Source organism: Neolamprologus brichardi, chromosome 3 (genome assembly GCF_056152115.1).
Source record: "Neolamprologus brichardi isolate AB-2024 chromosome 3, ASM5615211v1, whole genome shotgun sequence".
Taxonomy (NCBI): Eukaryota; Metazoa; Chordata; class Actinopteri; order Cichliformes; family Cichlidae; genus Neolamprologus; species Neolamprologus brichardi.
The window spans coordinates 35,617,972-35,689,575 of NC_142106.1; the positions used below are offsets into that span (position 1 = coordinate 35,617,972).

Sequence of the window (71,604 nt, forward strand, 5' to 3'; positions counted from 1 at the left end):
CCAGGCCTAGCGTTGTCCCTCTGCTGACTAGGTTACAGATGGATATGCATCCATCAAACTCCTCCTCATCTCCTGCAGGCTGGGGCTCCCCTGCTAATGGCTGTCTAGAGAGGGTATCGGCTGCTGTGTTACACCGACCAGGACGATATTGCACCTCAAAGTCAAATGGCGCTAACTGGGCAACCCAGCGCTGTTCGATGGCTCCCAGCTTTGCTGAGTTCAGGTGGCAGAGGGGGTTGTTATCTGTCACAACTGTGAATTTGGAGCCTAAGAGATACCCCCTAAACTTCTCAGACACAGCCCATTTAAGGGCGAGGAGCTCTAATTTCATGCTGCTATAATTTCTGTCATTTCTCTCTGCATTTCTCAACCTTCGGCTGGCATATGCTATAACACGTTTCCTGCCACCCTGCACCTGATAAAGAATTGCTCCCAGTCCTAAACTGCTGGCATCTGTCTCAACAACAAATGGCAGTGAGAAATCAGCATAAGCAAGTAGGGGGGCACTTGTGAGCTTCTCTTTCAGCTGTTCAAATGACTCTTGACAAGATGGCGTCCACACACTTTCGAGCAAGTTTTTATATTTAGCTGGACTGTCCTCTTTGCCCCATGCATTAATCAGATCATGCAAAGGACCTGCCAGCTGCGAAAATCCATGGAGAAATCTCCTGTAATAACTGCAAAAACCCAGGAAGGATCTCAGCTCTTTAACTGTGGTGGGTACTGGCCAGTGCCTCACTGCAGCTATCTTGTCTGGGTCCGTACCTATCCCTTCAGCTGAGATCTGGTGACCCAAAAAGCGTACACTAGATTGGAGAAAATGACATTTCTCCACCTTAACCTTCAGCCCAGTTTCCCTGAGTCTCTGCAACACTGTCTGAAGACGTGCCAAATGGTCTTCAAAAGTTGATGAGTAGACTAATATGTCATCTAGGTACACGAGCATAATCTGAAGGATTAAGTCACTCATAGTGGCCTGCATGAGTCTTTGGAAAGTGGCTGGACCATTACACACACCAAAGGGCAATCTGGTATATTCAAACAACCCAAATGGGGTTGTAAAAGCAGTCTTGTGCCTGTCCCTTTCGTGAACTGCCACTTGATGATAGCCACTTGCCAGGTCGATAGTCGAGAAAAACCTTGCACCATGTAATGCATCAAAGGATTCATCTATACGGGGCAAAGGAAAGGCATCACGTCTGGTCTTGGCATTTAGCCGCCTGTAATCGACACATAACCTCAAGCTGTTGTCTGTCTTCCTCACCAGCACAATGGGCGATGCATAGGCACTAGTGCTTTCTTTGATCACACCCTTTTTCAGAAGCTGGGTTATGTGTTCTTGCACCTCTTTGTACTGTGTTGGAGGTATCCGTCGGTAGGCCTGGGTGACAGGGACATCATCAACTAGGTGTATCTCATGACTGATCTTCTCTGTATAACCTAGATCTTCATCTTTGAAAGCAAAAACATCTGCATACTGAGCCAAAAGTGCAGCTAATTTGGTCTGTTCCTCTTGGGAGCCACTAATACTCAGCTGCTCTATGAGCAATTTCAGTTCACCATCAGATTCTTTAGCCCCTTTCTTATTCAGTGACACTTCCTCGTGGTCAGCAGAAATGCGATTAAACTGCACCTCAGCTGCATTTTCAACACACTCCACTACAGTAAGCACACCAAGTCTGGTCCGGGGAGTCAACCACACATCTTCCTGAGAGAAGTTCACAACTTGAACTGGAAACACGTGCCTGTCAGTTTCAACAAGAGTAGGAACAACAACCAAACCGCTGGGAACGAGCGTGTTGGTTGGCTCAAGTAACATTAAGGTCTGGTCATCTGAAACTTTCCCAAGCCCTCTAGCAAATACTGTGGCCACGGATGATGCTGGCACGTGTACAGTATTTTTACCAGCTAACCGGGCGGTGGATGACCTCTCTAATACTTCGCAGGCTTGAACCCTCTGAAAAGCTTCTCCCCAAGCAGCATTTAACTCTCCTCCGAGAGTTGAATCAAAACTAGCAATGGCTAGCTCCTTACATCTCTTTATTATGTTCATTCCAACAAGAACAGGGGGGGATCCCTCTAGTCTGCTGGCACCTTTTTCCACCTGCTGTTCCACATCATTTTCCTGCACCTTAACTTTAGCTGACATTAACTCTTGGTCCTGTGGCCCTCCGGGTTCTGGGGCAGGGTCCCTGACTACCAAAAACCCACACTCCTGCACTGTTAACCCCATGACCTGCACATCCAGCTCAATGTAACCTATATAAGGAATTGGCAATGAGTTAGCTGCAGTCAATTTAAGCCATTTAGCTGTAGGGGTTACATCATCATCTTCACCCATTAGGTGTTGTCGGAAAAATGCCTCTGAGATGGTGCTAACCTGGCTCCCTGTATCCAAAAGGGTTCTAGCCTTAGTCCCTCCCACCTCAATTTCAACTTCAGGACATTTACCAACTGCTCTGTCAAAAAATCTCTCACGAGTTAGGGTCTTTGAGCCAGTAGTCTCCCCTCGAATTGCCCGGCTCTTGGCAACCGAGGTAGCTAGTTTCCCTGAACAGGTGCAGGAACAGAAACTGGAGAAGCTCCTTGCTTAAGGGTTTTGCACTCCCTAGCAATGTGTCCAACTCCCTTACACTTGAAACAGATGGGCTTTCCATCATCAGTGAACTGGAACTTTGATCTGGAAATCCCACGTTTAGGGGCCCTTTCTCCGGATGTAACACTCTCCCGAACCACACTGAGTAACTCCACAATAGCCTTGCCCTGCTCAGAAACCACCTTAAGGATTTCATCTAGAGTTGCAGATGACCTATCTGGAGCTTCACAGGTACTCTGATCCCGTGCAACCGCCCTGTCACTTAATATGGGCCTGCTCTTGGCAACTCTGGTGCCACTAGGTTTTTCTTCCATAGACCAAGCAATTGCTTCCTGACGTACATCAAAAAGCGTAGACTCTGGCTTTTCCCTCACCATCTTGCGAAGCTCCCTTCGCAGAGTGGAGTCTCTTACTCCCTCCACAAACTGGTCTCTAACTGCCATCTTTGTGTCTCGTACTGCATCAGGCCTTTGTTTAAGGGCTAAGCGGAGAATCTGGGACAGAGCGTGTGAGTACTCAAAGAAATCTTCACCTTCTAGCTGGAAACGGCTAAAAAAGGTTTGCAGTAACTGTGCTACACTGCGTCTCTCACCATAAGCTTCTCTGAGAAAACAAAAAATTTCTTCGGGTTCAATCTGCTCTCCCCCAGTACATAACTTGATCTCTTCAAGTGCAGAACCCCTGAGGAGGGAAAAAATGAAGTCAACCTGATCATCATTACCCAAGCCTCTAGTTCTGATACCCCTCTGTACTTCATCAATGAACTCCTCTACAGAACGTCCATCTACGGTTGCATCCCCACTAAAGGGTTGAATAGGTCGCTCTCGCGGCAGATATACATATGACCTACTTGCCCCGTCACTCAAAGCAGTTATCCTGGCCATAGCCTGGTCATGTTTGTTACTCAGTTCTGACAATTTTGCCTGAAGCTCAGTGACAGGGTCCCTTGCGGTGGCCCCCGCCAAACCCTGGTCATCGTCACTGTTTGTGTCTGACATAATGAAATGTCTGTGTCCAGATTAGTCTTTGGTCAGGAAATTGCCTTAGCAGTCTATTCAGCTAGGTGCCACTGATGTCCTCTTCTCCTCTGGAAAGAATCCTTTCCTCGATCGAAATCGCCTTCTTCTGGACAGACTGGCCACTGCTCCTCTGCACACCTCTGGTATGGCCCCAATCGCCAGGTCCTTTCCAATCCCTCGCGCCGCGGGTGACCACCACTACAGTTATTTTTTGCACCGTAAAATAACCTACTTAAACGGAAACCCATAAAAAACAAAATCGCTGAGCTGCCACTTTTGCAGATACCCCACTCCTGGTACCAAATTGTGTAGCCTGGCTAAATTAACCAGCCCAGAACACAGATTATCTTTGGGGTTCTTTTAATCTGAATGATAAAGTAAGCGCTCAGAAGAAAATAAAAAAAGGTTGTAAAAATAAAGAAATAAAATTGTTACAGACAGTTCTTAACCAGTAACAGCTTTGTGCACTGGTAACCCACTGCTACTGCAGGTTATTTCCCCAACTTTATCAGCATCTGGAACTCAAGGACGTCTAGCGTCATTTTGTGTCTGATATAAACCCATAAATAAATAAAACAAACTTAGCAGTGCAAAAATAACTGTAGTGGCTTCTCCTGCTAAGATACAGAGCCAAGATTAAACAGTTAACAAGGCACATTTCCCTCTTACCCACAGAGATAGTATAATACAAGTGTGAACTCAAATACATACAGTGCATTAATTCAGCAGAAAACGGAATATAGATCCCTCTGAGATGAACGGCGAAGTTGGTTGCAGCAACTCCTGGTGCCTTAACTGTTGCACACTTTGCATTCAAAACAGATCACGCAGCGAAAAAAGGCATTGCACACCCACATAAAACCAATGCAAGCTAGCACTCCCGTGAATGTCTCTGTAGATCCCCATAATCCCTTGCGCTCTCAGGGGTACCCCAAAAGAAACAGCGCCATCCAGTGGCATGTCCCATAATATCGAACTTCCACCTGGCTACATATATTTGTACAGTCACTGGAGGTCCATCAATCTTCTCACCCTTTCAGCCTGGTAGAGACATGTTTACTTCTGTGAGCAGATGATACCACCGTGGTGGGGCTTATCTCTGGAGGAGACAAGACGTTGCTTTTTTGAAAGTGTGCTGAATGCATCTGTGTATAGTTCTAATAATAATGTGCAATAGAAACATACACTAATTCTTTTTATTTATTAAGATAAGTTACTGTGTTGTGTTGTGCATAGTGCTAACGCAGGACAGTTTCCAATTTCGTTGTACTATTGTACTAGGCGTGACTGTGCAATGACAATAAAGAGTTATCTTTTATTTCTCATTATCTCTTGCAAAAGAAAGTTATCTTGGCCCATGAGAAGGAGAACAGATAATGTGAATTAATCTGTTATGGACTTCTTGGAAAGGGAAAAAGGAGACTTGAAGAGTGGATTGAGGAGAAACGAGAGTGGAGGTAGTTCAGAGAGTTCAGTTCCTAACAAAACAGCTTAAAACAAGACAAAAAAAGAAGAAAAAAGTTACAATGTTCCGTTCTAAATCTGTTGTGTTCTACAACAGATTTAGAACGGAACATTGTAACAATTCTCAGATTAATTTGTAGAACACAAATTAATCTGAGAATTGTTGGAAAAGATGAAAGGTCTTCAAGGAAACTTGAAGACCTTTCATCTGTCATCTGTGAAGCTTCTTCAGTTCTAAAAACAATAGAGTTTGAAAATGTGACGTCATTTCCGGGGTAAAACCGCAAAGGATTGTATGTACAAGTGGCAAGTGGTACTAGCCCACATGGGCTATTAAAAGACACAGTCACACAGAGATAAACAGAGACACACAGAATGGCAATGGCAAGGCTGTTGTATTATTAACTGCCATAGCCAGTAGCATGACAGCCACGGGAAGCCGACGGGTAAAGAAATAGTTTTTTTTATCGGATTCCTTCGTGGAAGAAAAATTGTTCAAGTCATGTTTCTGAAGTCGCAAAGAGGTGACGGTGGCCTGGATTGCAGCTATTCAAAGACCAAATATAATGTTCCAGAACACTCCAGCTCACATGTTAGTGTTCTCCAAGCATTTCCACAAAGGTAGATTTTTTGTTGTAGTTAACAAGTAATTTATCATATCACAATTGTTGATGTAGGTTACAAATAAGTCTTATATTGATTTGAATTGAAATCGTTGCGCTATGCTGCTTTGTTTAGTGTGGCTTTGCGGGCTAATGTTTGTTGTATTTTGTAGGCAAACCATCCAGAAAAAATGTTGCAATGCGATAGAGACTGGGTTCCATCTATATACCAGGGTTTTGTACATAACTGTTTTTGGGGCAAATAAAATGCAAATAGGGATTAAAATTGCAGAATTGATGGTTACAGGTGGTGGAAATGCTAGCGCTTCATGCAGTGTTTTGATTTTGCTGCCATTCGTACCCACAATACAACGCGCACAAGTCACGTGGTCTGTCAATCTCCATTGAAGAGTTCCAGATATTAAGCCCAGATATTAAGTGTCTCCAAGACCCCCTATTGACCCTAATCACATGAGCCAAGGTTTGAAAACAGGTGTGGGTCACAATCAGCCAGGGTTTTGGGTGAACCCATTGTGAAGCCTAGCCCTAAATTATCATGTGATTCACTGAGGTGAAATGGCCCAGGGCAGTGGTTCCCAAACTTTTTTTGCTGGGCCCCCCTTTGTTTTACAAGAAAACTGTTCAACCTCACTGGCACATGCAAGTGAGATTAAATATCTACCGTATTTGCATCATTACATTGGCTGCCAGTCAGTTTTTGAATGGATTTTAATACTTGTTTTTAAGACGCAGCATGGACCAGTTCCTACACATCTTTCTGATCTCCTAACCTGGTATACTCCTGCAAGATATTTGAGGTCTGCGGACAAAATGCTCCTAGTTGTCCCAAGGTCCAGATTAAAACACAGAGAAGACCGGGCATTTGCGGTGACTGCTCCTAAATTGTGGAACACTTTGCCTCTCCATATCAGGGCCTCCTCAACACTGGATACTTTTAAAACCCGTCTAAAGACCCATTTTTATTCTTTGGCTTTTATATCACTATGAGTCTGTTACTATTGTTTTTACTATCTTATCATTCTATGATTCTATTCCCTTCTAACTTTATCCTATTTTTTTATGTCTTCTGCCTTGACTATTTTTATTGTACAGTACTTTGGTCAACAGTTGTTGTTTTAAAAGTATTATATATAAATAAACTTGAACTTGAATTTGAACTAGAAGACCACAAACTATTTGGCGTACAAGTCAAATAATTTAAGACAATAAGATTTTCATAAAGTAATAATAAGCATACACTATGAACTGCATTAAACTTGGCATGGCTCATATCTCTCAGTTCTAACTCTCGTTTCGTTGGAAGTGAACGTCTTTGGCCATGAGTGTTTTATTAGTGTACATTTACACTGGACTGGAAGCATGTGGGCAGTAAACACGTGTCACCCTCTGCAGGAATGGTTTTCATTCCTTGAAAACCGGAACTGTGCAGAACTGTGAAGAGCATTCACCCCACACTTGACCACTCCCATTGCAATGTACATTAATAGGTTGGACTTGTTCCTACTTTATTCAGAGCTCACAGAAACAGAGAAAAGGTAAGGAAAACTTTCGATACTAATCAACATCTTAAAGCAGTTAAGCAGTCTTTGTGACATGTAAGCTAGTCAAAGGAATATTTGCAGCACATGGGGTCTACGCGTACTTCATACTGCCTTAAGAAAAATAGCACAAAAAACTGGATATCTAATTATTATAATGACTGTCAGCACAGGGAGGTTATAACCAGAGTTTTGCAGGTTATTCTTTGAAATTAATGAATTTTAATGACTGTTAGACTCGATTGGCATTAGACTACAAATAGATTAATAATAATAATAATAATGGATTGGATTTATATAGCGCTTTACAATGCCACTATTCATTCACTCTCGCATTCACACACTGGTGGTGGTAATGTTAGCTAGGGAAGTTTAGGTTTAATATGTTGTGGAATTATTATTGCTAATATGTTTAAAACAGAAGTCTTTTATAATTTTATAATATGGCCCACAATTAAGAGTGTAATATCTTTAGAAATAGATGAAATTTCCATATATTTTATCTGAAATAAAAGTATATGTACTGCTAAGTACATGTAGCTAAATATTATAGTGTAATTTCAGGTAAAATATAGGTAAAATTGATTGTGTGTTTGTTTGAGTGTATGTAAGGTGTTTTTTGTTTGCTTTTTTTTTTTTACATTTTATTTTATTGCGAGTCGCTGTACTGCATTATATAGGTGCAATTAAGCCATCTTATCTCATCTTACCAAGACTGTTTACTGTGGACAAAGGTCGACCGGAATATCCTTTATTTACAGCTTCACTTCTCGCAACATGTGCAATTAGGCTAAGATAGACAGACGAAGTAGGTTATCAACTCAATAAATTAATTTACGGTTCATCAATCCAGGAACAAGCACGTTCACATGAAAGAATTGGCATTGGAAGCATATGGCTGACCCGAAACATGGATGGATCTACTTGCGATCTATTTACAGACAAAAAAGGAAACTATGACTTTAGAAAATATGAAAATACAGGCTGAAAGCAAAACACAGATTATAGATAAAGCAGTGGTCTGAGTATCGGTACAAACACAACTCTGCACAATAGTCCCAGAAAGATATAGTGTTTTCAGGACTGTAGCATTAAAAGCACTGTATATGTGGTTGAAGCACTTTGGTCAGTCACACATAGAAAATTCAGGAAGGAAAAGAAAAGGTGGGGAAAATAGCTTTGACCCAGATGAGCCTGTGTTATGAGAAATGCTTTATCTGTTTATAAAACTGCTTTAAGAGTGCTGACAGTGATGTTCCTGATGTGAGAACTGGATCAAAAGTGAAATATAAAACCTGTAACACACACGTGCACACCCAGATACTCCAGACCAACAAACTAAGAACCTTTGCTTTTATAGAGGTGCTTATAAATGTTTTCGATTACAGGCTGTCTGGTTTGGCTGTGTGACAGGCAGGAGTCTGACTCAAATGTTGTACTCAAGCCTCCAGCCAGTGGACAGTGTTTATGCTGTGTTTCTGTTCTGCATTTTTCAAAAAGAAAAATGGAAAATGTGACATGAGTTTTCATGAGTAAAGATAAAATACTTAATCTATGATACATATATTTGTCATTTATGTATAATTGCAAGATGGGCAAGGACTAAACATAATTTCTTTGACCTTCATGCTGTAAATGTTGTTTTTCATTTTTTATGTATACACATTAATATAATTAATACATATTGAATCATCAATACTCAGTAATTTTATATTTACAGGCTGTGTGTGTGATCTGAAAACATACTATGATAAAACTGTTTTATGTATTGAAACAGTTTCATTACATAAAACATTTTTAAGAAATGTCTTCTTAAAAAATGGGTGTTATAAAATATATAACTTTCGAAAGGTGTACACACAAGTGTTGTGTCAAAGATCCTAACACTTAAACCCATTATCATTTAATCTAACCCAGTGCTGTCAATTTTTTTCATGTTGTATCTTTGGCTTATGTGTCCTTTTTTCACTTGTTTCTTCAGGCATGAATTTCTACAACCAGTCCAACGCCCAGGTGGTGGTCACCACCACTGCAATGAGTCAGCAGTCTGGGGAGTGGAGCACGGGCATGTGTGACTGCTGCTCTGATATGAGCACCTGTAAGTGAACCCAGCAAACAGCTACAAACAGCAGGGATTTCTGCATCAACCACCTCCTCAGACTTTGGTTGCAGTTAGGTATCAGAGTGTCTGAAGCCAGGATATAAAACAGAGGTTACGCAAGAGATTGTTAAAGTAAAATTTATTAAAAACTGGGGTAAATTCACACAGATATGGCACATTTCCTTCAAGGTTGCTTCGGATATTGGTGTTTCCCCTGCATGCAGTGTCAGACAGCCAGTAAACATGGATGGTGCTGCGGTATGCCACTCCTGGACTGTTGCTGTGTGGTGTCCTGCTTACTTCGCAAGTCTGTCAGAGAGCGCTACAACATCCCTGTAAGTGTGCGAGTGGAGGATAAAGTTATTGTATTTAGCTTAAATTAAGCTGACTACCTGTATGTACAAAGCCAACAAAAACAAAAGGTGCAAACATGACAGAGAGGGACAGGTCAGTTGGTTGTATTGTCATACAATCTACCAAAGATGGAGTGCAATTCATTATTACTTCACCCCAACATGTTTTTAAACTTCTGTTTTATGCATTTTTTAGCCACATAACATGAATTAAATCCTATATTCTGATATTGTCCTGCTGAGTGCAACTCCTTTCCTCCTCCTCATTTAGGATCTCTATGGTCGATGTAAAATTTCCATTACGGCTCTGATCTTGATTTAGAGACAGGGTGACAACTGAATAGGAAGCAGACTTTATCAAGCTGCTTGATCTTCACCATTCAGCTGTGCGTCTAGAAGACTGCTGTTAAAAATTCTAAATACATGAGAACCTCTCTTCCTCCCCTTCAATTTTCCTGTCCTGCAGGGCTCGTGCTGTGATGACTGCTGCAAAATATTTTGGTGTTATAACTGTGTCTGGTGCCAGATGAATCGTGAGCTGAAGATCAGGGAAGACCAGCACCCTGCTGCCTCGACGGTGGTCACCACGCAGTTCGTCCGTGGATAAGATGCAACCATTTTTGCTGTGTGTTGAGTGAATATGACAGTTACTTTTTCAAACAGTATTAATTGTTCAGCACCACACAGTTCTGTCCTCTGCAATTTGTATTTTATTTTAAATTAAGCTTGGATTTTATAGTTCTAGATTATATTTCAAAATGAGAAAATCTGAGTTTCGTTAGCATACTGGTTATTTATCATCTGGAAAACCTTTTAACTCTGTCCAATAAAATCTGTGTCATTTAACATGCTTGTTGTTATTGTAAACTTTTCAAGTTCAATTTAACCTGTATGAAAATAAATTATATAAAGACTTGGTGCATATGCAAAAACCAACTGATTCACATTCACGGATCCTTAAAACACAGAGTCATCTCAGATCATGCACAGAAGCAGCACTTGGGCAATGCTTGGCCCCAACAGGCTCCACTCCCTACAAATGATACATAAGTGACGTGCTACAAATTAATAATTAACCTGCTCGTCAGTGAGTACTGTTTTACTTTCCGGCTACATGTCAAGGCTACATGACAAATGATGGTTATCACACCATCAGTTTTATTATTAACAGCATCTTTACTTGCAATGAACTGGATTATTTGTTTTCTGCTCGAACCTGACTTGTAACACAGAGCAGAGCTGATTGAATCATACTTACATGTTTGATTACTATTTAAACCTGCACCAGTTTGCTTGTTACTTGATTTTTTTTTTTTATTAATAACTTAAAAAAAAACAAAAAAACACTCTAAACAATAATGTACAACACAATCTTATAATGTGCTGGGAGCTTGTGCTGAGAGGTCCCTGCCTCCTAGTAATTGTGTATTTAACCAATGGACAGGTACGTTTATGTATAATACACTGCAACTTACACAATTACAACTGTAACTATATGAACACTGTATTTCTTATGCACATTTTAGACCCGGAGGCAGAATTGCTGATGACCTGGTGTTTATTTAGGAACATTAGCACGTCCTCTCTTCCTCTTTGGCTCCATGCCTCTCATTATGTCGCAAATACTGAGACTCATCTCTCGCACAAAATCCCCACCAAAATTCAATCCCTTAGAAACCCTTGAACCAGGCATAGAGCAGTAACGTGCCGAATGAAGCGTCATTGATCACGTGTTTCAAGCCGGCCCTCACCACCCAACAGTTTAACGTCTGCGGAATTACGAACACGGATCAGCGCACACACCTGGATTGTTCCTCTGCGTCGTACCGTCACCAGGTAAACTCCAGGTCATTTTTTTGTCTAAAACAAAGTGTCAGCAGACAGATAAAAAGCAAAAGAAATACATCTCTAAAGACCAAATATTCACTCGTTTATTTCCAGTTTGTCTGTGGCGGCTCCTGAATAGCAAGTCGTCGGTGAGGTAATCTGTAACACGAGTTAATCTGTGACTCTGTTCTTTGAAGTGCTTTTGTGTGCTTTTTAACCGTGCTTCGTATTTCTGTCTTGGCCCAGTTAAGTGTTGTGTTGTGGACTGTTTTAATCGTGATACTGGTGTCTGAGGTACCAGTGAGGGATCAAAACAGGAACTGCCTTATGAGGTTATGAGGATTCTGTGGATTATGATGTCCTCCTGCCACTTTTCCTTCTGCATTAACCAGCGCATACTTTCTGTCCTTTGATCAATCTACCCCCATCTTCATTCTCTGTTTAAAAAACCCCCAAAATCTTGTACTTGGGGTTCTTTATCAGCTGAGCTTTCAGATGACTGCTCTCATATGTTGGACACTCTTTTCAGTCATTTGCTCAAACACAAGAAAACCTGCAGTTTTTTTTTGTATAAGCATGAAAATGGTGAGGGGGGGGGGGGGGGGGGGGAATCCCAACTTCACTGCAACAAATGTTTTGGGAAAACCAAATTAATAAAAAAAACTGGAACTTGTTTTTTTTTTAGACCAGTGTTAATGATGAAACAAACAATTACAGCTCCTTTATACATACTGCATTATTACAATCTTTGCTTGGCAGTTTTCTTCCGCTGGTTTTCTTTCCACAGCTACGTAGGCACCAGGCTGACAGTAGGGACTCAAAAGTGGCTGTTTTCCCATCTATGCCCACTGAGTCTTTCTATAGGAAAGAAACAACTACATACCAATAGTACACAGAGGTTAAATGAGTGGAAACACAAATTTTCCACTACAAAAGCAAACTGTGTGTTTTTTCAAGAAAGGAAAAAATGTTTAAGATGTTTTGGAAATGCAGTTTGAAAAAACAGTTCTGTGGTTTTTAAACGGTCACGTGCAATTTCTGTGCCAAAAAGATCGCTGTAGGGCCTTAAACGCAGGAGTAATACTCCGCTGAACATGTTACAGAAGCCATAGTTATGTTCAAACCAGTCTTTCTCTGAAGCAGGTCGAACAGGTGAGATGCAGGATGGGGGGAGTCTCTTGTGAGCGGGATGTATAGATGTCTGCAAGAGAAGGGTGTTTGCAGCTGATTATCTTCAAATTAGTTCATAGTCTGGATTGGGTTTCTCCTTACAGATGAGCTATGACCCCTTTAACCTTTCTCTACGTGGCTCTTGTTTTTTCTGTCTATTTTCTTCAGGAATGGCCTACCAGCAACCCATACAGGTGGTGACAGTCACAGGCGGTAATCAAAACCCGGGGAACTGGAGCACCGGCCTCTGTGATTGCTGTACTGATGTGGGCACCTGTAAGTTAACCCAGCAAACTCTATGAAGAGCAGTGATGTATAGGAACACAGATATTTTACTTGTATATATTTTTCTTCGAGGTTGCTGTGCATATTGGTGTTTCTCCTGCATGCAGTGTCAGACAGCCAGTAAACATGGATGGTGCTGTGGCATGCCACTTCTGGACGTTTTCTGCGTGGTGTCCTGCTTACTTCGCAAGTCCGTCAGAGAGCGCTACAACATTCCTGTAAGTGTGAGAGTGGAGGATGGATAAAGTTATTGTAGCTAGCTAAAATTAAACTAAAAACTAAAATGAAGAGTGAAAACTATTTTATTTGACTTCAGTAAATTATTTAGTATCATATTTTTTTGTATTCCTGTAAAAACCCAACTTGTTACCCTCTTCTTTCTCTAGTGCACCTATACTTTAAGTATTTGTATGTAAATATAATTACAGTGTCATTTAAATAAAAATGATCTAAATTTCATTTAATTTAGATCATGTTGTAACACGAGTTACAACATTAACTCTGCTGATCGATCCCGTTACTCTCTCCTCTTCTTCCTCTTCCTGTTCTCTGTTCTGCAGGGCTCGTGCTGTGATGACTGCTGCAAGATACTTTGGTGTTACCCGTGTGTTTGGTGCCAGATGAATCGTGAGCTGAAGATCAGGGAAAACCAGCACCCTGCCACCTCGACGGTGGTCACCACGCAGGTGTTCCGTGAATAAGATGCAGCCATTTGAGCTGTGAATATGACAAAGTTATTAATTACAATTTTACAATGATGAAACGCATAGGAAAATATTACTTCTGTTTCTGCAGCACGAGGTGAAAATAGAAAATTTTGTCTTGTGCGGTTCATGCTCTGCAATGTGTAATTGATTTATAGAATAAAGTCTGTTTGTTTTTTTTAAACTTTAGATTACATTTTCAACATCAGATGTTTTGAGTTTTGTTAGCATACTGATATATATCATCAGGAAATATATATAGTATTTTTTTTAACCTTTTCCAATACAATCGATATCATTTAACATGCTTACTCTTATACCAATTGTGTCTAAGTTGAGTTTAACTTGTGCTAAAATAAAGACTATTCATATCCACCCACTATATGAAAGATTGTTGTACTTTTTTACGCAACTACACATTCCTTGAAATCTTCCACCAATTTCTCAACACTTCAAAGACAAAACTCATTTAACAAATTTCAAATAAAATAGCCCACACTCCTGGAAACTGTCGTCAAAATTCTTGAAATTTGTTATATTGGTAATCATACGCGACACTGCTCCCAAGTCCACCATCATCAGGCATTTCTTTTTTACACCTGATTGGATCTCTGTGTCCTTGTGGCTCGTCCGGAATGTGTACTCCTTGACACTTGACTAGTAAATGTTTCACGCATTGGCCCGTTGTTGTTTCAGTCTGCAGTTAACGTTTCGATGTTTGGGGATTTAACACTCACTCCACCACTGCTTGAACGGACACGTTCTGGCTTTGTGTCCCTTTTGTCCACATCTGCAGTGCACACATGTGGACTAAGGGGAATACACATGTGTTCCCTGCTCCTGAATCAATTGTATTTTCTCACTTGGGTTTTATCCCGTAGATTGTTCTTGAACACATACGTTTAAAATACATTCATATTTCTGTACTGTCTTCTTTGACAATACATTGTTCATCTCTCGTTTTACCGTGTCTGCTTTCGGGCTGACCGGACACTGGAAACGCTCTTCACGTCATCTTTCCTCCTCATAAGTTCGACTCACAGTAAAACTCCAAACTTAGGGTATTTTTTACCAATACCCATTGACTCCCGACTCACAGTGTTATTTTTCAAGCAATCGCATTGGCTCCCGACCAGGGCTGGACTGGGACAAAAAAAACGCCCGGGCATTTTGACTAGTGACCGGCCCACCATGGTATTATAGGAAAAGTCATAAAGCCTTTATAAGAAATTTAAACCTACACCATCTTCGATATTCTAGTATTATAAACAGTACTTAGCAAAAATATAAAACAACATAATTTATAATTACATACACCTAACTAATAGGGTTACCAACTACCAGCAAAAAAAGACAAGAAAAAAAAATACAGCTGATGTGACACCCTACCACGGCGGACTCATCAAAGATCTTGTGTGAAATATTGTCGTGCGACTCAAGGCTAAGGTGTTATGGGGTTCGGCGGTTGTGGTTACCACTCTAGACTACACTCTGGGTCTGACTAGGATCACACTAAAAGCTAGTGCGCTTTCAGGAATTCCAAGTGTGGATGAGCTAAAGTGACATGTGTTCGAGCCCCTCGACCAACTACGCCTGTACACAACAGACTACTGAACAGTTTTAGCCACATACACAGTATCACAGGATAACAGCATGAGAGGACTGATCAACGTTGTTGGGACTCACTGTGGTGTAAACAGTGTATTGAAGTGTCTGTACGTCACAGACGAATTTAAGATTACGCTGACAGGCGGTGGCTGTGGATCTCATTGTGATGGCGATGACGGCCATAGGGCCGGCAATGGCACTGTGTCGAGTGAACTGAAGAGTGTCTTACGGGAGATGGACCGCAACACATGGGGGATGCCGTGTGTTCCGAAGCCACTTGTGGATGTGCTAACTAGATACAGTGACATGCCATATGAGGTTCAACAAGACGCTGATACTGTGTTTAAGTGTGTGCTTAACGCATTTGCGGAACATGGCGATCCTAGATGCAAACAAGCATCTGACCTGTGAACTATACAGAAACGACAATCTGCAAAGTGTTCGAAGTATCACTTGGAATGTGTCTCACACAATATAGCGACCAACGTGATCATATATGTTGAGGAAAACAAGTTGAACAAGCTACCTGACTACCTGGATGAATACTCTGAATCCTTTAGAGCACAGGTGTCAAACTCCAAGCCTCAAGGGCCGGTGTCCTGGAGGTTTTAGATGTGTTCTTGATCCAACACAGCTGATTTAAATGGCTAAATTACCTCCTCAACATGTCTTGAAGTTCTCCAGAGGCCTGGTAATGAACTAATCATGTGATTCAGGTGTGCTGACCCAGGGTGAGATCTAAAACCTGCAGGACACTGGCCCTCAAGGCCTGGAGTTTGACACCCCTGCTTTAGAGTGTTCGACTACCACTGTGGCACCTGTCAAGAGGAAACCGAACTGAACGTCACTACGGATATCACAGACCTACCCGGAGTCCTGTGTTTTACCATTGCCAGAGTGCAGAGTTGTGAAGCAACCGGAGAGCTTCTGATGAACAACAGTGCGATCGATGTGCCAGAAGAACTAAACTGTAGCAGGATGTCCACAACTTCACAGTCTACAAAGTATGAACTGTACAGTATAATAACCCACACAGGTTCCTTTTATTGTGAACCCATACATATGTGACAATAACAACGTGTGTGTGTGTGTGTATTAGTGTGCACAACCAACCTTTCTGCAATTCGTCCACAGTCGGAGCACCACAATGTAGATGCATGATATTCTGCACAACTTTATCACATTCAGCCTTAAAAACAGCCGTTTTGTCTAGCTCTAGATCCCACCTCACATGTGCCAAGCTAGCTAGCTGGTTGACAGTGACATTGACAGTAGCATGCTTGGACTGCACTTTGTGTAAAGCGCAACCTTTGTCTTTTCTGTAGCACACAGACCATATGACACAACCGCAAGCGCACTGTAAAGGTCTGTTTAGCTTAATTACACAGTCGAGGCAGAGCAACATTTTACAGCTTTGGAAACTATCTCAAGTATAGACTGGAGAACATCGCAGTGCTCTCCGTCATCTGGGTTTGTGTGGAGTGTCGGTGGTGGTACAGACATGCTAGCAGGTGACATGCGTTTGTAAGATATGACATTCAGTGTATCTACTACTGCATGTTGCCCTCGCATTATGTCCTTGTGTTCTTTGGTATGGTCGCGATTGGTTTGGGTACTGCATCGTGTATTGTGACCGTTTTTTCTTTACGGCCATTGTGTTTGGCCCTGATGTCCGCAGTGGAGTTGCTGAATATCATCGGGTGTTGTTGTTGTTGTTGTAGTAGTAGTAGTTGTGAATCGCGACACCTATTCCGGTGTGTGATGATGCTGAGGACAACAAATCGTCGGGATTTGGTACGTGTTGCTCATTGCTGCTGTTGTTGTTGTCCGTTGAACCCCACGCTCTTCCCGGAACACACACAAAGTCATCATCCCCATTCACGTAATCTGCAGATTCCTGTACTGTCATTATATCCCCGAACCTAGTTTAAAACAAAGCACAAATGCGTTTTGTGTGTGTGTGTTAGAGATGATATGATCACCAGATGACAGCCACCTGGCCCCCTCACTCCTAGCCTCCACCATCCAACAAAGAGCATGTGGTTTTGATTCGTTGTTTCGTAGAGTGTCTTTGCCCATTGATTTGCAAGTATAACCTTGTGTGTGTGTGTGTGTGTGTGTGTCTGGCGTTAGTACCTTAATCTTGTAAATAGCTATAAATTGATTTGTAAAGTAGCAATTGTGTATTTTGTTCACCTTGTATATATTGTTCACTGCAGCAGCCTAGTAGGCGTGAGAAGCCATTATTGTTGATCCAGTTTTCTCCTGTTTTTCGTTTAGAAAGTTAGGTAAGTGAATTGTCTTTTGGTTGGTTTTTATTTGTGTAGGAAAGCATAGGGACCATTAGGGAGTTTTGTTTGTTATTTTTGGCACTGCTCACTGCTGAAGCAAATAAATGGATGCTTAGCACTTTAAAAGAAACAACTCTTCGTGTTCTTTCTTGGGTAGTGTGTGAATGGGGGCAATTTCTTGTTGCGTTCAATGCACGCCTACACTAAGAACGTAACATGACATTTTCATTTGTTTCCTTGCCATTGTCAGTTCGTCGTAAGGACTATGGCACAGCAAACAGCTGTGGCTTGGGTATTCGGGTACCTCATCTCAAAGTTGTTCTGCGGGCTGATCACCTGTGTCCTTTATAGTAATGGCACACATGTTTCTCATGTAGTGTATGTTCACAGACACATTAGGCCAGGGCTCAGAGTTAAAAGGTAGCTCTGAGCTCGCTTCATTCGTTTCGTTTGGGTTGAGAATTTCCGCTTCCCTAGGCTTGGCGGTGGAAAGCAGATGTGAGCACGTTTCCCTCGTTTCGTTTAGGGCTGTTTCGGCGGGCTTTGGGTTAGGGCAGGGGTCAGCAACCTTTAACACCCAAAGAGCCATTTGGACCCGGTTTCCACGCAAAAGAAAACACTGGGAGCTGCAAATACTTTTTCCATCCATCCATCTTCATCCACTTTATCTGGGGCCGGGTCGCGGGGGCAGCAGCCTAAGCAGAGAAGCCCAGACCTCCCTCTCCCCAGCCACCTCCTCCAGCTTATCCGGGGGAACACCAAGGCGTTCCCAGGCCAGCCGAGAGGTATAATCTCTCCAGCGTGTCCTGGGTCTGCCCCGGGGCCTCCTCCCGGTGGGACATGCCCGGAACACCTCACCCAGGAGGCGCCCAGGAGGCATCCTTGTCAGATGCCCGAACCACCTCAGCTGGCTCCTTTTGATGTGGAGGAGCAGCGGCTCTACTCTGAGTGCTCCGACCTGGAGCAGAATTCTCCCAATCTAGAACCATAATTCTCCCAACCCTAGAGCACAATTCTCCCAATCTAGAGCACAATTCTTCAAACCTAGAAGACAATTCCCCTGACCCAGAGCACAATTCTCCCAACCCTAGAGCACAATTTTCCCAACCTAAAACACAAGTTCCCCCGACCTAGAGCACAATTCTCCCAACCTAGAACACAATTCTCTCGAACTGGAGCACAACTCTAAGTACAGTACAGAGACAGATTGCGTCCGGATGCAAAGAGACGTTACTTGCAGAAATTAGCGTGCATTGGAAATGTGGACTGTATGAAATACAGCCGTGGAGTAGAAACCCTGAAGACCTACCGATATTGACGTAGCCTGACATATTTTCGTACCTTGTCTGTGGAGTCAGTGCGTAGAAGGTGAACCAGTTTCGCAATTATACATTTCTGGAGGGACACATCCAATTCACCAAAGATTGGGTACATGATTTGTGAGTCAGCTAAGTGTGAGATAATGAGGTAAGTCAGCTCGAGTACTGCTAGTAAAATGCGTTTGATTTTCCCCCCGAACATTCAAATTAGTGCAAGCATATATTCATTCATGAGGGGAAAATTACAGTGAGAACATGTGGAAGCTCTGTTAGAGAGATAACATAGTTCAGTGCATTGATGTTATATTGTCCTGAAGGATTTAGTTATTCTGTATGGTTAAAGAAATTGCAATGATTTATTAATGTTTATTATAAATAATCCTAATTATATATTTTGTTTCCATGTTTGTGTCCTGTGTCACTAAAAATACATTTTATTTTTATACATTGATTAAGGACCTGCAGAATCTCCTTATCATATTACGTGTCCATAATTGTCAATTAAAGTCAAACTTTATGCTTTCTCCATCTTGAAAGTGATGACATCCTTGCATTACATACTTTAGGTTCATTCTCTGCAGGCAGGTTTCTGAAAGAGAACAGGCAGATTTGGAATATAACATGCAGCGTTCTATAGATGGATACATAAAAAAATGAAAAATTACATGTATGTGCTAACTTTATAAACACTTTGTTACGTTTATGATAAATGGATTAAAAAGTAGATAAAACGCATTTATGTCGGCTTTGGCTCATTAAAGTCTTTGTCTTTAAATTAACTTTGTCTGTGTGTGTTTCAGGTACTGCACTCTGTAGTAGCGGCCGGTAATAAACCAGTACTCATAAAGGAACAGTGCTCTTTAATGAATTCAGCACAGACTTTACATCGTAGAGGTAACAGGGAGACACAACAAGTTATCAGTTAGCAATCTAACCATACTCTAACTCTAAAACTTTACCAACTCCACTTTACTCTTATGTCACAACACCACCCTCTAGTGGTGCAATATGGTACGATCATTACAGGACACAACACACTCTCAAAGACTGAATGAACCAGCATTGCAGCCATGTGTCTTGTGAGCATCACAGGGAAGGTTGAAGCCGCCCACTGCACCTGTAATGCTGGAGTCGTGGAGACCTGCACCCATGTCACTGCTCTTTTCTTTAAAGTAGAAGCCACAGTGTCAAAAGGACTGTTACAGATGAACCTGCATACTGGGTTTTGCCTGGTAATATGACCAAGATACAGCCAGAGGTTGGCCTTAAGATAGACTTCTCCTCTTCAGCTACCCAAAAAACGGCTTTCGATCAAAACATAAACAGAACATCCGTAGTGACAGGTAAAAGGAGCCGTCCTCAAAAAAGAAAAATCCCACCTGCTATTGTGGAGGAGTTGTCACTGCTGTTGGATACTTTGCTGAAACACAGTAAAGCTGCGGGTTGTGGGAATGACCCACAATGTTTTATTTTGGGGGTCTAGATTTATGCCTGAAGTATACTGCCATGTAAATATTTTGCATTTACTGAATATGTAGTGACTGAGTACCACTGTTCAAAAGTTGAATAAAGAAACAAACAAATTTTTGCCTTTTTTAAATTTTTTATTAAAACCACTTTATAGAACATCACATCAGTTACAGTGTAGAATCCATGTCATTTATAGTTTACAAATGACAAAATGTTTACACAAAATCATGACAGCGTTTACATGATATCACCCACTACTAACACTACTTAATTTACTGTATCTTTTGAAAGATTACCGCTATTTATACAGCACAAGACTTAAGAATATTTAACAGGCGCAAGTTTCATTTTTCCCTGGTTTTACTACCACACTGTTCATCAAAACGCAGCAAACCTTCACCATCTTATCCAGAAGGTTCACCTCTTCACCCTCACATGGAAGAAGTAATCTGATTGGCATGGTGGTATGTTTGAAGCAGGGATTTCGGAGTGCCCCTTGTGTAGCGCTGGAACCCAGTCACGATGTGTTTCCTCCATTTCATAGGCTGGTTTGCCTGCATTAATGCCAAATAATTAGCAACTGTATAAATAGAACGTAGTTCTGCAAAATCACTCATTAGGATGTTTGTTTGTTGTTTTGGTAACATCCGATACCTTAGCTGCCTCATGTTGCTTCCAGGTGGGGAAAAAATGAAAAGATAAACCATTTTCAAGCTTATTCACTTGCCGGTGTTGTGCGATCTAACATTAAAACCGACCACACAGCAAGTATGAACCATAGCTGGTGTTATCCGTGTGCTTTCGCTCCTCTATCACTAGCGGTTTGTTTGGGCCAGAAACATGGCGCCTCCACAAAAAATCCAGGCCACGGCCCTTTTCGGGACATCACCCTCCAAAGCTAATAGGCTAATAGTTGAGTTACTTCCGGTATTTCAGACAATCCCTTTCTGTCAAGAGCCACTTGTTAATTTGTTGCGGACTTGTTAAAGTGTTTTCTGAAATGTTATTTTGTTGTCAATTTTTTTTATTTGTTTTTTTTTTTAATGTAAAAGTGTTTTCTGAAATGTTATCTTGTTGTCGATTTTTTTATTTGTTTTTTTTTTTATGTAAAAGTGGTTTTTGAAATGTTATCTTTTTGTCAATTTTTTATTTGTTTTTTTATGTCAAAGTGTTTTGTGGAATGTTATTTTGTTGTCAATTTTTTTTATTTGTTTTTTTTTAATGTAAAAGTGGTTTCTGAAATGTTATCTTGTTGTTGATGTTGTAAATGTGATTTGCACTTCCCAGCCACCGTACAATTCTCCCAACCTAGAACACAAGTTCCCCGACCTGTAGCACAATTCTCCCAACCTGCAAGCATAATTCTCCCGACCCAGAGCACAATTCCATTTAGACCAGGAGTGACATGTGTTACGACTGATCTTAATCACATGCAAATTTAAGTGTCCAGGTGCTCCTCCGGGATTGGTGCGTCTGGGTGGATGGCTGGCACCGATTGGCTGCGGACCGGGAGGCAGCAGATAAGAGGAGACCGCCGGCGACTGCTATTTGATTCATCCTCGGCCCAACCCGACTGGCAGACCATTCACTGTGTCATGTTACTCGATGTAAGAGCACGTAGGGGTGGACCGCCTTTTCGTTTAATCAGTTTTCTCCTGTTTTTGTTAGGCAGGGAGGGAAGTGAGTGTCGTTTGGTTTAGTTCTTTTTGGGTAGGTAAGTTTGTTATTCTTGAGATAGGTTACCCTTTTGTTTGTTGTTTTGGCTTTGGGTTCACCCTGACGTTAAGATGTGCTCCCTTCCTTGGTTTAGCGCACTTTGTAAATAAATCACTGTCACAAAAATATTAAGTGTGTGACGTGCTGCTTGGGGTTGGACGGGGATGGATCACCCTTTATGTTTTGGTCTGGCCGCGCCTAGACGGGCCATAACATTAGCTGCATGTTCTCCTTAAATTGCTGGCTGTTTGAGTGGTGTCCAAGAAAGGGTGTGGGCTTCATAGATAATTGGCAAACCTTCTGGAGGAAACCTGGTGTTGTTAGGAGAGACGGCATCCATTCCACTTTGGATGGAGCAGCTCTCATTTCTAGAAATATGGACAAATTTATTAAACCCCCGAAAATATGACTATCCAGAGTTGGGACCAGGAAGCAGAGTTACAGACACGCCTCTCTGCAGCTTCTCTCCTCCTGCTACCCCCCCAAAAACCCATCTCCATTGAGACTGTGTCATCTCCCAAACAGACAAAAAACTAACTAAAAACCAGCAACAAACAACTTAAACACAAAAAAATCACAAAGAAGGAACAATACAGTATCCACATCTGAACCAAAGAGTAAAACAGTGAAATGTGGATTATTAAATATTACTTCTCTCCTCCAAGTCTCTGGTAGTACATGACTTAATAATTGATCAACAAATTGATTTACTCTGCCTTACAGAAACCTGGTTGCAGCAGGATGATTATGTTAGTTTAAATGAATCAACACCCCCGAGTCATTCTAACTACCAGAAATCTCAAAGCACAGGCCGAGGTGGCGGTGTGCTCAGCTCGGATAAAATAATTATTGTGGGTGATTTTAACATCCATGTAGATGCTAAAAATGACAGCCTTAACATGGCATTTAATCTGTTATTAGACTCAATTGGCGTCTCTCAAAATGTAAAAGAACCCACCCACCGCTTTAATCACACTCTACTTAGAGCTTGTTTTAACATATGGCATAGAAACTGAAAATTTAACAGTGTTTCCTGAAAACCCTCTCCTGTCTGATCATTTCCTGATAACATTTATATTTAGCGCGAGCAGTGGCGGAGCGAGTGTTAAAGCCACTGCACGCGCTGATACTTTGTGGCTATGTGTCAGCGCACGAAGACAGGAAAGAAATGTGAATGTATTTTTAAGGTGTGTGTTGAGAAAGAATGTTCTAAAAGTGTCGGTGCGCATCCGTGTGTATATAGGAATCAAAGTATACGCCAAATCACGGTCCGCGCAGAGGTTCTTAAAGCCACAGAGCGCGCTTCTCTTGCTTCTGCCAGTTTAGCTCACTGGGATAGTACGCTGGCAAGTAGTGCGTCGAGGTGAACGTCGCGAGTTCGAGTTCTCGCCTTCCCCCATGTACTTCTGACTGATGCGTGTGGAGCAAATGGACAAATCCTCGTGCATTTCAGCAAGTCGGAGGAAATACAGCAAAAAGCGACCCTCCTCGCCGAAGATACGACGAAGACACAGCAGTAACAGCCTCTCAACTCCGTCGTGCTGAGCAGCGAGGAACTCCACTTCACTTCATGAAAAGACAAATGAGCAAATGGACAAATCCTCGTGTATTCGACTTGCATTTCAGCAAGTCGGAGGAAATACAGCAAAAAGCGACCCTCCTCGCCGAAGATACGACGAAGACACAGCCGTACCAGCCTCTCAACTCCGTCGTGCTGAGCAGCGGGGAACTTCACTTCACTTGATGAAAAGACAGTATTAACATACCCGTAAAGAGTGAGGCTCAAAGCACAAAACGACACATAACGCACAGGAATACCAGTGTGGAGCCATAGAACGAGGTGGAAACAGGCCAGCCTGGACGGCGCTCGACAAAAGCCCAATATTAACATACTTCATACTTCACTAGATAGAAGACGTGCAAGGAGGAAGTCTCAGACCTACTCGGCTGCTACAAGCATTACACCCTCGGAGAAACTCCACGACATAGAAGACCTGCGAGGAGAAAGTCTTAAAGCTCACAGCAACCCAGTACTGTACTTCAACTAAAGAGCGTATTAACATCCTTCATTATTTACTAGACAGAAGTCCTGTGAGGAAGAAGTGTCAGAGCCGGCTTGAAAACAAATCCACTCAGCTCCTGCAAGTATTACACCCTCGGACAAACTGCTGGCAGCACAGCCTCACTGGTGTGAAACCACGATGTCTTACCCAAACGCGTGGCTGAATCGATTCAGTGACAGCGCGGTGCGCGCTCTCATTGACATGAAGAATTCCCTCTACTGGCTGAGCCGCAGAGTTTTCTGCACCTGCGGGCAAATTCTGTATTCGGTCACGACCAGGCTTCCACCTCTGACTCTGACCATTCAGCTGCCTGGGATCACTTTCACATTACAGAGAGATGGCCAAGTTCGAAGGATCACCGTTGACCTGCCCCCTGTGTGACGGCTGAACGCAAAGACGCATGGAGTTGGACGTCCAAGCATTATCCGTGTGCTCGGTTTAAAAGAAAAGTTACCCACGAGAATTTGTCTGTTAAGTTTCAGAGTTTTCATAAAGTGATGACACAGATAAAAACATATACTCTCAACTGTAAGAAGGACATCTTTATTTATTATAGCACACACGCAGAAAACGTGTGCGTTATTGCAGAGAGTATATAACGCCAGGTGGAAATAGCGGATAAGATGCATTGTGATTGACATGTGATGCTCATGTATATGCTGGTGATCGTCAATAAAACTTCTCTCTCTTGCGAATGAGTTCAAGTGAGAAAATGGATTGAGGCTATTGTGTGTTTATTTCCTCCACAGTTGTCCTCGGAGCAGTCTAGATATTCGCGCCAGAATTCCTGCGTATTTTCACCTCTGCTAACAGGTTATGGGCCCAGAGTAGCTAAGACTGCCTAGAGAAAGTGAAGTGTTTTTGCCACCTAGGGCGCCACCACTGCCCTGAGAAATGCTGGTGAGCCATTGAGCGAGGAACAATTTGTAGCACTGGTTCCAGTGCCAGGATCATGTCACACAAAGTGAATTTGCAATGACTTTTGCCGAATTCATTGCAAAGCTATGGAGCTACGAGAGCACTGAGACAGTGGGCGCCCCCACATCAGATGACAGCGTGTACGACCGAGTTCAAAACCCGCATGTGAAAATACAAACGAGCAGTAGCCAGGAACACGAACATGTGTGTTCCCTTTTGTGCACCACTGTGTAGTCCAGATGCGGAGTAAAGGGACACAAGGCTAGAAGGTGTCAGCGCGAGCAGTGGCGGAGCGAGTGTTAAAGCCACTGCTCGCGCTGATACTTTGTGGCTATGTGTCAGCGCACGAAGACAGGAAAGAAATGTGAATGTATTTTTAAGGTGTGTGTTGAGAAAGAATGTTTTAAAAGTGTCCGTGCGCATCCGTGTGTATATAGGAATCAAAGTATACGCCAAATCACGGTCCGCTCAGAGGTTCTTAAACCCACAGAGCGCGCTTCACTCGCTTCTGCCAGTTTAGCTCACTGCGATAGTACGCTGGCAAGTAGTGCCATTAGCTCCTCAATCATATCAAGGAGCGATCTCACATTTACAGTGATTACAGGAAGGAGAGATGGTGTGTAAGGTGTCCTTCTCGGGAGACATCACCCCCGTCTCTTCCCTCACTGGGGATGTCGGGTCTGTCTGACTGTGGCTAGCTTGACTGTGACTTCGTAAGTGACGGCTCACTTGTCTGTCTGCCGGTAGCGCAGCTGCAGGGCGCAGCGCTAACAGCTGATCCCTAACGTAAACAAAGGAGCCATAATGCTCCATGATGATAACTTTCCTTTGACCGTTTGAAGATCACTGACATCATTGCTTTTAGCCTCATTGTTTCATCAAAGAGACTCAAAGAGATTTCTCCAGTCACTTAATCTTTTGATAAAATATATTTTGATACCTCCAGAGGATGCAATATTTCAAGTCTTCACAACTTATCCCTGAGAAACATTATTCTGATATTTTGGCACAATTTGTTAATGGAGTTTTTTGCAGATTGACCAACCTCTGCCCACATTTCTTTCAGATCATCTCTGCTTCTCTAAAATGTTCTTTTAATATCGAATCATGTTACTGACCTGTTGCCAAGTAATCTAATTACTTTTAAAATGTCCCCCCAGCTGTTTCTTTTTAGAACCACTTTTCCCCCCCAGCCTTTTCTCGCCCCATACCAACTGTTTTGAAACATATTACTGCCATCAAATTCAAAAGGAGTTATTTTTAACGACATAGTCTAGGTTTAAACATGTAAAGGTCCAGTTTTGTTTATTGATCTAAGCCTGAACAGCTATGCGTAGTGTCCAGTAGAGGGCTCTGTTGCTTAGTTAGGGGCAAGCTGCACTTCCAGCTCAGACCGGTTTTTGTGGCGCACGTATCCCAGTAGGCAGCTCTCGATGAAGCGTGAAGTAGCGTGATACCGGACTCTAGCAAAATTAACAATTTGCAGCCCTTGGAATTCGGAGCGAGGGACATTGTAACAGTTGCTATTGTAATGTAGTGTATCACCACATGGTGGCGCCTCCTGTCTCATGACTGGTGTGTCACCCCCCTTTTTTGTTCTTCTTCGCACTCCTCCTGTAATGGATGCTCCCGTGTGTACGCGGACTAGTGTGCTCTTTAGTAATGTGTGGTAGAGGTAGCACTTTTATTTTTGATATTGTAAATAAATGAGTACTTTTTGGAAAGTCAGAAGCTGTTGCTCATTCGCTATCCACCTGCACACCTCCGCGGCTGGCTTCATCTCCACCGCACGTTACAACTGGCGCCCGAACTTTTTCCCCTTGGACTTCAGACGATTTTTGTATCCCGCCGAGGATTCTTCTCTTCTAGCACGTGAACTGTCTCGGAAATCCCCCCCACTTTTGCGGACGCTCGGACGTTTTCCCCAGCCATGGCCGCAGCCTCAGCTCAGGTGGGACCCGACTAATTTCTGGATACCGCGGTGTGCCGCTGCTCCGCTTGGGAGAAAGAAAAAGAAGGAGCTGACTCCCCGCGATTTCAACGATATTTGCAGGCGTGGAAGACCACCGACCTATCGCTTGACACGCTCGCTTACCGAGGGAGAGTACTCCGTGAGTGACTGTACGGTCCGTCGGACCGCCAACTCAGTGCTGTTGGACCGTTACGACATCGGCGGCGCTAAGGCTAATGCTGCAGTGACTTTGACTCAGTGTTTATTCAGAGGGTCGTGTTGTTTTGTGTAAAGCATTGAAGCATCAGAGTGTGCATGGACGCTCTCGGTCTGACTGATATATGCGCTTAGGTACTGTGTGTGAACGCTCTTTTCACTTCGCCATAACTTTTGTGGGAGCGAGTTGTTTCCACACTTTTAAAATGGCGTCCCACGCAGACACGAGGAGTGAGGAGGATGGCTGCGACCCGGATGCTGAGGCGCCTGGCCTGACAAAGTACATCATCCCTCACTCTACACCTCTTTACTAGGGCTGGGCAAAACGATTATTTTCCTAATCGATGAATCTAGCGATTAATTTTTCGATGCATCGATTAATCTAATGATTAATTTTTCAATCCGATTCGATTTCGATTTGATTCGATTATCGATTATTTCCATATTTTTTGACTTGTATAGCAATTTCACATTTACTAATTTATGTATATCAATGAAAAAAACAAATTTCTTCATTTGAAGACCTTTTAATAAAAAAAATTTGCAAAATAAAGTTGTAGAGGTCGTACAATCAATACACTAAAGATAGCATTTAACAAGAAATTAAATGTGCAAACATATATAAAATTAAGGAAAAGTTAACAAAACATTTCAAATAAATAGCAACAATGGTGTCTTTAAACAAACAAAATGTAACATTCACTTTGCTTTCTGCCAAAAAGTGCTCTTCATTCACAAAACAAAATCCACAATAACGTTGTAGTACAATCTTCTGTTTTTAACAAAAATAAATGTTGTGCAAAACAAATATGAACAAAGGAAATCATAGCAAAAAATTAATAAAATATAAACAGCAGCAATGGCGTCTTTGAACAAATACAACATAACATTCACTTTGCTCTGTGCAAAAAAAGTGCTCTTCATTAACAAAATATCCATTTTGCTGCCTTCTCTCCCATTTCTGTGTGTTCAATCACGTTCATCACATTGAAGTAGTTATGCATTGGAGTGGAGAAATGTTAGCATTTCAACATGCTCAGCAGTCAGGCTTGCCCTTTTTTTGGTGACAATGTTTCCAGCAACTGAAAAAAGCCTTTCAGATGGTGTTGATGTGGCAGGTACAGCCAGATATGATTTGGCTAAATTAGCCAGTGTGGGGAATCTTGTTGCATTATTCTTCCACCATGTAAGGGGGTCATTATCCCTTGGAATAGGGGCTTCCCCAAAATACAGCAGTGCTTCTTTCCTCACCACCTCATTTTCTCCATCCCCACCCTGGTCAGTGTTTTCATTACAATCTTCCTCCTCAGAATCTGTACCCAACAAAGTGTCCAACACAGACCTCTTCTTCGTCGGGGGACTTGCTGAGGCTTCCTGTCCCACATGTTCCTGCTGTAACTGTGATCTCTGCTCCCTTTTGAGATCAAGTGCCTCCCTCTGTACTGTTACTTGCAGTTTCAGAGCATCTTCTGGAGAAAGGAATTTCAGTTTACGAAAACGTGGATCGAGGGCAGCAGCAATGAGTGACACATTTTTTCCATCTGCTTGAAATGCAGATACCTCTGGCTGCCACCTATACAAGATTTCCTCTTCTGCACAGTTCTGGAAAGAGTTCACTGCAGCAGAATCAAATAATTTGTTTTTGGTGGATTTCAGGAGACCTTTCAGCAGGGGGGGGAGAACAGAGACTGTGACATAAGACTGTCCACTAAGAACATTAGTGGCTTGCTCATAAGGCTTGAGCACCTCCTTCAATTCATCCAGAAGAATCCACTGATCACTTTTCAGATCTAGGTACTGTTTCCCACGCTGTGTGACTTTTGGATCTGAAAGCGTCGCAACCACTGGCCATCTCTGTTCCAACAGACGTTCAATCATGTAGTATGAACTGTTCCATCTGACAGCGACATCCTGGATTAGTTTATGCTCAGCTGTACCCATCTGCTTTTGCTTCTGCTTAAGTTTGGTGCTAGCTGGCTCACTTTTCCTGATGTGCTTTACAAGGCCCCGTGCAGCTGATAGTGCCTTATCAATCTTGGGGTCTTTCAGTGCATGGCTTACAACCAGTTGCAGTGTATGCCCGGCACACCGATAGGACACCACTCCAAACTTCTCTTTCAGGATGTGGAGAGCTGCAACTATGTTACTTGCATTATCATGCACAACAGCAAGGACATTATGCAAGGAAATGTGGAATTTTTCTGCCACCTTCTTCACCCAGGAGGCAAGGTTTTCTGCAGTGTGGCGCTCTTCAACTGGCAGTGTTGCTAAATTGAAGGAGAGAAGATCCCAATTGTCATTAATGAAATGACAAGTTACCCCTAAGTAGGACTCTGTGACCAGACTTGTCCAAGCATCAGTGGTAAGGGAGATTTTGGATGTGGCCTTTTTTAGTTCATTCCTTAGTTTCTCAACTGAAGTTTCATACTTTCTCTCCATCATGCTTGTAAAATGACGCCTAGACGGCAGAGTGTATCCTGGTTGGAAAGTGGTCAGCATTTCTTTGAATCCCTCACCCTCAACCACAGCAAGTGGTCTCATGTCTTTTAAAATCATAGATAAGACGCTCTCGGTAAGTACAGCCGCCTCCTGGGGGGTGCATGGTGTACTTCTTCTCTGACAGTAGTCCTCCAGACTTTTCTGTTTGTTCCTGAAATCATAAATCACACACAGATGAATTCGAATAATTACAAATTATATGGAAAGCATAATATCAAAATAATTAGATAAGGATCTGGTTGTTATATTATTTATATATATATATATATATATATATATATATATATATGCCATGTGCCACTGTTATGCCATGTGCTTTCATAGCATAACAGTAAGAGATTAATGATAATCACCAATGTTGAACATATGATATGCAGCCAAAAAATAACGTTTAAACAGCCATAGCTGATGGCACCTTTACTGGTGCACTGCTTTCTAGCCATTAGATGGCATAACTTTGACCTATAAGATCAAGCTGGAGAAGCATTACGTATAAAAACAGCGTTCAAATAGGATGAAAGACATTAAACTTGACAAATCAAGAGTTCGTTGTCATTTTGCTTTTGCAAGCACTTTAACAATGTTGTAACAGTGTCCACGATGGCTACGTTTAGCAGGTGGTGCATTATCCTTGTTAACATTTCTCCTGCGGCCAATTCGATGTCTCACATTTTCGTCTTTCGCCGATTCTGATAATCAGCCTGTGCGCATTCCGACTCATTTTGCCAGCATAGGCCACAAATTAAAAAAAAACAACAACTAAACAGCAGCTGCTATATGTTACTGCTAAGCAGCTTAAATTAGTTTTGTATTTACGGAGGTTGGGTGTTTATCTCTGTCTATGAGTGAGTGTATGTCTAGGGGAGGGGGGGGGGGGGGGGGTCTGGATGAATTAACGGGTAAAAACCAGCGTTAGTAAAAAAGTTGAAAACTTACGGTGGTTTGTCCTTTTCAGAAGCTGCTCCTGGATGTCGTCGTTTGAGGTGCTGGTGCATAGCCGTCGTGCTTTTATGATAGGCCATTTCCACCTTACAAAGCCGGCAAACGACTGAATCATTTCCTTTTCGGTTAAAATATCCCCATACTGTAGAACTGCGTGTTCGGGTGGAGTGGTTTAAGTCGACTGCGACTGCCTCACTCATGTTACCGCTACTCGCTGCCGCCATGTATTTTTTTGAAAGTGACGACGCATCGACGCAAATTGTTTTACGTCGACGTATTTTACGCGTCGACGTAATCGATTACGTCGACGCGTTGTCCCAGCCCTACTCTTTACCTCAACCTTGAAGTGGTAAACTTGGAAGCTGAGGTCGAGAAGCCACGAGTTTGCTTACAGGCTTCGCTGGAGCTGCAGAAGAGCCTGCTGAAGTGTCTGGATCATGGAACTACGGGAGAGCCGGGAGAGCGGCCATCTCCCCAACGAACCCCGCCGGTGCCCCGTAATGACCGCTGGTTGGACGGGTACCAGGTGGACTAACCGTTATCATACGGACAAACTTGAGGTTGACTGAGGGTTGGTTTCATGCAAGATGTATGTGATGTAATTATTCTGTTCGTAAGGGATGATTACTTGTTCTGTTCCACTAAACCCTCGTCACCACAGCCCGTGAGAGGCTTTTGGTTTGGTTTTCTGTTGTACTGATTTAAGCAACGGGATGTGTTGTATTTTTGACTGTTTTTCGCTTGTCTAGGACAACCTCAAGAGGATGAGTAGCCAGTAACACTGACTGTTCTGTATTGTTTGCTTGAATCACTAATTTTGTTTATTGATTGTGTTGATTGTATTGACTGTACCGATGCTGTATAACAATTCCTCCACAGCCTGCTTACTACCTAAAGTAGCTATGTATAGTGAAAGGGGGTAGCGGGAGGAGGGTTACCTGGGTACGGCTGAGGACAGCCTTTTTCTCACCAGGCTTGATCTGAAGTGAAATGTTTTGGTTAAACCTGTTTGATGCTGTCTTGTTGCATTGCTATTTTGAGTCATGATATGTAGATGTTTCTGTTTGCTCTACTTAATCCAGTTTTATGGCTCTTTAGTGCGTTAAGGTTCATTCTTGGCATTTACTTAAAAAAAAAAAGAAGAAAAAAAAGTGAAAAACTAAGAAAACTGATTTTCCACTGTACATATGCGTCTTATTTTCACCAATTTCATTTTTAAATGGTCTTTTGCACTGTGTGTGTGCACCAATCTTAGCTGTAACCTCTATGTATAGGGTACTGTTAGGTCTGGTGTGTGCTTTTTCAGCTGTGTACGGCTGAGGACAGCCTTTTTCTCACCAGGGGGGACTATGTAACAGTTGCTATTGTAATGTAGTGTATCACCACATGGTGGCGCCTCCTGTCTCATGACTGGTGTGTCACCCCCTTTTTTGTTCTTCTTCGCACTCCTCCTGTAATGGATGCTCCCGTGTGTACGCGGACTAGTGTGCTCTTTAGTAATGTGTGGTAGAGGTAGCACTTTTATTTTTGATATTGTAAATAAATGAGTACTTTTTGGAAAGTCAGAAGCTGTTGCTCATTCGCTATCCACCTGCACACCTCCGCGGCTGGCTTCATCTCCACCGCACGTTACAACATGTTTTAAGTTGTATTTGTTTGTTTAGTTGATATTTTGTTGTATTTTCAACTTTATTTGAGTTCATATTTGTAATAAGCGTCTAAGAAAATGTATTTTGTGTTTCTGTTTAGTTTTCACGGTGCATTGGCGCACCTCAGCACTGTTAGATTCTGAATGAATCTCAAAGTAAAAATTACTGCACCCGTCGAGGCTCTCTCTATTTCTTCCTTGGTCCGGGGGACTGCTACAGTGAAAACTCGATCGCTGAGTGAAGGCTACTTGCTAGCTCCCGTGCCAGATGAGTGCAGCCCGTGCCACGATGTGGGTCCGTGTGTCAGCTGTGAGAGATTTCTACACCAGTCAAGATCATCTTTGCTTCGTCGCCTACCTCCACTTTGAACTCTGATGGTCACTTTACAGAGGTGCAGGTATTATGCCCATTAAGGACTTTGCTGATAACAAAGTTAAAATGTCTGCACACTAATTCAGAGTTACTTGCCTTAAATATTTTGTGGTTACAGCTTTAAAGGTATACTGCATTGCACTAAGTAATTACAATCTTTAAATTGTATGGGTTTATTCTTCTTGAAAGTAACGTTATGGTATATCAGCAGTATTTACAGTGACATTTTGTCTAATATGTGGGTGCTAATCTGTTTATTTATGTGATGTAAACGTCTGATGTGAGCATTGTTTCCAAAAGTAACACTCACGTAAGTTTAAGTCCAGACGTTATCGCATAGAGCAACATACACATAACAGTAACAAAATGTTGAACCCTGCTGAAGAAGCCGATGACTCAAAGCAACAAGGAGTAAGATCCAGCAATCGTGAAAGGCATTTAACTGAAAAAGGTAAAGAAATGCAGGAATATGAGGCAAAGAAAAATGAGAAGGCATTTAACAAAGCTTATGACACTTGGAAGAAGGCAGCTAAAGAAATCAGAACAAAGCTGAAAACTTTCTGCTCACCTGAAGAGCTAAACAATGCCAGTCATGACATAAGAGACAAGCACGCTGTAGTACAACAGCATTATGAACCCATTCGGCGCAGCCAATCCATGACGCCAGACATTGTTAAGCGAATGGATGCTTGTGTAGTGCTTACAACTGACATTTGTGAAGTTATTGCTAAACGACAGGAAAATATCGATCAGCTCTTTAACGATCGCCTTGAAAAGGAAAGAGTACGAGTGATGTTAAACAAAAGGGACTATGGTTCTGTGTTTGGTGATACCAAAACTGAAACGTCGTTCCCAGAGGGTTCAGTCGCACGCTCAAAGGCAGATTCTACTGGCAGTCGCGAGGTGGAAGCAGAAGCTGAACTTGCAGCCAAAGTGGAACAAGCAAAGGCCACACAAGAAATATTGGCAGAGGAAACCAAGATCAGCCAAATGGAAAATGAGTGGAAAATAAAGGAAGTGGAAACAAAGGCAAAGTTGGAGGAGGAAAAGACTAAACTTCAACAGTTAAAGGCAGACAGTGAAGTGAAAGTAGCAGCTGCACGAGTAAGAGCCCTTAGCGTTCAAAATGACATTGAAAGCTATGATCAGGTGTCCTGCTACAACTTAGAAAATTCCGCAAATTTCCCCAACAGTGCACCACGGCTCTCTTTAAATCCACGAGCACCGACATTTAGACCTCACAATACTACTCCAGAACGTGAAGAACTTAGTTTAGTTCAAGCCCTTGCCAGCTCTCTTACCCTAAACAGGCTTCCTGTACCTGAGCCCACCATCTTTAGTGGCGACCCCCTAAAGTTTATGGATTGGAAGGGATCCTTTATGGCACTAATTGGTGACAAACCTTTACCTGTGTGTGAGAAAATGTTGTATCTTGCAGGTGAAGCACGAAAGGCAGTAGAGGGATATTTCTTCCGCAACAGTGAGCAGGCATACGCAGGTATTTGGAGCGTTCTAGAGGAAAGGTATGGCAGTCCATTTGTTATCCAAAGAGCCTTTAGGGCTAAACTCACAAAATGGCCTAAAATACCTGCCAATGATCCTATAGCACTGAGGGAGTTTGCAGATTTTCTCCAAAACTGTGCAGAGGCTATCCCTCAAGTCAAAGGCCTAGAGATCCTTAATGATTGTGAGGAAAATCACAAGCTTCTAAGAAAACTGCCTGAGTGGATAGTGCAGAGATGGAGCCGCATTGTGGTGGAGGAGCTAGACAAAAGCCAAGACTACCCCAACTTCGCTCGCTTTACAAAGTTCATACAAAATTAAGCTAAAGTAGTTTGCAATCCTGTTGCCTCACCATTCCTAATGAATGAAAGGGCATCAGAAGAGCGGCACGTTAAAAGAGCAAAGGCACTCAGTACTACCATCCAACCAAAGTCTCCACCAATCCCAGTATCTACTTCTAGACCTAAACCCCCATGTTTGTTTTGCAAAGAAGAATCACATGTCATAGCTAAGTGTCCTGCTTTTGCAGCGAAAACTAGTAATAACAAGAAAGTTTTCATTCAAGAAAATTGTCTCTGCTTTGGGTGTTTGAGAAGGGGTCATGTAACCAAAGAATGCAGAGGACGTCACTCCTGTAGTAAGTGTGGTCGGCGTCACCCCACCTGTCTACACACAGAAAGAGTGAATGAACCTAAAGAAAGGAAAACTGCGGATTCTAAATCCCCAGATGAAGGTGCAAACAAGGAAGTGCATAATGTTATGACTCATGTACTAACAAGGAAACCATCTTCCACATCCAGCATAGTACCAGTATTTGTGTCAGTTGCATCTGAGCCTGAGAAAGAAATACTTACATATGCCCTGCTTGACACCCAGAGTGACTCATCCTTTATTTTAGAGGATTTGGCCTCAGAACTAAATGTAGACGCCCAACCAGTGCAGTTAAAGCTTAGCACCATGACTTCCGTCGACACAGTCGTTGCAAGTAAACTTGCCAACAACTTACAGGTGCGTGGGTTTGACTCTGAGACTCGTGTCCGAATAGAACAAGTCTATTCTCATGACTTTATCCCAGTTGACAAGTCTCATATCCCTACCAAGGAAACTGCACTTCAGTGGCCACACCTTGAAGGCTTAGCTAACAAGTTACAGCCATTGCAGAAGTGTGAAGTAGGTCTATTGATTGGTTATGACTGCCCATCAGCACTAGCCCCCCAAGAGATCGTCACAGGCAAAATAAACGAACCTTTCGCACAAAGAACCCTACTAGGATGGAGTATTATTGGTTCTGGTAATCCTCACCTAGACAGAGAAGGTAACCAGAGTTACGTGCACAGGATCACAGTCAAAGAAATGCCAATACCATCAGCCACAGATGTACTCAAAGTCCTAGAGACTTTAATGAGAGAAACTATGAGGATAAGTATGTATCACAGGATGATGTTCGCTTCATACAAATCCTCAGTGATACAATAAAACAAAGACCAGATGGGCACTATGAGATGCCGCTTCCCTTCAAGGGCAACGATCCACCAGCGCTTCCCAACAATAAGAAGCTAGCCACAGTCCGACTGCAACACCTGAAGAAAAGGCTAAAGGCTGATAAACAGTATCATGAACATTACTGTTCCTTTATGAGAGACATTATCAGCAGTGGTGATGCAGAATTAGCCCCTCCTTTGACCGATGGTGAGACTGCATGGTACATCCCACACCATGGGGTATATCACCCGAAAAAACCAGCCAAGCTAAGAGTCGTCTTTGACTGTTCAGCAAAATTTCTCAGTGTCTCATTAAACGACACTCTTCTCACAGGTCCAGACATGCGCAACTATCTGAGATTTCTGTGGTGGCAGGATGGACAATTAGACAAAGAACCCAGAGAGTACAGAAGTGCTGTACATCTATTCGGTGCCAGTTCATCCCCTGGATGTGCTAATTTCGGCCTGAAATATTTAGCACAACAGTACAGAGCAGACTATCCTAAGGCCTCAGAGTTTGTTGAACAGAACTTTTATGTAGACAATGGTCTAACTAGTGTCCCATCAGTTAAAGAGGCACAAGAACTCATCACCGAAACACAAGTACTTTGTAGACTTGGCGGTCTACATCTGCACAAGTTCAACTCAAACCAAAGTGATGCGCTTTCCCAGCTGGAACCCTCAGACAGAGCAGACACAGAACCGCTCAATCTCAAACCTGACACAACAGCTGAAGGCCATGTGCTCGGCATCCAGTGCTCAATCAAAAATGACACTTTCAGTTTCAAAATAAACACTAAGGACCAACCTCCTACTCGCCACAGCATACTGTCAGTGATCTCATCCCTGTACGACCCACTAGGGTTCGTAGCTCCCTTCACCTTAAGAGGCAAAGGTATCCTACAGGAACTGTGTCGCAGAGGCACTGAATGGGATGACCCCCTTCCTGACAACTTACGTTCACGGTGGGAGGACTGGAAAGATAGTTTGGAAAGACTAAAATCGGTTGCAGTGCCTAGATGTTACCACCCACCAGAACTAACAGACATTGTAAAGGTGGAACTGCACCACTTTTGTGATGCTAGTGATTTAGGATATGGTGCATGCTCCTATATTAGGTACCTCAGCAACGAGAAGGTTGCACTGCCTCCACCAGGAAAGTTTGTGAAAGAGGACTTATATGCAAGGAAACGTTGGCACAGAGTCCAGTATCTCACTGAGCAGTTTTGGAGTAGATGGAAAAGAGAGTACCTTCTGAACATATCTACGAGACAGAAGTGGCACGTACCACGTCGAAATCTTAAAGTCAATGACATAGTCATTATCAAAGAAGACATGCTTCCCAGAAATCAGTGGCAACTGGCGCGAGTGGTTGAAGCATCAGAAGAAGATGACGGTTTGGTCCGCAGAGTCAAGCTTCAAGTTGGCGATCGAGGCTTAATAAAGAAGCAGGGAACAGCACACAAACCTCACATAGTTGAGCGACCTGTTCAAAAGCTTGTAGTTCTATTAGAAATTAACTAATTGATGTTTCAATCAATACTGTCACATCAGGTGTATTTTTGCGAAAGTTTATTGATGATGTACTTGAAATTGTGTTCGTTCTTGTAGTAATGTCCATATGTTAAAGCTGGAAATCATGTAAAGAATGTTGTTTGTTATACATGATTTGGTGGGAGTGTAAAGGTCCAGTTTTGTTTATTGATCTAAGCCTGAACAGCTATGCGTAGTGTCCAGTAGAGGGCTCTGTTGCTTAGTTAGCGGCAAGCTGCACTTCCAGCTCAGACCGGTTTTTGTGGCGCACATGTCCCAGTAGGCAGCTCTCGATGAAGCGTGAAGTAGCGTGACACCGGACTCTAGCAAAATTAACAATTTGCAGCCCTTGGAATGCGGAGCGAGGTACATGTTTTCAGTTGTATTTGTTTGTTTAGTTGATATTTTGTTGTATTTTCAACTTTATTTGAGTTCATATTTGTAATAAGCGTCTAAGAAAATGTATTTTGTGTTTCTGTTTAGTTTTCACGGTACATTGGCGCACCTCAGCACTGTTAGATTCTGAATGAATCTCAAAGTAAAAATTACTGCACCCGTCAAGGCTCTCTCTATTTCTTCCTTGTTCCGGGGGACTGCTACAAAACATATGACATATTTTCTATGTTACACTGTGAATAAATAATGGCTTTGAAATTTGCAAATCACTGCTTTCTTCTCTCTCTCTCTTTTTTTTTAAATTTTACACAGGAGACCAGTATTTTCAGAACTGGGTTTGTACAAAGTCTGTCTGGAGAAAAGTGATCTGCTCTCTAACGTTAACACTTTTTTCCCCCAGCTGTACTGTCACAACACCAAACACACACTAAATCACTTTATGTCCACTGCACTGTACTGAGCCACTTCAAGACCTACTACACCGTTTTTTCTTCATCTAATTCTTTACTGTATACGTTTTATAGTTGTTTATCATTATCAGCTGCTGTAACGTTTACATAAGTTTAGTTTATGCTATATATGATTTATGTACGCAATCTTTTAAATTAAGTATCAGCTCATACACCTACATTACTCATAAACCAAAACAGGACAGAATAAACAATAAGATAAGCCTTTATTAGTCTCGCACGTCAGAGAGTTTTAGGTCATGGCAAAAAGTACAAGTTTAACAGCAGTAAACATTAGGAAAAACCAGAGAGGCTCAGGTAAATATAATACAATACTATACAACAAGAATAAAACTCTGTTATAGTAGGAAACACCGCACAGGTGGGTCCGGTGTTATCCACACCGAAGTTAATGTAGCCCGCAACACATGTCACAACGCTGTCAACGTCCTCCTCCACAATAGAATCAAAAGAATCTTTAATAGTCTCCCCGCTTTCCTCCGACCATCTGTGTGGGGCATGTCACATACTGGGTGAAGGTGGGCCGTGTCGAGTCCACGATGTGTGATTAAAGCATTCCTGATATTAAAAAAGGGCTCTCGGAGATTGCGTTTGCAGTCTGCTGACCAGAGTGGAGAAAGTCACAGGATGCCTGGACACACGCTAACGGCTAGCAGCCCGATGTATCCGCTGCAGAGTTATTCTTTCACAGCGGTGTGCCCAGGGTTACACTATCTGTCGTTCACAAACACTGCCAGTCCCCCTCCTTTCCTCTCACCGCTGTCTCTCGTCCTGTCCGCCCGCAGCATCTGAAAACCGGGCAGCTCCACACTCATGTCCGGAGTTTGCGGTGTTAGCCAGGACTCCGTTAGCATCATAATGCTACACTGCGGTAGCGCAGCGCTAATAGCTGATCCCTCAAGTAAACAAGCGACCTATAAGCCATACAGTTAAGGTCTTGTTTCAGAAAAAGCATTCCGTCGTTTGCTTGTTTGATCATGTTTTAAACATATCAAAATGCATAATGGGTAACAAGCACTGGTACCGAATAGACAATCACTTAGCAGCAAGGTGAATCGGTGATGCATTAGTGTGGTCTGCACTTCCTCTTTGATTGGGTGAAATGCGTTGAAAGCGCCGACCTGTGGGTTTTGGAGCGCCGACCTGTGGGTTTTGGAGCGCCGACCTGTAGGTCGGCGAGCGCCGACCTGTGGGTTTTAGAGCGCCGACCTGTAGGTCGGCGAGCGCCGACCTGTAGGACGGACATGGGGAGTGCCCTGCATAATTTCAATAAAACGCCGTTACAGCTGGCACAGAACGCCTTAAAAAACGCCGTTTTTATGCATCTTTGAACGGCGTTTTCTGTCGACTGGCGGAAAAAACGGCGTTTCCGTCTGTCTTTGAACGTTGCTTTTTTCGTCACTCGGATGGAGCGTTCAGCTCCGTGCTGTAGGACGGCGCCGACCTGTGGGTTTTGGAGCGCCGACCTGTGGGTTTTGGAGCGCCGACCTGTAGGTCGGCGAGCGCCGTGCTGTAGGACAGCTTTACTTTACTGCTAACGACCACAGGGCATACACTTGACACTTCTGTTACACAGAAGAAGTGTTGTAAAACCATGAAGCTAAGTCTTTCTTCCTCTACGTTTTTGTATTCATGTTTTTATATGGTCTTTGATATACATGCGCACGTGTTGTAACCATGAAGACTTTCTTACCAATGTGTATCTGGTATAATTGTTGAAGGTAAATGCTACACTGAAGGTAATGTGTCTCACTTGGTGCAAGTTTTGACTGCTTGACTTTTTGTTGCTGCGTGTGGAACAAATGGACAAATCCTCGTGTACTTGACTTGCATTTCAGCAAGTCGGAGGAAATACAGCAAAAAGCGACCCTGCTCGCCGAAGATACCACGAAGACACAGCCGTAACAGCCTCTCAACTCCGTCGTACTGGAGCGCTGAGCAGCGGGGAACTCCACTTCACTTCATGAAAAGACAGTATTAACATACCCGTAAAGAGTGAGGCTCAAAGCACAAAACGACACATAACGCACAGGAATACCAGTGTGGAGCCATAGAACGAGGTGGAAACAGGCCAGCCTGGACGGCGCTCGACAAAAGCCCAATATTAACATACTTCATACTTCACTAGATAGAAGACGTGCAAGGAGGAAGTCTCAGACCTACTCGGCTGCTACAAGCATTACACCCTCGGACAAACTCCACGAGATAGAAGACCTGCGAGGAGAAAGTCTTAAAGCTCACAGCAACCCAGTACTGTACTTCAACTAAAGAGCGTATTAACATCCTTCATTATTTACTAGACAGAAGTGCTGTGAGGAAGAAGTGTCAGAGCCGGTTTGAAAACAAATCCACTCAGCTCCTGCAAGTATTACACCCTCAGACAAACTGCTGGCAGCACAGCCTCGCTGGTGTGAATCCACGATGTCTTACCCAAACGCGTGGCTGAATCGATTCAGTGACAGCGCGGTGCGCGTTCTCATTGACATGCAGAATTCCCTCTACTGGCTGAGCCGCAGAGTTTTCTGCACCTGCGGGCAAATTCTGTATTCGGTCACGACCAGGCTTTCACCTCTGACTCTGACCATTCAGCTGCCTGGGATCACTTTCACGTTACAGAGAGATGGCCAAGTTCGAAGGATCACCGTTGACCTGCCCCCTGTGTGACGGCTGAACGCAAAGACGCATGGAGTTGGACGTCCAAGCATTATCCATGTGCTCGGTTTAAAAGAAAAGTTACCCACGAGAATTTGTCTGTTAAGTTTCAGAGTTTTCATAAAGTGATGACACAGATAAAAAAATATACTCTCAACTATAAGAAGGACATCTTTATTGATCATAGCACACACGCAGAAAACGTGTGAGTTATTGCAGAGAGTATATAAGGCGAGGTGGAAATAGCGGATAAGATGCATTGTGATTGACATGTGATGCTCATGTATTTGCTGGTGATCGTCAATAAAGCTTCTCTCTCTTGTGAATGAGTTCAAGTGAGAAAATGGATTGAGACTATTGTGTGTTTATTTCCTCCACAGTTGTCCTCGGAGCAGTCTAGATATTCACGCCAGAATTCCTGCGTATTTTCACCTCTGCTAACAGGTTATGGGCCCAGAGTAGCTAAGACTGCCTAGAGAAAGTGAAGTGTTTTTGCCACCTAGGGTGCCACCGCTGCCCTGAGAAATACTGGTGAGCCATTGAGCGAGGGACAGTTTGTAGCACTGGTTCGCAAGAAGTGCCAGGATCATGTCACACAAAGTGAATTTGCAATGACCTTTGCCGAATTCTTTGGAAAACTATGGAGCCACAAGAGCACTGAGAGAATGCGCGCCACAACATCAGATGGCCACTTGCACGACCAGGTCTCAAAACCTGAGTGTGAAAGTACAAACAAGCGAGGAGCCAGGAACACGAACGTGTGTGTTCCCTTTAGTGCACAACTGTGTAGTCCAGATGTCCAGACTAAAGGGACACAAGGCTAGAAGGTGTCAGCGCGAGCAGTGGTGGAGAGAGTGTTAAAGCCCCATGCATCAAAGGATAAACTGCAACTCTCTGTATATGTGTGTACACACTGTAAAAAAAATCCGTAAAAATACAGTACAATCTACTGTATAAACGTGAAGGAATTTTCCGTATTAATAATTTACAGGTATTTTTCTGTATTTCTCAACTACTGCAATGCATTGTGGGAAAAAGAACCCGAAAAGGAGGGAAAAGTAAGCGCAAGAGCAGCCATTAGGCTTCTTTCAGGCTTCATCTGGATTTTGGACTCTGAAGTTGGAGAAACTGCCTTCAAATTTCTGTGGTAAGTATTAAAACTCATGTTTCCTTATATTAAAATAATGTTTTTTAAAAGACTCCACGTTTTTATTTAGAAAGAAATGTTAATTTATTTGTTAACTGGTTTCGGCTGTCTCCAGACAAGTCAGGAATATTTTGCTGACTCATTTTTTAAAATAATTGTTATTTAGGTTTAACATGACTTAAGCTTTCCATTTTAGTTAATGTTAAAATTATTTTTACTGTGATACCGCCAGTTTTGCCCTTCAGTGGCTGAACAAGTTTTCATATTATAATTAGCTGTCTGTGTCTCTCTGGGTATTACACAGCTGTGACTGCTAACTAGCTAATTAGCGAAAGTCAGCGATGTGGATAACTGGGAAAAGTGAGAAATTTATGGTTCTAGAAATTATTCTAGGACTCTAATAAGTACTGTATCAATACCTGTGTTTTACAGTTGGCTCTACTGTACACTTTAAAGGGTTTCAGGCAAAGTTACATTAACCCTAGTTTAAGCCTCAGACCTTCCTGGTTGATGCTAGCAAATGCTAATGTTAGCCTCTGATTTGGGCTGCTAAAGTAAATACTTTTAGCTTGCTGACCAGCATAGAGTATTTCGGTGGTTAACAGACTGTAGTGGTAATATTATTGAAAGTATAATTTCACCTCAGCACATTTACAATTATGTCTATTTTGTAGCACATAGAAATGTTTAGTTAATATTTAGAGACACATTTTCCCTGTAACTGTGTTTTTACTCCAACATTTGTTGAAAATGTCATTTGTGAAATGCTGAGCAGCATTTCTAGTATGTGGAATATTTTTGTCACCCACTGTGCTAATGTGATTAAATACTAATAATTATTACTAAAAAAAATTCAATAATAAACCAATAATAACTATTTCTTGATTGAACTATAATGTAAGCGCAGTGCTGGTGTGCAGGGTATTTATATGCCTTGTGGGGGATGCTGACATATTATAAACTTTTGTGTCTATATCAAGCTTTTAGCCAAATATAAGCAGAGATATTTGTATCTTTCTTAAAAATCCAGATCCTTATAGATTATTTGAGAAATGGATCAACAGCTATCACTACTTGAAGCACTCTAAGTCCTGCAGTGGAAAAATATCCCTTATTTTACCTTTGATCACACACTTTGGTTTTCCAGTGCAAAGCAATGGCCAAGAAAAGGAAAGACTTCCCCGAGTGGAAAAAAAAGATGAAGATACAAGCTGGTGATGATCGAGAGCAGCTGGTCTCAGGAAATGAAGAAAAACCCTGATCACCTTCTCTACAGAAACAAGGTGAGTTTAATGTTGTGGTTGATTTAGTTTTTCAAGGTATGTATGTTACTTTAATTATAAACTGCTTTTGTTGCAACCGAATGGTGTTATATGTATGCAACTCTACGTGAATTATAATCCTTTGTAGGGCTGTGTGATATGACCAAAATCTCATATCCCAATATAAGACATTTCTCTCCTGATAACGATATATATCACAAAATAGTGCATTTTCTGTAAATTCTGTGATTCTCGGGCAACTCGACTTATGTGAAGTGTTTTCAGTTGGGCGTCGTGTACCTGGAGTTGAGTGTTTTGACCGATGCGTGAAACTATACATATTTAGACATAAGTTTAAACAGCTGCCATTTTTTTCCCGAGTATTTATTACACGGCGTGCTGCGAGGAAAAGCCTGTTCTAACGTTTGAGTCTAAGGATTATTTTGAGCACCTGACGGCTCTTTTTTGCTTTTCATTCATAAACTCTCTCAAAACTCTTTCATGTGATTCTTGTGTTGGTGGTTAAAGAGGTTTGTCGTGTTTGAGTGGTGGTGGGGACCAGTTTGTGGCATAATTTGCATATTACAGTTTTCTGGGGCGTGTCAGACTTTTCATAACCAAACCATTTCCATTGCCCCTCGTTTAACAATAAGGTCCTCGACTTGTTTTGACTGGTCCTTCTGTTTGGAGCTAGCTGGTTCTGCCTCATCCTTGCTGGCCATGCTGGTATTCTCTGTGCCTTCATCTGCGTGGTGACTGTAAGCGCCATTTATAGTCACTTCATGTTTTTATTTGAGGTCATTTGTTTGATGCATATTCTGAAAATTTGTTTGAGAATAATGTATATCATTTCAGTTTATTTTGAAAAGTCTCAACAGAAACTTGAGCTTTATTGTGAAAGGTTTATGTGGAAAATAAACAAGCGGACAGTGGAGCCACACAATGGTTTTACCGTCATTGTTGGTAACGAAAGTACGCGTAAAAACAGTCACTTGTCCATCCATAGTGTGGTTATTGTAAGTATAAGAGAAAGAGAGAACTTTAAGAAATAATATAGCAACTACAGTGACCATCAAAATCATGAAAAAAATATTGCCGTAAAGAGTTTATTTTGCAACACCACAAAACAAACAATAGTGTATAATATGAAACAATAGACATTTTTATATCATCATCTGATATATATCGTCATATCGCACAGCCCTAATCCTTTTTTGTTTATGTTGTTTATGTTCTAGGTAAAAAAAAATATAAAAATACAAACTTTTTAAAAATGTCTTGTTGTTTCTCTTTTTTTCCTCAGAATAAATTGCGACTAGTCTCAATGGCTGACATGGAGGAGCAACACAGCGACACGTTAACCCCGACTGCTGCAGTTCCTGTATGAACTGAGCAACTCTGAAAATCCAAGGAAAAGCTGAGTGTATTTTATTTAAAGGTCAGATGGACCTTGATGTACTAACATGCAGGCTGCATTCAGGACTTTGTCACACTGGTATATGAAGAGTGGTAACAAGACTTTGTAGTAATTTGTCTTACTATTGTCTTATTTGTTGTGATTTAGGGTCTGTGCGCACAAGCAGAGGTTTTTGTTTGTAACCGTAACCTTGTTTTCAGAGCCTTGTCTAACATCTAATGGTCATGAAATATGTCAGACTTTTTCCTCTACTTAAACAGCTAAGAGCATTTGAACACTGTGGAGAAAAAGGTGTGCATTAAGGATTTTGAACTATGATGTTTAAGTGTTGTCATTGCTGAGGATTCGTGGACACAGATCCTTATTCACTACACTGCTGTTTACAGTTTAACTTTTCATCAGAACAAGCGCTACTAATTGTACTTTGCTCCTCACTGACAAAACAAGTCCAGTAAATACACTTTTCTCTTTAAGTTTGGGACAGTAATCTGTCTTAATTTATTTTGTGTTTTAGTTATCATATGGGGAAAAGTCCTGTGGTTATCCATCCGTCCTGTTCGAATAAACCCAAAGTTCAGGAACATCTTCTTTAGATCTGTTCAGTTTTGGCACCACTTAAACAGTCAACAAATTTTGACTCAAGTATGTTATAGTATGTAAGGTAAAGACCCCAAAGAGTTAATCTCAGACAAATGTTCACACAAATGTGAATTACATTCACTTCATTAATGAAGTGAATGTAATTCAGTAATCAAAGGTGTTTGGCTATAACTGACTACATGTGTATACTGTATCATAAGTGGACAGACATGGAAGTAAACCACACCTTAACCATTTGGCTGAGGCAAAACTACCACAAGGCAGTGATTCTAACTAAAAGGTACTCTGGATATTATTAAATATGAACATATCGTTAAATATGACATTTTTTGTTTGTCAGGTGTCCTATTTGAAGAAAACACTTGGTAGACACACTAACACTTGAATGAATGTAAATAAACACATTTACATGAGGGCAACCTGATTCCAAGGAAATAAAAATGCTCAAATTTGAAAACTTGTGAGTTATTTTGTTCATGTATCAGCTGTTTAGTCGTTTTATGACAAGATGGATGCTGTCATTATATTTTATAATGTGTTTGAGTTAAGGAGAATAAAAGAATATTTAACATTCATTGTACCAATGTTGTTGTGTACGAAGCACAAATTAATTTAAGTTTTAATTTGTAAATTTTTGAGTACATGGTGTACTAGGTTGTAATTGCATAGAAATATACGTTTAAGGATATAAAGAACTATATTTAATGAGTTACAGTGAAAAGAAGTGCTTGGAAATAGTAATATAAACAGAAATTCAATTTTTCTATTAACGGAAAATATCAGTTAATGATACAGAAAATATACTGTAAATAAACGGAATTTTCCATTTTATAGCTGAAGGAAATGTCCGTAAATAGTACAGAGAGTATACTGTAAATCTACAGAATCTTCCGTTTTATCATTTACAGAAAACTCCGTCAAACGTCCGTAAAAAAACAGAAAATGTACTGGCAGAAAATTACCAGGACATTTTCCGTTTTTCTACGGAATTTTTTTTTACAGTGCAGCAATCAAAGTAGGCAGCAATCCACAGTCCATTGTGTTATGATCTTAAACCCACACACCATCCAGGAGCTCATGGCAAATGCAGGCAGTTTGGACGTAAAAGTCGGTGGTGCAAATCTTTACCAATTTCCTCAAATTCAGCAAGTTCACTTGTCCATGACATTTCAGCCATTGGATTTTGAGAATGAGGAGGAAACAGAACAATCTGGGTGACTTGGGACCGTGCTTGACAAATATAAACCCCATTACCCTTCACGATTGGCATTAAAAGAAACTTTAAATATATGTGTTCAGAAATCTGTTAAAAGTATCTCCCCATGGGTGTGTGATGCAGAAGACCCACGAGTAGGGGACTTGGTGTCACGGTCAAGGCTCCACAAAACAGACTCAGTAGCAGACCTCAAAGGCACTGGTAGGTGTTGATTACTGGATTTTATTGCACAAAAACATGAAATTGCAAAGGCAAGACCACGAACTATGACTCCCCAGATCTGTTATATAATCTGTGATATAGAACCTGGTACAAGAACATAGAACATGAGAGAAAACTAAATTCATTTTGTAAGCTTTGGTTCAGGGCAAGGAGGAAGGGCATGGGCATCAGGAGATGCAACCGGGAGTCTCAGTACACTGCAAAGAGAGGAGAATAGATTCAGTGGTTAAAGACATGCTATCCAGAGAAGAAAAATCAAAGCAGAGTCTTTCAGGCTTACACTTTGCAGGTAGAGAACTGGTGTTTGGGGGAGGTCGAGCGCTCCAGGTGAGGCAGCCAGACTCCAGAGCAGGGAATCGGTGGACTGCCATGACTGTGGCCGGAGGGCAGGTGAGTAGAGTGAACTGGAGCTGATGAAGCAACAAGATGAAGGTGAGTATTGTCACGGATGGAGTTAGCTGAAAGGCTGTAGAAACAAACAAAAGGTCAGTTGCTTTCTGTGGGAAACTCTTCTCAACAAAAGTGTGGCGGCCAGCACTAACTGTGGCTAGCAGAACACTTGGCAAGGACTAGTGGTGAGTGGTGGTGAGTCTTAAAAGCCGGCAGCATAATTGCTTGCAGTTGTGGAGACGCGCCAGAGTGCAGCCACTCCGCCCACAGGTGGAGAAAGCAACTCAGATGAAGACCCCAGCACTCACCCAGACCATGACACTTGTGCTGTATTCCACAACTGCTCTTGACGTGGTTGCTGATGTTTGACACTAATTCATGGAGTGGACGTTGATTGCTAAAAACAGCCTTAGAGAGTTTTCACTTGTGTCTTAAGTCTTATACCTCAAAGGACAGCAAGAAATCCTGCTGCAGACCAAACACACCAGTAAGCCCACAGCAGCAGTGAAAGGAAAGAAATCTGTTCTTGCATTTTTAAAATCTCTCTTTTTACTACCAACATTTACTGCCTTGGATATGGGATCCATCACAACTCTCAATTTGTCTTTTCTTATAATTGACAATTAGCAAAATGTAAGGAGTAAGGTACCAAGTGACGATGCACGTCAGTAAATAAAAAAAGGAAATGTTGAAATAAATTTTTAAAACATGTTTATCGCTCTTTAAACATTCATCAAAACTTTGGAAAACCACTGGAAATGGGCAAAGGAGCTCTCGAGCTGCAGGTCTAAGACCTTTGCTCTAGTCATCATAGGTGGTAACACAATTTATGAAACAAAGTATTAGAAATATAAACCAGTGTCAAGTGTATGCATTATCTGTTGATAGTGTGTGTGCGTGTCCAGTTCTACAACAGTGTTACTGTTGTAGACTTTAACCACAAAATGCAGAAGGAAATATCTGAGATCCTCTGTGCTAAACGTTCATCACCTCAGCCTCAGAGAACATAATGAAATTGGAAATTAAGCAAAATATTTCTGAACAACTACTAAAGTTTAAACATGAGCCACTAATCATGAAGAAGTAAAGAATTTGAGGCTGTGCTAACATCAGTTTTACTGTAGAGGGAAGTGTTGGGCTGTACAAAGGAGCCCTTCAGCAGTTTATTCTTATAAATGTGAGAAAAGGTGGCTACTGCGTATAGCATTCAAAAACTATCAATTTGTAACAATCAACATTATGGACTTGATTAGATTATGGTCTTATGGTCCTTTTACATCTGCAGCCATACAATACAGTTGCAGTAACAGCAGCAATAGTATAATGAACAGATTGATATGCTATGCCAGAAAAGTTGCAGCTTTGAAGTGAACATGTGTCATTTTGGAAATGCATGTTTACTCAGCTGCTTTGTATTTCTTTGTCTTCATTGCCTCATCTTCTTGCATCTGTCATCCGGGGAAGAAGGATTTTTATAATCGAGTGGTTGCATGCTTGTGTTTTAATGTTGAGTGTATTTTAGTGTTGCATGCTTTTATTGTATTTATTTGGACTTCTCCCGGAGAGACTCCCCCCCTCTGCTTCCCCAATGAGATACACCTGGAGGGCACAGGGGACAGGAATCAATCGGGCCTCCCTTGTTGGCAGCGGGCAATAAGAGCCTCTGGCAGGTGAGAGAAGGACGTGTGTGGCGGTACGCAGGGCAGCAGGAGAGCCATGGAGTAGCGTGGCGGCAGGCGCAGCCACAAGATGTGGCTGTGCGGGAGGACGCCGCCAAAGGTAGCGCGAGCAACGGAGCGGCAACTGGCGGCAAGGCGCGGCAGCAGTAGAAGGAGAGCGGGCCTTCGGTCAGTGGACAGCAGCCTCTTCCACGGTGACAGCGAGACGTCAGTGAACGGTTAAGGCACGGAACAGCGGCGGGCGGAGTTCAGAGCTCTGCCCTCCCGGGGTAAGTACCGACTGTTACGATTTATATAATACCCCGTGGAATTAAGAAGAGTGATTTCCGCTGCTTTCCTGTGCCTAGTGGAACCGCAAGCGGAGCAGCGAGGCGACAACAGAGGATGCGGTTGGCCTGGTTCCCACTGGTGGAATCGGCGGATTCTTCACGGCTGAAGTGTGGCGGAGCCTGACTGGGAACTTTGGGACTGAGCACCATTATTTTTTTATTGTGCTGAATTTTATGTTTTTTTATTTTATTTTTTAAATTTTTCTCTCCCCTGATCAGGGTATTTTTAGTGTTGTAAATAAAGTGTATTTATTTTTTATTGACTGTTTTAACCGGGTATACGTCTTCTGTTTCCGTGATCACCCCCTGCTGCTCTTCCCGTTATAGCAGGGGTTTCGTTCTAAGCTTACACCCGTGACACATCTGTAGTGTGATGGCTGGAGACCTTTATATCAGCATGAGTGGTATTTTACGGCGAGCTTGGCACCAAGTGATCTTAAGATAAAATAACCTTTATTAGTCCCACACGTGGGAAATTTGTTTTGTCACAGCAGGAAGTGGACGGTGCAAAAGTTATGTAGCAAAATTAGAATACAATAAGAATAAATACAGTACACAACTGTACAGAATAGAATAAAAAATACTATATACAGTAGAATAAATAGAATACAATAGGATAAAAATAGAATACAAATGCTTAATACAACTGAGTAAAAATACAACTTTGTCAGAAAAAGAGTATTGCACTTAGTGTTATTGCACATGTGTGTGTTTGATCAGTTGGAGTCTTTGTTGTGGAGTCTGACAGCAGTGGGGAGGAAAGACCTGCGAAATCTCTCCGTCCCACACCGTGGGTGCCGCAGCCTGCCACTGAAGGAGCTGCTCAGTGCTGTCAGAGTCTCTTGCATGGGGTGGGAGATGTTGTCCAACAGGGATGAAAGCTTAGCCACCATTCTCCTGTCACTCACCACCTCCACTGGGTCCAGAGGGCATCCTAGAACAGAGCTGGCCCTTCTGATCAGCCTGTTCAGTCTCTTCCTGTCCCCGGCAGAGATGTTGCCACCCCAGCAGACTACACCGTAAAAGATAGCTAAGGCCACCACAGAGTCATAGAAGGTCTTCAGGAGTGGGCCCTCCACTCCAAACGACCTCAGTCTCCGCAGCAGGTACAGTCTGCTCTGCCCTTTCCTGTAGAGGGCGTCTGAGTTATGAGTCCAGTCCAGTTTATTGTTCAGATGAACACCAAGGTACCTGTAGCTGTCCACAGCCTCAATGTCTATACCTTGGATGTTCAGTGGTTGCAGTGGAGGATGTTTGTGCCTGCGGAAGTCTACCACCAGCTCCTTGGTTTTACTGCCGTTGATCTGGAGGTAGCTCAGCTGGCACCAGTCCACAAAGTCTTGGGTCAGTCCTCTGTACTCCTTGTCGTCCCCATCAGCGATGAGGCCGACTATTGCAGAGTCATCAGAGAACTTCTGCAGGAAGCACTGGGTGGAGTTGTGGGAGAAGTCTGCAGTGTAGATGGTGAAGAGGAACGGAGCCAGAACCGTTCCCTGTGGGGCCCCCGTACTGCAGACGACCCTGTCCAACACACAGCCCTGAGTTCTTCTTTGTAAATAAAGGCAATTTGCAATTTCACTGAGATAAAATGTTTTGCAGTCAGGACCAAAGCATCAGAAAACATCTTGTGCTGTAGCTTAAGTCTGCCATTTTTAAAATTTTCTCCATTTCTTCTAGACCAAAGACAGCTCTACTCCATCACACCTCTTACCACGACAGAATAGTTTCTTGCCAGTCCGAAATCAGACATTTCTTTATAATGCAGTAAAACTGAGGCATGCAGTTAAGATTACACTCTTTTAAACAACTCTTTCCCCTATCTTCATATGGCTCATCAGCGTATCCCTCTGTTTTCATTACAGCACTGCACAGCAATCTCATGCTTGAAAATGTTTTGCTAACTTCTTGCTTTGAATACTTTCCTCTACTTCCTCACTCTAGACCTCACTCTGACTTGATCACCAAGTCATCCTTATCTTCTTTTCTCTGTCCAGAAGATGCACCAAATACTTTGTAGCAGTTTTCTTCAACACTAAATCTGTGCTCAGTCATCCGTTAACTTTGCACTGTGTGGTAGCGTAAAGCAGACAAATTCTGTAGCATCTTCACATTCATCTTCTTCTTCTTCTTAAGTTGTTTAATTTTTTTTTGCTTTGCATCTGACTTCTGCTGTGGAAACAGCATTAAGATTGGCCAAGCCATCTATGTTCCAGTTTTACTGGGGAAATGACGAGGCTTTTATAACAATGTTTCTCAATGTTCCAGCGTTACATGACATTTTTTTGGTCTGTCCTCAAGAGAAAGAAACCACAAAGAAGCCACAAACAAACAAAAACCAGAACGAAACCGTTTTGCAGAGGTGTGTGTGTGTTTGTGTGCATATAGAGCGACAGCATTATCTCTCCTTTTTCCCCCTCCCCTCTCTGATTTCTAGTTAAATGCTGAGTTGTCCACTCGCTCATTTTTTTTCCAAAGCTGAGAGAACCAGAGAAAAGGTAAGACAAGTTTTTATACTGATGAACAACTGCAAACAGTCAACAATTTTTCTCTGCCAGTTGTAATACTACTACTACTACTACTACTACTAATACTAATAATAATAATAATAATAGTTCCAATGTTGTAATTAATAAATTTTGTATATCTAAAATTTTCTTATTTTGTTTAACATGCATTTGATATATTTTCCTTATTTGATATATATACTTAATCCTTTCTTGATATGGATCCTATGATTTGTTTGAGTAATTGAGTCGACAGCTATACACAATGATCTGGAGTGGCCATGAAGTTGCCAATAATAAACTGTTAGCATTTTTCTAAAAAAGAAAAATATTCTATGATATGCCATACAGGCTGCAAAGGTTGAAATCTGGCAAGATCATCAAGGCACACCATAATATCTATAGTAGATTTAATTATCATAACAGTTGTAAAAGTTTAAATAAGTGTTCGAACGTATTTGTATTCATGAAAATAAAACTCTAAAATGATAGTACCTTTATACAATACAATATGTGCCATTATGTGATATAAAAGGCATTTTCAGCTAGTGTTCCTGTGGCGTTGTTAAACTTTTTTTTTTTTAATTAGTGAGAAGTGTCAATGTGGTATTTTAAAATAGCTATTTCATCAGCCTTAAAACCCTTCCACCTTAAAAACTTCCTCAAATTGCTTACTGGTCCAAAATACAGTAAAGCATAACGCTGCTTCATGTTAGTCTTGCTAAGCATTCATTTAGATCTGTATTCCTCTGAAATGATTGTTTGAAATACATTCTAGCTGCCACTGGCTGTATATTGTATCTATTTTATTCTTGATTTTTATTCTTGTTATTGTTATTTCTTACTTTTTGGTTGCTTTATTGTTATGTTTCTGTAATTGGTTTGAGTTCTGTTATTTCAAATCAAATCTATTCAATTTTACTTATATCACCAAGTCATTACAACAAAGGGTCAGCAACATCAAAAGGAAATGCAGAAAGCGACTCAGGCTACGTCCACTGATGCGTTTTCATTTGAAAACGTATCGTTTTCTCTCCGTTTTGGCCTCCCGTCAACACTGAGACGGCGCTTTCCTCAAGGTAAAATGCAGCGTTTTGAAAACACTCTAGAAAACGCATACATTTCAAAACGGAGCTGTTCAGTCGCAGTGTGGACACTCGAAAACGCAGACGTTCTAAAACGATGACGCATTTTAGTCATGTGATGCAGTCATGTGACCAATTAAACAAAGATAGCGGAGTGCTATCAAACCTATCAGGGCTAGTGTGGACATCTGAGGGTGCGTCCACACTAGCCCGGATAGATTTGAAAACAGCATTTTTGTCTGAAAACGCTCCGCGTCCACACTAGCGTTTTCAGTCGTTTTCACAGATTTGTGCGTCAGCATTGAAACGGCCCAAAACGCTTACGCTCCAGTTCTACGCATGCGCAAAAGCAAGTGAGAATTAAAGAATTTGAAGAACATCTATCTGGAGCATGTGCAAACTGATAATAATATTTTTTTAGGGCTGTCAAAACTGAGAACAATCAAAACAACTGCTGTACAATGCCCTCCGCTGTCTTTGTTTAATTGGTCACATGACTGCATCACATGACTAAAACACTCAGCGTTTTAGAAAGTCTGCGTTTTCAAGTGTCCACACTGCAATGGGACAGCTCCGTTTTGAAATGTATGTGTTTTCGAGAGCATTTTCAAACTGCTGCGTTTTTCCTTGAACGCCATCACAAAACGCCATCTCAGTGTGGACGCAAAGCCAAAACGGAGAGAAAACGATTAGTGTGGACGTAGCCTAAGCTTGATATGGTGACTGGGGAGACTCAAGTAAAGACAGGAGAAGACAGACTCTGAGGGAGAACTAAGATTAACTGAAGGCTAACCGAAACACACTTTAAACATGACAAAGGAATAATTACGTTAGAATCACAACGGACATTTAAAAACAAACAGCATAAAATCCCAAACTAGAAAACACTTGGTCACAAATACCCTGACAGGTGCAATTCAGAGAGGATAATACAGGCACTTAATACAAATGTGATAATATGTCCTTTTATTTTAAGAACCTTTTAACAAACGTTTTGAAGAGGAGAAAAAACAACACTGGCATGTGGAGGCCTACTTTTTTATAAAACATAATTTTGCACTTTGTCTATTTGAGGTTACACCTAAAAAAATTTCACTTTCAAATAACTTTAGAATAAGATAGTGAGGTTAGGTTATTCTGTTTCTAAACATCACTGAAAAGCTTCTCCATATCAGGGCTGTAAGAAGTCACTTCAATATTCATGCAGCACTGCAGAGTGTCCTCAGCCAAGAACAAGTGGTGTTTGGACTTCATAGTAGTACCGTAGTACAGAGGCCTCTGGCTAAGGCTTAGTGTTTTCAGTTTGGCAAGTAGCTGCTAGCTAGCTTTCTGGTCTGGACCAACTTATAGCAAAGTGGTAAGATGGAGAGAGATGTTGGAAGGTTACACAAACTCGGAAAAGTTTGTGTGTTTTTTCTTCTGACCAGATGCAGCTTTCTGAGCCATCTTTTCAACATCCTTATACAAATCACTACACTGTGTTTATGTGCTAAAAGAGAAATCATTTGCGTCCTTGTTACTAAAACTGATTCTGAAGTATTTCACAAACTCTCGAAATTTCAACTTTATTCTCAAAAGGGTTCTCAATGTGTCCTCTGTCGTATTAAAGGGAAGGTAATGCCTGTAACATTTAATTTTTTTTTTCTTTCACCCAAAGCTTGCATGAGCCACAGCTGAGGACCAAAAGAGCCTGTAGCTTGCGGTCGCCGACCTCTGTTTTTTTCGATTGTGCATTAGTCCACAAGAGGATGAATCTTTGTTTCAAATTCTATATTTATTTACATCTCACACAAACCCTTTAACCTTTTAAAACCTGAACTATGAAAAAACCGCCAGAAATCTTAAATTTTTTTAAAATCGAGTGTTTGTTGAACCTTTAGACAAAATATATGAGTTTTAATTTGTATCACACTTGCTATATAGGCCATATTTTTGCAATTTAGTCCTTTTAAAAATGTCATGCAGTTTATATAATTTTTTGATGGTAAAAAAAATTCACGTCATGATGTAGAAGTCTCAAAACCTCACAAAACACATGTATCAAATACGATACGCTTGGCTTTAAAGGGTTAATTTTGCTGTAACATATTTTAAAAACATAAGGCTATGCAACACAATAAAAAAAAAATTTAAATTAAAATACAACTTTCTAAACATTTACTTCACAGTTTTTAAATTAAGTGTAGCCCTTGCAAGCTAGCATCTCAGTTAGATCACAAGCTAACAAAACATTTGCAGTATAAACAAAGCTTTTGAAACAGATATGTGCACACGCTAAGGCCTGAGATGTTATTTTACTGAAACGCTAACACTCCTTTGAAATGGGACCTGTTGGAGTGGCACACAGTCCCCTGATCCTTAACATAAAACATAGAGAGGTAAATGTTGGGAAAAATGGAGGAGCTGTTAATTTAGCTTCATCACCATCTTCCTACATACTTAATCTGAAGAGGAGCACATTTTATTTCTCCTGCTAATAATGTTGTGACAGGTTGCATTCAGGCAATCTAACAGTCACGGCACTGCTGTTACAACAACAGCTCTTACACACACTTCAGGACACTTCCAGCCATGAAATGAGGAAGGAAAGTGAGATCCTCAACTCAGTGATAATCAAACTCAGCCCTTTCAGCAATGATAAGGAGGCTTTATGTTAACCATGAGCTTTATGAACAATGACTAGAGGTTAGAAAGAGAGAAGGTGAGGCTGTGCTAATATCTGTTTTGCTGTGGAGGGCAGTGTTGGGCTTTTAGTTAAGTGACTGGCCTTCTGTATATAATTGTTGTTCTTATGTGTGTTTGCTTTTGTTGTGTCATTCTCTTTCTGAATGTAAAAAAAGTTGCCTCACATTTAAACTGAATTTAAGAGACACTTTGCAGATGTCAGTTCATCTTTTTTGCAATCACATTGACTCATGTAATGCAAAGCTGACCTCAAGATGTAACTGCTGTGGCACAGATGTCACTTCCTAAAAATAACTAAAAGATTGTTGAGACCTGATGAAGCCAGTTAAGAGAAGACAGCCCGAAAGGCGGAGTTAAAAACTAATACCAAATTTGGAGGGAAATCATCTGAAAGGCAGAGGAGGAAGATGAAACACTTTCATTTCAGAAGACATTTGAGTGGAGCAACAGCCATGTGAAAACAATGACAGAAACTCACACGTCTCATTAGATGTCTGTTGTAGAGAAGTATACAAAGAATAATATTAATGAATTCCTTGCATGATAATAAATCATGTTTTTCACTGTTTCAGCAGTAAAAAAACATCCTGTTATCCTTGTGTTACACGGTGTGTGAAGAGCATATTATTATTTGCATAAACACTTTGACAGATTAGAAACTTCTGATCAACCCTGTGGGTTTGATGAGTTTCATATATTGTCTGATGTGCACCAAATGAGACAGAGAATGTACATCTGTCTGTTACCTGTGAAATGAAAGTAAGAAACCAGGAAGGGCTGTAGATGCATCACTTTCATGCATCATTGCTTTTGTGCAAGACAGGCATGCAAATTTAATTTAACACTATGTTAAAGTGCACTTTAAATAAATGCTGACAGGAAAGGATTCTTAAAAAAAATAGGAAGTAGCCCACATTCATGCTTACACCCTTACAGGTGTTTTAAAGGCGACAAAACACAGTCAAAGGAAATCAATCAGACCCAGTACTCACTTGTTTAGTGTTACATAAATGTTATCATTGCTCCATTAACTCTACATATCAGATTCTTCTCCACCTTCGTGAGTTCTCTCTTTCAAGGCTATGAAACTTCTAAGAGCTCGTAACAACAGTGCCTCTTCACATTTTACTCATACATAACACCAGGGCCACAACTCTTAAAAAAATACAAACAACATGGGGTTAGCATCTTGCCCAAGGATATTTGGCATGCAGCCAGGAGACAGCCTGGGATCGAACCACCGACCTTCTGATTAGTGGCTGACCTGCTCTGCCACCTGAGCTGCAGCCACATTAGATGCGGCTGTGGCCACTAATGTGACATCAAACATATGAAGCAAGATATGTGGGACTATGTACCAAAGAAAAAAATGGATAAATAACACTAAATATGTCTTAATCTGTCTTGAATGCTGAGCATTCAAGACAGATTAAGATTTTGTGTGACTTTGAACTGTTTGAAACGGTAGGTTTATAAAAGTTATTGGTTTGAAATGTGCTGTGAATGCAGTTTATAAGCTGGGTTTTATCAAATTTCTGAGTTTTAAAAGATGTACTCGCAACTTTAGTGCCAATGGTCTTTGCAGTGATTTTCACGAAACAGGAAACTGTTATTTGTAAAAATATCCACACTGTGGACAGCAATGCTTCAAACCAGCTGTTATCTTTTTCATATTCTAGCATTTGATTTCTCCGTACACAGGAGCAACAAAAACTATAACCCTTCAATGCATCTCTATTTCTACCTTCTTTCCTCCAGAAATGGCTGAATACCAGGCACCCACCCAGATAGTGACAGTCTCCAGCACTAATCAAAGCCCTGGGACTTGGAGCACTGGCCTCTGTGATTGCTGTGCTGATATGGGCACTTGTAAGTTAATCTAGCAAACTCTACAAACAGTAGTGCTTTTTGTATCAACAATCTCCTCAGACTTTTATTCAGAGGGTCTTCTGATCATCTGAAATTAGAGCTGAAGTCACCATATAAAACACAGGATGCATAAGCTAGTTGTTGAAGGAGAACTTATTCAACAGTAAAATAAACTTGTGTCTCTGCATATTTTTTTCTCTTCTGTCGAGGTTGCTGTGCCCTTTGGTGTTTCCCTTGCATGCAGTGTGATACAGCCAACAAGCACGGGTGGTGTTGCTGCCTCCCACTCTGTGATGTATGCTGCGTGGTGTCCTGCATGCTTCGCCAGTCGATCAGAGAGCGCCACGGCATCCCTGTAAGGCTGGGGGCGGGGGAGGGTCAAGGTTATTGTTGTTAGCCAAGCTAAACTGAGGGATGAAAACTATTTTATTTAAATTCTATTTCTTTTTAAAAGATATGGTTTTCCTACAAAAATCAACATAAAAAGAAGCATACTGGGAGTGCAAACTTCCATTAGGCCAGCTCACTGAATAATTGAAAAGTGTTGTATTTTGTACAGTTTTATAAATTCATTTATTTTTTTTTATAAATTCATATTTTGTTTTCTTTGATTTTTTTAAAAGAATATATAGTGCAATAAAAATAACACATTTTGGGTCAACTTGAAAGAAAACCATAGATGTACAATGCAGAAATGAGGTCAGAAGGAAAAAGGTGATATGTGGATGTAAATTATTTTGGATATTTTGAGTCCCCATATAGCAGTACTATTTCCTAAATGTTGCCAATAAGTAATAAGTAGAATTTTATGAAAATTTTACCTTATTTGACCTTGCAGAAAGGTCAGGGGTCCAAAGTAACGGGATATTTACAGTGCCCATATATCATTCCCTATATGCGCACATGTTTTCAATAGGAACAATGACAATGAGAAATATAGTTTTAATAAATAGCCCTGTATAGCATTATTATCACTTGGACCATTAGCTCCATTTCATGACCTTCGAAGGAGAGGTTGGAGGTGCTGAAGATACCTGTTGAACATACATACGCATGTAATGATCATATTTTCAATGTTATAAGGCTTTTTAAAAATCTTCAACCATCATTGAGTTGACCTTGAATTCCTTGGTGGATGTAAGCCAGCTACACTGCTGTAAAGGTTTTGATTCTTTATGAGTTATTGTGATGAGCTTTGTGCTTTGCCAACTTGATAAAATTTGGTAACACAGAAAATTGGCACACATTTTCTGCACGTTCTTCATGTGTTTAGCAGGCTGTTGTGAAAAATCACTAGCTTATGGCACAAATTGGAAAATTCAGTTATAATTAAGATTTAAATCATCTGCGTACTGGATAGTTTTCGTGAATAGTTGGATGAGCCATTGCTATGAATTGTGGGATGGCATTTTCTGCTCTCCTTTCATAAAGGATGCTCCAGTCAGTTTGCTAAAGGAGGTAATTAAAGAATGATTGAAGCTCTTTTTCCTAAACATTATTACAGACGCCACCCACATTCTTATTTCTCTTCTTAAGTGAAACTGACCATTCAAACATACCCTGTGTGCCTTCATTAAACACATAGACAGTGTAACGGCAGTTTGTTCAAATCTGTTTAACAGGAAACTACGGCTGTGACAAATTCACTTTTATTAACTCACCCAGCTTCTTATAACAGCATCAAAGAACTACTTGACTGTTGGTTCACATTCGCCAAGTGAACACTGAGAGTACTCTAAATCAGGCAAGCATGGGGACTTCACCATGTTTGCCTCATTGTGTTGAGTTATGTCTTATTCTTCTCTTCTTCTTCTCCATCCTGCAGGGTTCGTGCTGTGATGACTGGTGTAAAATAATTTGGTGTTACGAGTGTGTCTGGTGCCAGATGCATCGTGAGGTGAAGATCAGGGCCAACATGCAGCCGGCCACCGCAACGGTGGTCACCACTCAAGTTGTCAGAGGGTAGGATGTAACCATTTTGGCTCTTGGTTGAGTGAAGATGGCCAACAGTATTTCAAAGTTCATTTCAAGTATTTCAAAGTGCTGATGCTTTTGTAATTCAGTACGATATGTAGAGTCTTTGTTAAAACCAGATGCTTTGAGTTTTGGTTGCGTGTTTGGTATATAATACAACTGAGAGCGTTTGTTTACTCTGGCCAGTAAAATCTGTATAATTTCACACGCTCACTGTTATTGTAATCTTTCCCAAGTTAAATTTAACATTTGCTGAAATAAAAAGTTATTCATATTCACCCATTATATGTTGCTTGTTGTACATTTTTGCTCAGCTGTGGAGACACGTTTCTTCAAACCCTGAATATGTCTTTCGCACCTTGGCAGCTGGGTTTGGCTGGCCAGCTAGTGTCCTCCTCTACTTAAACTCCTAAAATGATCAAGTGAAAGACTGATTAATCTCCTAAGATGAGGCCCCTTCTTTTGAGGACTTTGTCTCCTTAAGCTGGGCATACACTGTGCAAATTTTTCAGTCTCATTATTATGTTATGTTATGCTCAAAATGTACGATTGAACCACACACTTTTCCAAAAAATAGTAATGTCAAAGTATCTAACTGTATATTTTACAGTTTTGTACTGTCTTTCTAGAATATCATTAAATTTACATAAGTAGACTGTGATTTTACATGTCAAAGGTAAAATAACATAACATCACTGTAAATATAGTAAAACACAATTTACTTGTTTTTTAAATATATATTTTTTTACATATGCATATTTAGATTGTAAAAATACATTCAGAAATGTATCATAATTTCACAAATATGTGTCTGTTATGTGAGAGAATGATCTGTTAAATTCAAATGTGATACTATGGAAAAATATATAAAATGATCGAAAATTAATGAGAATAATCAATAATTAAAGGAGTATTTGAATTATAATTTTTCTGAACATTTCATGTCATCTAGGTATGATTCAATAATTCAGAGGTAACAAGTGAAAATATAATTAATAGGAATAAAAACGAAATTTTTTTTTTAAAACATTGCACGGCCACGCTGTGCTAATTACATATTTTAAAAAATAAATGTAAAGGTAGGAATTGCAATTAATATAAATCTCAAAAGTATTCACAACATTCCTGAACAGAAATAGGCCTCTGCAGCTGGGGTGAGGGTGTGGCCATGAAAACAATGTGACATGCCATTGGATGTTGGGACACATAATAACATGACGCTAAGCATCGGCCAATGAATGTGAATTAACAACCACAAGGTCACGGGTATGCCTGCACTGTAGGAAAAAATCCTAATATAAAAGTATTTTACTGCATTTTACAGTGTTGTTCTTCTAGAATATCATTAAAGTTATGTAAATAGACTGTGATTTCACATTTCAAATGTAAATTAACATTAAATTACTGTAATGTAATAAAACATAATTTTCATGATTATTAAATGTATCTGTCTGTACATATGCATATTTAGATTGTTAAAATACATTCACAAATGTATCATGATTTCACAAATACCTGTCCGTTATTTGAAAGATCGAACTGTTGAATTCAAATGTAATGCTATGGAAAAGCATATAACATGATTCCTATAAGCTTGTGTTACATCACATAAGTATTATTATCATTGCTATTTAGGGTGATCGTGGCTCAAGAGTTGGCAGTTCGCCTTGTGATCAGAAGGTTGCCAGTTCGAGCCTTTCGGTATTGTGTCCGTGGTCAAGACTCTTCACCTACCGCCTACTGGTGATGGCCAGAGGGGCCAATGGTGCGATATGGCAGCCTGGCCTCTGTCAGTCTGTCCCAGGGCATGCAATCCATTATTATTTAAACCAACTGTTAACTGTATATTTCTGTACATTTACATATTATGATTCATATTGCCACATTCATTGACCTTGTTTATAGGTAATTTCATTGTTTGATCACGTTAAAATGTTCCTAATTTACTGTCTAAAAGCACTTGGAAAAGGCAGAATCCCATGTAAAATTAGCGCAACAAACTCTATTTTCATTACTAAAAAATAACTGTATTTTTATGAGAATTATTTATTTATTATTTTACGATAGTATTTTGGCGCCCCAGCTGCCGGAATATTACCGTTTCTTTAAGATTTGTTTTTTTTCCCCCTATTTATAGATAATTTCATTGTTTAATCACATTAACATGTTCCTAATTTAATGTTTAAAATCACTTGAAAAGGCAAGATCCCATGTAAAATTAGCGCAACAAACTGTATTGTCATTACTGAAAATAACCGTATTTTTCTGAGGAAGTTATTTTCTGTTATTTTACGGTAGTATTTTGGCGCCCCAGCTGCCGGAATATTACCGTTTTTTTAAGATGTTTTTTTTAACAGTGTAGAAAACATTTGGTCACAGACCGAGTGCCCAGAGTGATGCAATTCGGAAAGGATAATACTTACAAATGTAATAAGAGGTCTTTTTATTTTAAGAACCTTTTAACAAACGCTTTGAAGAGGAGAAAAAACAACACTGGCATGTAGAGGCCTACTTTTACATAAAGCATCATTTTGTATTTTGTGTATTTGAGTTCACACCTAAAAAATTGCCCACTTTCAAATAAATAAAACATAGCAGAGGCCCAATAATTTTAGAATAAAATTAGGTTAGTGTGAGTTCTGTTTCTAAACATTACTGCAGAGCTTCAGGAGCACTTTAATATTCATGCAGGACAGCAGAGTGTCGTCGGTCAGGAACGAGCGGTGTTTGGACTTCATCGTACTACCGCAGCAGAGAGACCTCTGGCTTGAGTTTGGCAAGTAACTGCTAGCTAGCTTTGTGGTCTGGATCAACTTATAGCAAAGTGGAGACATGAAGAGAGAGAAGGTTACAGAAACTCTTGTGTTTTTCCTTCTGACCAGATGAACCATCTTTTCAACATCCTTATACTGATCACTACACTGTGTTTATGTGCTAAAAGAGAAATAATTTCCGTCCTTGTTACTAAAACAGATTCTGAAGTATTTCACTAACTCAGAGGGCATTGCAACTGTGGCAGTTTGTCTGAAAACAACAACTGTAATCTCGACATTTCAAATTTTTTCTTAAAATGGTCAAAAATATTTTTATTAATGTGGCCCCAATACTCCGTCGTATTAAAGGGAAGGTTATGCCTGTAACATGAAATTTTTCTTAGTTTTATTTTTTCAACCAAAGTTTGCAGGAGCCACAGCTGAGGGCCAAAAGAGCCTGCAGCTCGCGGTCGCCAACCCCTGGTCTAATGTCCGTACCTGCCGTGTAGGTTTCCTAGCCTGTTTTTTCGATTGTGCATTAGCCCACAAGAGGATGAATGTTTGCTTGAAAACATATTTGTTGCATCTCACACAAACTCATCGATTTTGCTGTAACATATTTTAAAACACAAGGCAATGCAACATAATAAAAATAAAACAACCCCCCCCCCCCCCCCCCCCCCAACTTTTTAAAAATTTACTTCACAGCTTTGTAGTGATTTTATATGATCCCTCCTTAAATCTGAGCCTCCATTTCTCTTTCCTCCAGGCATGGCCGTCATCTACCAGTAGCCCACCCAGCTGGTGGCAGTCACCAGCTCTCAAAGTGTTGGGCAGTGGAGCACTGGCCTCTGTGATTGCTCCCCTGATGTGGGTACCTGTAAGTTAACCCAACAAAGTCTACAAACAGCAGTGATTTTTGTGAAAGGTAGCAGAGTTTCCGAACTTGAGCGGAAATTTCAAGATCTTTTGGTTGATAAAATATCTGGGTCCATCTCACCCATCAGGGAGTTTTTGTCCATTTTAGGTATTTCCACCAGAAAGTTTGCAGCACAGTGTTGGAGAGGTCAGCACTGCTGTCCCCAAAACAAAATATGGGAAAACATATGCGATATATATATATATATATATATATATATATATATAAAACAACACCATTCCCCCCCCCCCCCCCCCTTGAGGTTTCCCCTGCATGAAGTGTGATGCAGCCAACAAATATGGATGGTGTTGCATGCCACTCCTGGAGGGTCTCTGTTGTTGTCTGGTGTCCTTGTTTCTCCGCAAGTCCATCAGAGAGCGCTACAACATCCAGGTTAACATCCAGGTAAAGCTCAGTTAGGGAAGCGACAACTCAAATTTCTTTGTTGGCCTAATTATTTGTTTGATGATACCTTGAAAAATGCTCAAGCTAGCACAAACATGGGGGAGAGTTTCAGTTCGGTGACCACTGGAGGAAGTACAGTCTTAAAACTTCTGCACTGGCTTCATTTTCAAGCCCTGAAGGTTGCTGCTTGGGGTTTACAGTTAAAGCATTTAAAAATTATTTATACTGATTTATCCCAAATCAGTGGATGAGAAACTTTGTATCTGCTGCCTTGTATGTGTGCATTTTTATATTTATGTTCATAACATCAATTATAATGTAGATTTTATGAGATCCACAAAAGGTGTACTGAAAATTATTGAAGGTTCCTCTGTGTGCACATCCTTCCTCCTCACCCTCAAGAAGCTCCAAGCTGTCTCATCAGCCTTAGTATTAGCTTATGGGTTGCACTGTAACCAGCAAACTGATATCTATATCATGTAGTGTCATGAAAGAAGTGAACTGGATACTGCGTTTTGTGACATGTTTGCATGAAAGGAACATATAGAGGGTATAAAGGGTTGGGTGACCTCCAAATTAGAGAAGAAAATCTGTTCATCTCTTATGTCTCACTGTAAAAAGGCAAACTGAACAGGCCCTCTACATTCTGATGCCGATTTTGTTGCTGGTACTATAGCATTCCCCCACATTTTACACAGAAACAACCACGGCAGCTGCAAATTAAACCACAGTAACACGTGCTGCTTCATCCTCTCTCTCTTCTTCCTCTTCTCCATCCTGCAGGGCTCTTGCTGTGACGACAGCTGTAAAATCACTACCAGCAGCCCACCACAGCAGTGATGGTCGCCACATAGGCCGTGCGTTGATAGGAAGTGACTGTTTTACTTAGTGGGTTGAGAGCAAATGTTACTGTTAAGACCAGATGCTTAGAGTTTTGTTGGCATATTAATGTGTTGGATGATATCTGAGACAAGCTTTCATTGTGACAAATAAAATCCTTCTATTTCATACAATCATCGTTGTCATTATAATTGAATTCTTCTTCAGATCTGAGTTTAACCTTTGTTAAAATAAAAACTATTAAAATGCACTTACTGTCATGCATTATTCTGATAGGTTACCGAATAAGAATATACATCAGAATTGATCTTTATCTACAAAAAAACATCATAGTGTCAAAAATATTTTGCATTTTGTCAGTCTGCTGTGCATAATTTGCACCAAGACGCTTTCAGACACGCATCACCTTCCGCTTTCTCCCGAGAAGTGGGGTACCTCAAGGACATGTGGCAGGCACAAGTACAGGCTTTCTTTACTTAGGTAGAAGTAGAGATACCCGTGTTAAAAAAAATATTCAGTATGCAGTTGTATAAAGGTGGAATTCAGTGAATAAATGCAAATTAGTCTACTACAGCTGATGTAAACCAACAATGTGCACTGTGCACCAGTCCAACAGTTTTTTACAGTAAATCCATCACACTATCACAAGCTAGTCTCTTTATCCCACTACAGCACATTTTTAGATTTGAATAACACAAAGTTAGTATGACATAGTTTGTTTTGCAGGAATATATAATATATGATTAAAACAATGACATTACATGTAAGGTTAAAATATTTTCTAAGCATCACTGATCAGTCCTCACCTTTAAATCAACTCTCTCTTCTTCCTCTCCTGTCGTGTCTTTTCTTATCTCTTCCTCCATCTCTGAGTGAGGTTAGCTCTCACTCTTTTCTCCCTCTGTGAAATACAGCAGCCGGGCCTTTAGCTAGCAACACACAGTGTGACAAACTTCACACCAACAGATTGTGTGTTTGCTGATGTTTGGAATTACCTGACACTTATAAAAGTGTGCTTCCTTCTCCTTTGTGCTAGCTAGAGTGAAAGAAGTACCGTGAACACAACATACGGATACTTGCACTCCTTTAGGCTGACTTATAGTAAATGAACCTAAAGTAACAATCCTGTTTTGAAAATGTAAGGGGTAGAAAATACATGTAGCAAGTAAAAGTAAAAAGCTGTCAGAAAATTAAATACTGAAATAAAAAAAGGGGCCGGACTTTTGGAATTAAGACGGACTTTTACGAGATCTCGCAAAAGTCCGTCTTAATTTTTTTTTTCCCATGTCCCCTGCGGGGCTCCGTAAAGTACAGATACCTAAAAATTCTGCTTAAATACAATAACAGAGTATTTGTAATTTGTTACTTTCCACCTCTGCTGTCCACTTGTTTAAGTTTTCACACAAATACAAGTTAATTTAAATTTGGTTGTGTTTGAACCTGTTGGAGTGGCACACAGTGTTCTGATCCTTAACATTAAAAAAGAAAAAACAGAGAGGTAAAGGTTGGAAGAAATGGAGGAGCTGTTAATTTAGCGTCATCACCGTCTTCCTACATACTTAATCTGGAGAGGAGCACATTTTATTTCTCCTGGTAATAATGTTGTGACAGGTTGCATTCAGGCAATCTAACAGTCACGGCACTGCTGTTACAACAACAGCTCTTACACACACTTCAGGAAAACTTCCAGCCATGAAATGAGGAAGGAAAGTGAGATCCCCTCTGCTAAATGATAATCAACTCAGCCCTTTCAGCAATGATAAGGAGACTTTATATTAACCATGAGCTTTATCAACAACAACTGCTGCAGAGGGCAGTGTTGGCCTGCCCTTCAGTCCTTTATAGTTAAGTGACAGGCTTTCTGTACTCAACTGTTGTTTTTATGTGTGTTGAATGTAAAAAAAAAAGTGGCCTTACATTTTTCGCTCAGTGACTAATGCCGCCACGGCAGAGATGTCACTTCCTAAAAATAACTAAAAGACTGTTGAGACCTGATGAAGCCTGTTAAGAGCAGACAGCCAGAAAGGCGGAGTTAAAACTAATACTAAATTTGGAGGGAAATCATTTGAGAGGCAGAGGAGGGAGATCAGACACTTTCATTTCAGAAGACATTTGAGTGGAGCAACAGCCATGTGAAAAAAAATGGTAGAAACTCACACGTCTCATTAGATGTCTGTTGTTGTGAAGTATACAAATGATAATATTAATGAATTCCTTGCATGATAATAAATCATGTTTTTCACTGTTTCAGCAGTAAAAAAACATCCTGTTATCCTTGTGTTACACGGTGTGTGAAGAGCATATTATTATTTGCATAAACACTTTGACAGATTAGAAACTTCTGATCAACCCTGTGGGTTTGATGAGTTTCATATATTGTCTGATGTGCACCAAATGAGACAGAGAATGTACATCTGTCTGTTACCTGTGAAATGAAAGTAAGAAACCAGGAAGGGCTGTAGATGCGTCACTTTCATGCATCAATGCTTTTGTGCAAGACAGGCATGCAAATGTAATTTAACACTATGTTAAAGTGCACTTTAAATAAATGCTGACAGGAAAGGATTCTTAAAAAAAAAAAAGGAAGTAGCCCACATACATGCTTACACCCTTACAGGTGTTTTAAAGGCGACAAAACACAGTCAAAGGAAATCAATCAGACCCTGTACTCACTTGTTTAGTGTTACATAAATGTTATCATTGCTACATTAACTCTACACATCAGATTCTTCTACACCAGGGGTGTCAAACTCAAATACACAGTGGGCCAAAATTCAAAACTGGAACAAAGTCGCGGGCTAACATTAATATTTATTGAAAAAAAAAATCTTCCTCCAGATATAAGAATGAATCTTTTCTTATGGACTCAAATAAGTTTTGCTGGAAAACTGAATATGGAACAAGCAAAGCTTAATACTAAACAATATATATATTAGCTGTATAATACCAGTAGGTCAGCTCTAATAGTAAGGGCAGGCCAGAGTTTGACACCTATGACTTATGGCAAAGTTACAGTCTCAATGTTATTCTTTATTTTTTCTCAGTGTCTTCTTGAGGGACAGTATGTGTATATGTGTACGTGATATTAAATGAATGTTTAAGAGCAGGTTATTGTGCAGACTCAGCACAGAGCATCAAAGAGTTGATTTGTAGTGTGTCACATCAGTGTGGTGGCAGCTGTCCTGGCAGCCATTTTTGGAATTCCATAAGATACTATGATTCATATCAGTATGTCACACATAAACACATTGTATTGAATGACACAAAAACAGAATCTTATGAGAATTATAAGATTCTGCCAACATTCTGTCCACATTTGATAACCTGCTTAGTGATGTGAAATCATCATCAATGTGTGTGGGCAAAACAGAAGCAACTTTGGTTTTCTAACTACAAATCCACTCTCTCTTGTTTCTTTTTGTCTTTATCCCACTCTAAAAGTTGGATGTAACAGTGAGACCAAATTCACAACCCAATAGAAACAGATCCAGGTACATTTACTGCAATATTCAAACTGAATACAGGCTGCTGGCCATTGACATGTAGTATCCTTTTGACTTGAGGTCACCTGGAACTGTAGCTGTGCTGTAAACAAATAATGAAGCACAGTTTGACCAGAATAAGAACTAAAATCTTTAACACACTAAGATAATAAAATACACAAGCTATTTGGCTGGTAACTGGCAATAAGCCAGAGGACTAATGGCCCAGAAGGCCCAAATGAAACTAGTAATGTCCAGACATCTAGCCTATATTACTTAATATTCATTAACCTATTTAAAAAGCACTTTTGCTCTGTTTCAGGTAAAGTGTAAATCTGCACCTCTGATTTGTGTAATTACATTTTCTCTTTGTCTTTTTCTGCTGCAGCAGCCAAAGTCTGATTTATTAACGACAAACCAGTGGTAGAAGCATCATAACATCAAGAAAACTGGACAGTTAAAGGATTTTTCTTTTTACATAAAAAAGAAAAAAAATGTTTGATGATCTGAAATGTTTAAGTGTGACAAACATACAAATAAATAGGAAAACGCTTTTTCACACCATTGTCATATAAAAGACTTACTTCCTTCATTCTGTTCATTGACCCCATTGTGGACCACTAAAATTTTGTATACTATGTAGTATATACCTTATTTACTTTATTTATTAAATTTTGGGTTTGTTTTGTTTTTTTGCACTACATTGGACAACATCAAAATAGCATTGTCAAAAATGACAATAGCGTTGGCATTTTTGTTATTTGTATTTTGTAATCTTTATAAAAACCTAGAAAAAACCACCTCTTAATCTTTGGTATATGGCGAGGTGCTGTCCAAGTTTGTGATTGTGTAGATTTTTCAAATCAATACCATGGTTGCATCTACTGAAAATCTCTGTGAAGCTTAAATCTCAGTGACCTTGACTTCAAGGTCAGAGGTCAACTTTTCTGAAAATCGGAGGAGTTTCACATTTATAACACAGGTATGTCTAGGCTGAAGGGTAGCACTATATATTTATAAACAATCAAAAACAACCATTTATTTCCAATTTGTATGGAATTTATTTCTGTAAACGTGGTGTTTTAGGTCGGATTAAAGGACTGATGTGATGGTAAGGTGTCCGCTGCTCTGCTTTGAATATTGGTAGGCTTTTTTTTTTTTTTTTAAATTTTCACAAGAATTGCTAGTTCCCCTTCTAGCTTTGGCCACCCCAGCAATCAGAAGATTCCCTATGAGCAAGCATTTAGCGACAGTGGGAAGGAAAAACTCCCTTTAAAAAGGAAGAAACCTTCGACAGAACCAGGCTCAGGAAGGGACAGTCATCTGCCGCGACTGGTTGGGGTGGGGGGAGTGAAAATTAAAAAAAAAAAAAAAAAGGCAAAGTGATAATTATTGGAGCAGCTTAATTAATATTTCCAGTGTAATTTGCTGTTAATATCCTTTTCCAACCCCAGTTTGTGTTTTTATCACTTTTGTCCAGGGTGGAAGATGCCATGCTGGAGATTGAGTGAGAGATCTTCAGTGTACACACCAGGATCGAGAACATGATCTGGTGGCTGACCCTGAGTCTCTATGATGAATTTCAAAACATCATAATATTTTTTTCCAGGGTAGAGTGGCACGCCTGTACCAAGCTCAACAGCCACCAGCCCCAGAGACCACATGTCACATGCTTCGTTATAAGGAAGGCCAAGCATAACCTCAGGTGCACTATAACCAACTGTCTCCACACGGTCACCAGGCATCACTGCAGACGCAGGACATGCGAGGCCAAAGTCTATAAGTTTGACTTTGACTGGAGACTCATAGCGATTTACAACCATGATGTTTCCAGGTTTGAGGTCAGCGTGCACTATTCCCAAAGAACCCAGGTGGGACAGAGCATTTGTAAGTTGACCTAAAATTGGCCTGACTTCGCTTATGGGGAGACGCCGGTTATTCGGGTCCCGTATGTAGTCCCACAGGCATTGATCAAGGAGTTCAAATTTCAGGCAAACCCGCTCTCCGTCTGGAAAAAGCCGTTACATTTAACAATGTTGGCGGCATCTGGATCCAACCTCCTCAGCTGCTCCAGGATGAAAATTTCCAGTTTTGCCTGTTGCAGAATATCAGGGCAGCTCTTGTTCACTTTAATAGCCACAGCTCGGTTGGTCATGGTATCACGACATTTGGCTACAATACCAAAGCCCCCTTCTCCAAGGAAAGCCTCTACCTTGTAGTGGTTTCCCAAAATGCTCCCTTTAACTATTCCAAGCTCATTTGAGCTGAAGGATGGGTTAGCTGACATGGTGAAATGTGTCGGCTTGGTCAGTGAATTGCTAAGTAACGCGAAATTCTCTCAAAACTCTCCAAAAGGGTTTGCTTACTGTCAGGTCAAGGTCCGTTGAGCAGCAAAGTTTAACAGAGCAAAGCTCCTACTTAAGGGTTTTTTCTCTCAGCAAGATGATGACATCACAAGGGATCAAAGGCATTCTACTTTGGATCAATGGCATTCTACTTTGGATCAATGGCATTCTACTTTGGATCAATGGCATTCTACTTTGGATCAATGGCATTCTATTTTTTCAGTTGAAACACTGAAAAAAAATAGTGTTTCAACATGGCAGGCTGGCACCCTGTGGGAAGCAGAGGTGATAGGGTAAGGATGCAGAGGATAAGAAAAGATCTTATCTGTCAGCTCATCAGCGAGCAGCCGCAGAATCACAGGTCCAGCTTGGCAGGGGATGGAGAGTGAAGACAAAATCAACAATGACTTATGGCAGGGGTGTCAAACTCAAATACACAATGGGCCAAAATTCAAAACTGGAACAAAGTCGCGGGATAACATTAATATTTATTGGAAAAAAAACCCAAATAAGTCCTATTGTGCTCAAAAGAGGACACCCTGGCCTTTCCAGTGATATCTCATGTGTTTGTTTGGCCCTTTTTAGCTCACATAAGCAGGACTTTACAAAAAAAGTTAAACCAAAAGATTCTTGTTTCTTCGGTTCTCAGGGGGATAAACTTGAGTATTGTTATGTGGCTGCTGGTATGGTGACAGTTTTTAACTTTTGTTTTTTTACAGCCTAACAGACTCAAGTCAAAGTTTATTTATATAGCACATTTAAAAGACTAGAGTGCATCAAAGTGCTTCACAATAAAACCACAATGCGGGAAGAACAAAGAACAAATAGTACAATTATACTTAAAATTGCATTTACATGGTGTAGTGCAGGCTGAATGAAAGTCAAACTAATTTGTTTCAAAAGCTAAGTTAAACAAGTGTGTTTTTAAGCGGGATTTGAATGATTGAATTGATTACAATGTACGGATTGGGAGATTATTCCAGAGTCTAGAGGCAGCGATGGCAAATGCACAGTCACCTCTGGTTTTTAAATGAGACCTTGCATTAGGAGCAGTTGGCTGGAGAATCTTAATGCTCTCTTTGGGTTGTACGGATTAAGGAGATTAGCTAAGTTGCTAGGGGCCAGGTTATTTAGAATTTTAAAAGTGAGCAGAAGGATTTTGAAATCAATGCGATATTTGAAGCCAGTGTAGGTTAGCGAGGACAGGGGTGATGTGCTCATGCCTTCTGGTGCCGGTTAAGAAGCGTGCTGCTGCATTTTGGACTAATTGCAGGCTCTGAAGGAGGGAGAGTTGGAGGCCCAGGTAAAGAGAGTTGCAATAGTCCAATCTAGAAGTGATGAAGGCATGGATGAGTTTTCGAGTTCTTTATGTGGTAAATAGGGCTTAGCTTTGGAAATTTGGCGTAATTGATAAAAGCTGGTTTTTAGCACAGTGGATACTTGCTTGTTTAATTTAAAAGAACTATCCATGAGCACTCCGAGGTTTCTGGCAGAATGAGAAAGGTGGTTGTCGAAAGACCCCATTGTATCAGTTAGCTGGCCAAGGGGAACGTGGCTATCATAAACAATAATTTCTGTTTTGCTTTCATTTAAGTTAAGAGAATTCTGGGATAGCCAGTCTTTAACCTCCCGCAGACATTCGAACAAAGGCGAGAGTGGGGACATGGCATCCAAATTTAGAGGAAGGTAGATTTAGATATCATCTGCATAGTAGTGATAGGAGATGTTGTGTTTTTTAAAGATGAGTCCCAA

General features: G+C 40.9%; 4 protein-coding genes and 1 long non-coding RNA gene across 8 annotated transcripts; 4 read left to right on the forward strand and 1 right to left on the reverse strand.

Moving 5' to 3' along the window:
- Positions 1–7,176: 7,176 nt before the first annotated feature.
- On the forward strand, positions 7,177–10,473 carry LOC102798277 (placenta-specific gene 8 protein-like). Its single transcript, XM_006801756.3, has 4 exons — positions 7,177–7,237; positions 9,222–9,338; positions 9,531–9,676; positions 10,161–10,473. Exons 2-4 carry the CDS (start codon positions 9,224–9,226, stop codon positions 10,299–10,301), a joined length of 402 nt encoding a protein of 133 aa, XP_006801819.2. The 5' UTR covers positions 7,177–7,237; positions 9,222–9,223; the 3' UTR covers positions 10,302–10,473.
- A 961-nt stretch (positions 10,474–11,434) lies between these two features.
- On the forward strand, positions 11,435–14,050 carry LOC102798563 (placenta-specific gene 8 protein-like). 4 transcript variants are annotated; one of them, XM_087839342.1, is made up of 5 exons: positions 11,448–11,541; positions 11,636–11,675; positions 12,860–12,967; positions 13,049–13,194; positions 13,537–14,050. In XM_087839342.1, exons 3-5 carry the CDS (start codon positions 12,862–12,864, stop codon positions 13,675–13,677), a joined length of 393 nt encoding a protein of 130 aa, XP_087695468.1. In that variant the 5' UTR covers positions 11,448–11,541; positions 11,636–11,675; positions 12,860–12,861; the 3' UTR covers positions 13,678–14,050. The 4 variants fall into 4 exon arrangements, with proteins under 4 accessions (XP_006801820.2, XP_087695468.1, XP_087695466.1 ...); XM_087839340.1 differs by having other exon boundaries at positions 11,448–11,530; XM_087839341.1 differs by having other exon boundaries at positions 11,448–11,530; positions 11,636–11,670.
- A 14,178-nt stretch (positions 14,051–28,228) lies between these two features.
- Positions 28,229–29,868, reverse strand: LOC148104269 (E3 SUMO-protein ligase ZBED1-like). Its single transcript, XM_087839344.1, has one exon. It carries the CDS (start codon positions 29,786–29,788, stop codon positions 28,229–28,231), a length of 1,560 nt encoding a protein of 519 aa, XP_087695470.1. The 5' UTR covers positions 29,789–29,868.
- Positions 29,869–41,776: 11,908 nt separating this feature from the next.
- On the forward strand, positions 41,777–45,028 carry LOC148104270 (uncharacterized). The gene is made up of 3 exons (XR_015718654.1): positions 41,777–41,876; positions 43,024–43,159; positions 44,442–45,028. It is a non-coding gene; the product is annotated as an uncharacterized LOC148104270 (long non-coding RNA).
- Positions 45,029–57,025: 11,997 nt separating this feature from the next.
- On the forward strand, positions 57,026–59,100 carry LOC102798211 (placenta-specific gene 8 protein-like). The gene is made up of 3 exons (XM_035915268.2): positions 57,026–57,134; positions 57,344–57,489; positions 58,960–59,100. Exons 1-3 carry the CDS (start codon positions 57,026–57,028, stop codon positions 59,098–59,100), a joined length of 396 nt encoding a protein of 131 aa, XP_035771161.2.
- Positions 59,101–71,604: the final 12,504 nt, after the last annotated feature.

Excerpts from the sequence above, each read along its gene's own strand:
- LOC102798277 (XM_006801756.3), top strand. The coding sequence starts at position 9,224 with ATGAATTTCTACAACCAGTCCAACGCCCAGGTGGTGGTCACCACCACT. Across the intron at positions 9,339-9,530 it reads CTGCTCTGATATGAGCACCT|GTTGCTTCGGATATTGGTGT; the intron begins GTAAGTGAACCC and ends ATTTCCTTCAAG. Across the intron at positions 9,677-10,160 it reads GAGAGCGCTACAACATCCCT|GGCTCGTGCTGTGATGACTG; the intron begins GTAAGTGTGCGA and ends CCTGTCCTGCAG.
- LOC102798563 (XM_006801757.3), top strand. The coding sequence starts at position 12,862 with ATGGCCTACCAGCAACCCATACAGGTGGTGACAGTCACAGGCGGTAAT. Across the intron at positions 12,968-13,048 it reads CTGTACTGATGTGGGCACCT|GTTGCTGTGCATATTGGTGT; the intron begins GTAAGTTAACCC and ends TTTTTCTTCGAG. Across the intron at positions 13,195-13,536 it reads GAGAGCGCTACAACATTCCT|GGCTCGTGCTGTGATGACTG; the intron begins GTAAGTGTGAGA and ends TCTGTTCTGCAG.
- LOC148104269 (XM_087839344.1), bottom strand. The coding sequence starts at position 29,788 with ATGATTTTAAAAGACATGAGACCACTTGCTGTGGTTGAGGGTGAGGGA.
- LOC102798211 (XM_035915268.2), top strand. The coding sequence starts at position 57,026 with ATGGCTGAATACCAGGCACCCACCCAGATAGTGACAGTCTCCAGCACT. Across the intron at positions 57,135-57,343 it reads CTGTGCTGATATGGGCACTT|GTTGCTGTGCCCTTTGGTGT; the intron begins GTAAGTTAATCT and ends TCTTCTGTCGAG. Across the intron at positions 57,490-58,959 it reads GAGAGCGCCACGGCATCCCT|GGTTCGTGCTGTGATGACTG; the intron begins GTAAGGCTGGGG and ends TCCATCCTGCAG.